This window comes from Zalophus californianus, chromosome 4, assembly GCF_009762305.2.
Source record: "Zalophus californianus isolate mZalCal1 chromosome 4, mZalCal1.pri.v2, whole genome shotgun sequence".
NCBI lineage: Eukaryota > Metazoa > Chordata > Mammalia > Carnivora > Otariidae > Zalophus > Zalophus californianus.
The window spans coordinates 115,795,902-115,867,990 of NC_045598.1; the positions used below are offsets into that span (position 1 = coordinate 115,795,902).

A 72,089-nucleotide genomic window follows, 5' to 3' on the forward strand; every position below is an offset into this window, starting at 1 on the left:
CTTCACTGTGCAGTAGCTTTTTATTTTGATGTAGTCCCAATAGTTTATTTTTACTTTTGTTTTCCTTGCTTCAGGAGATGTACCTAGAAAGATGTTGTTATTACCGATGTGAGAGACCTTACTGCCTGTGCTCTCTTCTAGAATTTTTGTGGTTTCAGGTCTCACATTGAGGTCTTTAATCCATTTTGAGTTTATTTTTGTGTATGGTGTAAGAAAGTGGGCCAGTTTCTTTCTTTTGTGTGTTGCTGTCCAGTTTTCTCAACACCATTTGTTGAAGAGACTTTTTTCCATTGCATATTTTTGCCTCCTTTGTTAGAGATTAATTGACCATTTACTTGTGGGTTTATTTCTGGGTTTTCTATTCTGTTCATTGACTCATGTCTATTTTTGTGCCAGTACCATACTATTTTGATTACTACAGCTTTGTAATATAACTTGAAATCTGAAATTGTAATGCCTCCAGCTTTTTTCTTTTTTTTTTCAAGATTGTTTTCAAGACCCAACTTCATTTGGGTCTTTTGTGGTTCCATACAAATTTCAGGATTGTTCTAGTTCTGTGAAAAAAATGTGGTTGGTATTTTGATAGGGATTGCGTTAAATATACAGGTTGCTTTGGAAGTATGGACATTTTAACAATATTTGTTCTTCCAGTCATGAGCATGGAATGTCCTTCCATTTGTGTCATCATCAATTTCTTTCATCAATGTTTTATAATTTTCAGAGCAGGTCTTTTACCTCCTGATTAAGTTTATTCTTAGGTATTTTATTATTTTTGGTGCAATTGTAAATGGGGTTATTTTCTTAATTTCTCTTTCTGCTTCTTCATTATTAGTGTCAAATGATCATTTTAATATGCTTTTGTTTGTTTTAGTGGCTCTGGCTTTTGTGATAATTAAATTTAATTGAATTGTACTTAAAATGATCATCCCCATTCTGGGATTTTTGAAAACAATTATCCCATGTGCTCTTCTTGTATTTTATAGTTTCTTTTCTCTTTTTTTAGAATTGTAATCTTTCTGGAAATTATTTTCATGTACAAACTAAGGTAGAGATATGGTATGAGTGGAATTGTGTTCCCCTAAAATTCATATTGACACCTTAACCCCCAGAACATCAGAATCTGACCTTATCTGGAAATAAGGTTGTTGCAGATGTAATTAGTTAAGATGAGGCCATACTGGGGTAAAGTGGACTCCTAATCCAATATGACTGGTGTCCTTATAATGAGGGAAAATATAGACACAGACACAAACAGGGAGAATGTCATGTGAATATTGGAACTATGTTGTCACAAGCCAAGGAACTACCAGAAGCCAAGAGAGAGGGCTGGAACAGATCCTTCCCTAGTACCTTGAGAAGGAGCATGGCCCTGCCAGCACTTTGATTTTGGACTTCTGGTCTCCACAACACGAAAAAATAAATTTCTGTGGTTTAAGCCACTCAGTTTGTGATATTTTATTATAGCAGCCTTAACAAACTAATACAGAATACAAATGAATTTTTTCCACTTGGTTATTCAGTTATCTCAACATCAACAACCATCACAGGCCATTGCTTTGTAAAGCCACTTTTGCAATATACTAAATTCCTGTATGTATATGATTTGAATTCTATAATTTCTAGTCTGTGCCATTGTCTATTCAGACACAGGTAACTCCCTCAAGTACAGCTGTGTTATGATGTGCTTTAACATCAAGTGGGACAACTACATCTCCACGTCCATATTTTTTAAAGTATATTTTTGGTTCTTCTTGTTTGGTAATTTTTCCATATGAATTTTAGAAAATTTAGAAAATTTCCTTTGATGGTTCTTAAATATCATTATAGTGTTTCTAGATCTGTGCTATTTTTTCCCTTTACATTTCCTTTTTGACAAATAACGGATTCTTAAGTGGATTCTTTAATTATTATTTTTTCCTCTCCATTTATATATTTTTTTCCTTTGGTCGTTCTTATTATCTAGATTTTGGAACTTCAATATCTATCTATGATAATTCTTAATTTTAAAAGTATCTTCTCTTTATCCCTTTTTTTTTCCTTCTGGGAGAGTTCCGCAATTTGATCTTCAAATCCAGTTTGATCCTCGTTTGTACCCATTTTACTTTTCATTGAATCAATTGCATGTGTGTGTATTTAAACACAGGTATTACATTTTTTATACCTAAAATGTTTTTTTGAGAGAGAGAGAGCATGAGTGAGGTGGTGGGTAGAGTGGGAAGGAGAGGGAGAGAATATTAAGCAGGCTCCACACCTAGCACAGAGCCCAACTCAGGGCTTAGTCTCACAACCCTGAGTCATGACGTGAGCCAAAACCAAGAGTTGGATGTTCAAGTGACTGAACCATCCCAGCACCCCTTAAAATATTTTTAACGAAAGACTGACATCAGGGGCACAGAATTGAATTAATCATAATTCTTGTTCATTGTACAGTCTCAAATTTTGCCCAAGAATCACCTATTTATTTATGGATAATGATGTATCAAGTCTCTGTGAACCCACCAACATGGGAGATAGGATCTTGAAAACAACTGACATCCACAGTGGGTATCACCATCCTATGCCTCTCTTCCCTCTGCCATAGGAATCCTGAATCCTGAGTTCATCATTCCCTTACTTTTTCATTGTATTCACATATTTCTAAAAATGTTTTTTTAATCTTATTTTTCATTAACTTTTAAAAAAGGGTATCATGCATTATGCAACTCTTGGGAGCTTATTTTCTCTACCTATTATTATATTGCTGAAATTCTTCCCTATCTGTGTCTCCTGTTGTAGTTCAATTTTTGGGCATCTGTATAACATTCCTATGTGTGACTATACTACATTATTTTTCATGCATTTTCTCTTTGATGGACATTTGGGTTATTTCCAAGTTTTTTCTTTTGTGAACAATGCTACTGTGAACATTTCTGCTTTGATGTAACTGGGTAAAGCTTTCTCCTGACATATACCCAGATATGTGAATGTCAGCTTCTAAAGACAATATTAAACTGCAACCAAAATGCACTCTCTTGAGCAATATATAAGAAATCCTGTGGATTCACTCTCCAAAACTTGTTATTGCTACACCTTTAAAATTTTTGCTAAATAGGAGCACCTGGGTGGCTTAGTTGGTTAACTGCCTGACTCTTGGTTTCAGCTCAGGTCATGATCTCAGGGTCATGGAATGGAGCCCCATGTCCAGTTCCACGCTCAGCACAGAGTCTGCTTCAGATTCATGCTCTCTCTCAAATAAATAAATAAATAAATTTTATTTATTTATTTATTTTTTTTGCTAAACAAATGGATTTATAATGATGTTGTATCATGGTCTTGATTTGTATTTCCCTTATCTCCATGACAGTGCACATCTTTTCATATGCTTGTTTACCAAATATATTTTCTCTTCTGTGAAATACCTATTTCGGTCTTTTGCCCATTTATCTATCAGGTTATATCTGTTTTTTCTCATTGATAGGAACTATTTATGTACTACTGATATTAATTCTTTCTGGTGCATTATCTTTTTATTTTAAGATCTATTTTGATAAAAAATTTAAATTTGGGGTGCCTGGGTGACTCAGTTGGTTGAGTGACTGCCTTTGGCTCAGGTCATGATCCTGGAGTCCCGGGATCGAGCCCCGCATCAGGCTCCCTGCTCGGCGGGGAGTCTGCTTCTCCCTCTGACCCTCTTCCCTCTCGTGCTCTCTATCTCTCATTCTCTCTCTCTCTCTCTCTCTCTCAAATAAATAAATAAATAAATAAAATCTTTAAAAAAATTTAAATTTTAATATAGTTAAGTTTATTAATATTTTCTCATAAAGTTAGCTCTTTTTGTATCTTAAGAAATCTATAACAATCTCAAGGGCCAAAAGAATTCTCCCATATATTCTACCAAGACTTTGAAGTTTCATTTTCATTTTTGCATTGCCTTATAGGTTAATTTTGCTATTTTGAAAACTTTATGTTCATGGAATCACACATTATATGTTCTTGTGTGACTGAATTTTTTTCTCTCAATACTATGTTTTTTAGTTATCCACATTGTTGCATGTAGCCCTGCAACATTGATTCATTTTCATTGCTTTACAGTATTCCCTTATGTAGATATTTCACAGTTTATCTATCTATGCTATTTTAAATTTACTTTTAAGTTGTTTCCAGTTTTGACTATTGTGAATGGTACTTCTATAAACATTTTGCACATTTCTTGATGCATCTTTCTTGTATCAAGGTGCATTTGTTGGGTGAATACCTAGGAATACACTAGCTTGGTCGAAGGTTTTGTTCAAGTTGGGTTGATTGGTAGTTCTCAAAGAGTGGTCCATAGACCCTGGGGACCCCTGAAACACTTCCAGGGAGTCTGTGATGTAAAAACTATTTCATAATAATACTAAGACATTATTTGCTCTTTTTCACTGTGATGACATTACACTAATGTTGCAAAAGTCATGGTTGGTAAAAGTATTAGTTACTTAGCCTGCCTCAAGACAATAGCACCAAATTTTAGTGGCAATTATTGTCCACTTCACTGCTATACACTAGCAGAAAAAAATGTCAGTTTCACTTGAGAAAGTCTGTGAGCGGGGCGCCTGGGTGGCTAAGTCAGTTATGCGTCTGCCTTCCGCTGGGGTCATGGTCTTGGAGGGTCCTGGGATCAAGCCCTGCATCAGACTCCCTGCTCAGTGGGGAGTCTGTTTCTCCCTCTGCCCACCTCCCCCCTCCTCCCGGCTTGTGTGTGCTCTCTCTCTCTCAAATAAATAAAATCTTGAAAAAAAAGAATGTCTGTGAGGAAGCAGTAAATTAATTAATCAAATTAATTTGATTAACTCTCAATCCTTGAGGCATGTCTTTTTAACATTTTGTGTGATGAAATGAGAATTATACAAAAAGCTGTATACCTAAGTATGGTAGCTCTTTTGAAGAAGAGTTTGTTAAAATTTTGGAACCTTGTGTCCATCACTGTGAGTTTAGTCAGTTTCCAGTGTTTAAAGACTTTTTTTGGGTGGGATCCTGCAATGATTATAACATGTGATTTTTTATAACACAAGATAGGATGTGCTAATATTTGGAAGATCTGTATAAGTCAGCCAGTATTTTCCTAATGACCAACACATAGTATTACACAATCATGTACAGTTAAACAATTCATCAAAGTGCAAACCAGAGGAGTGGATTTTAATGTAACAGAGTACAAATATTTTCATTGATATGATTTCAGATTCCACATTGCATCTGTGAAAATGAATTAAGGAAACCTCATTTAGAATAGAGCTGGGAGGCCAGAAGGGGAAAATCTCATGCCCTACCAACATAGTCAATTGCAGACCCCAACAGGAAGAGACTCCCCTGCCTTCCCAAGAGGAGGAAGCCTATGCTTTTTACTCCCCCAGGCAGGAGAAAGAAGAATCTCTCCTCCTCCAACCATAGCCCAGCCAATGAAAGACTGTCAGGACCCAGCCAATGAGAAGCCACTATAATTCCAACTCCCAGGTTACAATGGACTTTTTGTTTATAAGCACCGCCAAATCCCTCTTTCCCCCCTCCCACCTTTACTCTGTAAAAATGCTTTCCTTTCCTTTGTTTCCTGGACTTGCTTGTGGTTTTTGCCATAGCTCGCTTGTCCTGACAACTACTTCCCTGCTATTCCTGAATAAACCCATTTTTGCTGGTAAAATAACTGGCAGTTTTATTTTGAAGGTTAACATTAATAACCTTTAAGAAACCAGCACTTTTTGAGTTTTGGTGTAGTATCAAAGAAGAATACCCCAATTATCTGAAAAAGCTAAGAAAATACTCTTAACTTGTTCAACTGCATGTCCATGGTTGGATTTTTCTTCATTAACTTCAATCAAAACTATGTGCTGGTATATGTGGAGGACAGATGCTGAAGGTGGCCCCTGTGATCTGCCCCTCCTGGCATTCAAGCCCTTGTGTAATCCCTCACCTCAAGTGTGGGCGGGACCCATGGCTTGCTTTTAACCAGTAGAACATGGCAAGGTGAAGAGATGCACATGATTATATACCTGATTACATGACTGTATACATTATTACATTGGATGCCCAAGACTGTAGTGCCGTCTTGCTGGAATCTCTCTCCCCTAGCGTTATTCCCATGTGGAAGTAAGTGGCCATGTTGGGGAACCCCATATGGCTAGGAATTGTAGGCAGCTTCCAGGAGCTGAGGATGGCCTCTGACCAACAGCCAGCAAAACTGAAGCTGAGTCTTATAGCCCCACAAGACACTGAATGTTGACAACAGCCACATGAGCTTGGAAGAGATCCTTAATTAATAAATATTTAGAAATGTCTCTGTTTTAATTTCTAATATGGCAAATAGTAATTGATGTAACCCACATGTTATGGGCTGAATTGTGTCTCCCTCAAAATGATTATGTTGAAGCCCTAACACCCAGTATCTCAGGATCTGACTGTATTTGGAGACAGGGCCTTTAAAGAAGTGATTAAGTTAAAATGCAGCCATTAGACTGAATCCTAATCCAACATGACTGGTGTCCTTCTCAGAAGAAATTTGGACCCAAAGACACCAGGGGCACATATGGAAAAAGGAAAGACCATGTGAGGACACAGGGAAAGGTAATCATCTGTGAGTCAGGGAGAGGGGCTTCCAAAGAAACCAACCCTGCTGACATCTTGATCTTGGACTTCCAACCTCCAGAACTGTGAGAAAATAAATTTCTGTTGTTTAAGCCCCCCTGGTCTGTGGTATTTTGTCATGGCAGCTGTAGCAAACTAATACACCATATAAAAAATATTCTTTTGAGTTGTTAATAATTCTTAAGAGTGTAAAGGCGTCCCAAGAGCAAAACATTTGAGAACCTTTGTGACGGACAACTGCTAAGTTGTTCTCTAAAATGCTGTGCCAATTTATACTCACACGAATAATATGTGAATATTCCCATTGTCCTATATCTTCAGCAAAAAATTGGTATTGTCAGTCTTTTTAATTTAAACCATTATCATTTTAATTTACACTTCCTTAATTACTCTGAGTACATTTTCATCTTATTGACCATCTGATTCATAAGTGCCTATGGCATACCTTGCCTGTTTCCCTACTGAGTTATCTTTATTTTTCTTACTGATTTGGAATTCTTACATTGTATTGTTTATATATGTGATAAGTATCTTCTTCTACTCTCTGGCTTATATTTTCATTCACTGATCAGTTTCTTTTGATAAGTAGAAATTCTTATTTTTTATTTTTATTTTTTATTCAGAATTTTATTCAAATTCTAGTTAACATACAGGTTTCAGGAGTAGAATTCAGTGATTCATCACTTCCATACATCCCCCAATGCTCATCACAACAAGTGTCCTCCTTAATATCCATCACCCATCAAGCCCATCACCCATCGAGCCCATCCCCCACCTACCTCCCTCCATCAACCCTCAGTTTGTTCTTTATCGTTAAGAGTCTCTTATGGTTTGTTTCCCTCTCTCCTTTTTTTCTTTTCCGTCTTCCCATATGTTCATCTGTTTTCTTTCTTAAATTCCACACAGAGGGGCGCCTGGGTGGCTCAGTCGTTAAGCATTGGCCTTCAGCTCAGGTCATGATCCCAGGGTCCTGGGATCGAGCCTCACATTGGACTCTCTGCTCAGCGGGAAGCCTGCTTTTCCCTCTCCCACTCCCCCTGCTTGTGTTCCCTCTCTTGCTGTCTCTCTCTCTCTGTTAAATAAATAAAATCTTAAAAAAAAAATTCCACACATGAGTGAAATCATATGGTAGGTATTTGTCTTTCTCTGATTGACTTATTTCACTTACTATAGTACACTCTAGCTCCAACCACGTTGTTAGGAAGGTAGTCCAATATAAAAAAAGCTTTCACTTAGCACAAAGTCCTCAAGGTTCAGCCACGTTGCAGCCTGTGTCAGAATTTCCTTCCTTTTAAAGGCTGAATAATATTCCATTGTGTGTATGTATATTTTGTTTATCCATTCATCCATCCACAGACATTTGGATTGCTTCCACCTTTGGTTATGGTGAATAATGCTGCTATGAACATAGGTGTATGAATATCTGATCGAGTCCCTGCTTTCAATTCTTTTGGGTATATATAAGTATTTTTGCTTGAGTTTAGAAAAGTTATTTTCAGTTTAGTTCAACTCACTATTTAATTGAACACTTTTGTAAATATACCATGTCAAGTCATGTGGAAAATACCAATGAAAAATGGAACAAATTCTGGCTTGTGGAGGACTTACAACTTGGATGAAGGGGTATTATTCAAAATAAAAATGCCATTTCATAACTATATATATATACATATAGTCAGTAGTTTTCATTAATGACTTGTAGCATATTATCTAGGGAAAGGGCCCAACAATAGCATGCATTCTGAATTCTCATTTTTCTAATGTAGCCAAAAAATAAAAATAGGAACTATATAGAGTTGATACTGTCAAGAATGAATGTGTTTTTTTTATTTAATCACTGTGCTACCTGGAGCCATTTACTGACCTCTCTGTAGAAGGGGGTCAATGCTAGTGTTTATGCCTTGTTATGTCCCTATGGGATCTGGAAAGGGCTTCTCACAGTGCCTTGCCCAGGTGACCTCAGAAGGAACAACTTGGTGGCACCCACACAGTAGCCATGGAGGCTCCTGAGCTTCAGAATCCCTCCCTGATAGCCAGAGATGGGGACCCACTCCTGTCCGCAGCAGGGGCAGGCTTGGGGGGGTGGAGAGACCAGCCGTTTTCAGTATCAGCCCTCGACAAGAGTTGTTATTTTTCCTGTCATGTTTGTTGGGGTCCAGCTCAAGTTTGTTTTTCTTGCAGAAAGGCAGGAAGGCCAATTTGGAACACGCACAACTCACATGTCATCGACGATGACTTGGCCCAGTGCTTGGCATTGGCTCCCTGACAGTTAAAAGGCACAGGGTGGGCGAGCCCAGCGGCCAGCACTGAGGAACAAGGAAAAGGAGGGAGAATGCAAGATTCTTATCTGCTCAGGCCTCACAGGCCCCCCTCCATTCTTTTCCCCCTGCTCACTCCTCCCTCCAGGGACTTCTGGCTTCAACTCACAGAGGCTCCCGCCTGGAGGGGCCCTGCTGCTCAGTGGCCGCCTCCACTTTCTGTCCACCTCTTCCTCTTACTGAATGTGTGAGGAAGCATCCCACCCAAAGGAGGGGAAAGTCTGCATCAGCAGAGATCCATGCAGCAGCCTTGGTGGGAGGCAAAGGCAGGAAGAGAGAGAAAGAGCATTTTCCATTTTGGACCCAAGACAATTGTGCAGTTATTTGAGAAAAGCTTGGTGTTTTTCCACCCAGACTCGATTAGTATTGGAAGTCACCATATAAGAGTTTCACTGACTTTAAATATTAGGGTGTTTGGTGGGATTATGTAGTCTTGGGTGTATGTGTGGATGCTTGAGGAATGCTGTCCAGGCCTATTGTACAAAGATGCTGGGTGTTCTGGAGACCAAATCACAGCTTCACCTCTTAGTAAAGGAGCACACTCATCCAGGGAACCTTGATTGGGTAAAACTGGAAATAAAATATATACATAAATAATAACATTTCTAGAATGTGTTCTGATGTTCTAGGTAACTAAGGCTTCTCCAGCCTATTAACAACTATTTTGAGGAGTCAGTGTTACTTTGACAGGGTATCTCCCAAAATGACAGCTATTTTTGTGATTCCTGTGTGCTCATCACTTCTTTTATTTTTAAATTATGGTTGTTGTAGTTAGAAAAGAAGTAGGAGTCAGAGCTTTAAAGCTACCTTTGAAAAACTATACTTTATTTAGTGGTATAAGAGTAGCACATTAAAGACCTAAATGTGAGACCTGAAACCATAAAATCCTAGGAGAAAACATAGGCAGTAATTTCTTTGACATAGGCCTTAGCAACATTTTTCTAGATATGTCTTCTCAGACAAGGGAAACAAAAGCAAAAATAAACTATTGGGACTACATCAAAATAAAAAGCTTTTGCACAGCGAAGGAAATCATCAACAAAGCAAAAAGGTAACCTATGGAATGGGAGAAGGTATTGGAAATGATATATCAGATAAGGAGTGAATATTCAAAATATGTAAAACACTTACACAACTTAACAGCAAAAAACCCGAATAATCCAATTAAAAATTGGGCAGAGGACCTGAATAAACATTTTTCCAAAGAAGGCATACAGATGGCCAATAGACACATGAAAAGATGCCCAATATCTTCCAGGGAAATGCAAATCAAAACCACAATGAGGGGTGTCTGGTTGGCTTAGTTGGTAGAGCATGTGACTCTTGATCTGGGGGTTGTGAGTTCAAGCCTCACATTGGGCATGGAGCCTAAACACACACACACACACACACACACACACACACACACACACACACACACACTCACACACAAGAAAGCAATGAGATATCACCTTACACCTGTCAGAATGGCTAGAATTGAGATGCCTGGGTGGCTTAGTCGGTTAAGCAGCTGTCTTCAGCTCAGGTCATGCTTCTGGGGTCCTGGGATTGAGTCCTGCATCAGGCTCCCTGCTCAGCAGAGAGCCTATTTCTCCCTCTCCCTCTGCCGGCTGCTCCCTCTGCTTGTGTTCTCTCTCTCTCTGTATCAAATAAATAAATAATTAAAATTTAAAAAAAAAGAATGACCAGAATCAAAAAGACAAGAAATAGCAAGTGTTGGTGAGGATGTGGAGAGAAAGGAACCCTTGTGCACTGTTGGTGGGAATGCAAACTGGTACAACCACTGTGGAAAAGAGTGGACTGCTTTGACCAACATATATCAGTGGAAGTCGTGTTTGGGGACAGCAAGCCCAAGCATGAAGAAGGACTAACAGTTTATGTCTTGGAATTTCTTGGAAGTTCTGGTGGAAGTCCAGTCTGGTTATTGGGGGAACCCTGTAGAGAGGCTGTATGGAGTGGTCCAGGAGAGGAAGTGGTCTTCAAACTGTATAAAAAGAGGAGTTCAACTGTTCCATGGCCCAGCTGAGCCCAGACTCTAGACAACATGCTTAGCAAATGTATCCACATGGCACAGCCCCAGGCAAGACCAGCAAAGAACCACCTGGCCCAGCTCAGGTTGTAGAATTATGAGCAAATATGTGGTTATTTTAAGCTACTAAATTTTGGGGTGTTTTGTTATGCACAACAGATAATTAAAACACCAGATAAACTGATATCAAATCTTGGTGGAATTATTTTCAAATGTTTAGTGAATGGTATACAATAATTTTTTTTAATTCATTTGACTTTAGTTTATAATTAAGATCCTTTTTTTAAATTTTATTTTATTATATTATGTTAGTCACCATACATTACATCATTAGTTTTTGATGTAGTGTTCCATGATTCATTGTTTGGGTATAACACCCAGAGCTCCATGTAATACGTGCCCTCCTTAATACCCATCACCGGGCTGACCCATCCCCCCACTCCCGTCCCCTCTAGAACCCTCAGTTTGTTTCTTAGAGTCCATAGTCTCTCATAGTTCGTCTCCCCCTCCAATTTCCCCCCCTCCATTTTTCCCTTCCTGCTATCTTCTTCTTCTTTTTTTAAACATATAATGTATTATTTGTTTCAGAGGTACAGGTCTGTGATTCATTAGTCTTACACAATTCACAGTGCTCACCATTATAATTAAGATCTTGTGAAGATGGTATACCTGACAATTTTCTAAGTATCATGTTTTTCTAGATATACCAATTAGATCTCTTTTCTTTTTTTTTTAAAGATTATTTATTTTATTTATTTATTTATATTTTTGACAGAGAGAGAGACAGCAAGAGAGGGAATACAAGCAGAGGGAGTGGGAGAGGGAGAAGCAGACTCCCTGAGCAGGGAGCCTGATGCAGGGCAGATTCCAGGACCCTGGGATCATGACCTGAGCTGAAGGCAGACGCTTAATGACTGAGCCACCCAGGCAGCCCTAGATCTATTTCTCTTTTCTTGCATTTTAATTCTCTATTTCTTTTTCCTGGTCATTTTACATTAGAATACAAGGTATTTTCAAAGTGTTGGTCCCCATCAATTCTAGTAAAGTTTGCCGTTTTAAGAGTTTTTGATGATTGTTTTCCTCTATTCAAATTATTTGGGATATTTAATACCTTTAACATCCCTCAAAATGGAAGATGAAATTGTTTTGTAATTTTTCTGCAAAAGTTGGAAGTAAATTTGATCTTAGTAAATGTTCTATTTTGATTTTTGATGAAAATATTCATATTAAAAAGAAAAATAAAGGTCAAAGAAAGCATATGAAAGTGATTTTAGCTCCTAATAAGCAAAATAAATATAAATACAGCATAAAGTAATTATTGTTTTCCTCTTCTTATTTTTGTAATTGTGACAAAATATACATACCTATAATGTACCATCCTAGCCATTTTTCAGTGTGCAATTCAGTAGCATTAAGTACATTCACACTGTTATGCCACCGTCACCACCATCCATCTCCAGAACTTCTTCCTCTGTCCCATATGAAACTACACCCACTAAACAACAACTCCCCATTCCTCCTCCCCCAGCTCCTGGTAACTACCCTTCTGTTTTCTGTCTTTATGAATTCCATACTCTAAGTACCTCATGTAAGTGCATACAGTATTTGTCTTTTTCTAACTGGCCTATTTTACTTGGCATGATGTCCATAAAGGTTTGCGTTGTAACCTGTGTCAGAGTTTCCTTCCTTTTGAAGCCTGAATAATATTCCTTTGTATGTATCTACCACATTTTATTTTATTTTTTAAAAGATTTTGTTTATTTATTTATTTTAGAGAGAGGGAGAGAGAGTGAGTGGGGGGAGGGGCAGTGGGAGAGAGAGAGAGAGAGAATCTCAAGCAGACTCTCCACTGAGCACAGAGCCCAATGTGGGGCTCGATCCCAGGACCCTGAGATCATGATATGAGCTGAAACCAAGAGTCAGATACTCAAACTTCAGAGCCACCCAGGTGCCTTTATACCACATTTTATTTATGTATTCATCTTGTTTCTGCCTTTCAGCTATTGTGAATAATGTTGCTATGAACATGGGTGCAGAAATATTTCTTTGAGTCCCTGCTTTCAATTCATGTTTTCCTCTTTAAAAATTTTTTAAAAGTTTTTTTACATTGAGGAATAACTGACAAATAAAATTGCATATGTTTCTTGCTTCTCTCTTTTAAGAAAAAGCATTTTATCCTTGGTTTCTTTTCATTTAATTCTTGTCGGGGTAGGGTTTTTTTGTTTTTTGGTTTTTGTTTTGTTTTCTTTGGTATCAACACCTAATTTTTTTTTTTTTTTTTTAAGTAGGCTCCACACTCATGGAGACCAACTCAGGGCCGAACTCACGACTCTGAGATCAATACCCTAGCCGGGATCAAGATTAGGATGCCTAACCAACTGAGCCACCTTGGCTCCCCAACACCTAATGTATTTTATAACATTTTCCGAAGGTAAGATATTTAAGTTATTAGGGGTTAAATTCAAATAATTGTATTAAAAAGATTTTATTTTATTTTATCTTATTTTGTTTTATTATTATTTATTTATTTTTTAATAAAAGTTGCTGTATGCCCTTGGGCTAGCTACTTTCCTTCTTGCTGATGCAGATTCCTCTTATGTAACACTGGCTAATAACACTACCTGGGTGTAGCTGGTGATAAGGACTGAGTGAGGTGATGTGTGGAAAGGGCCTGGTGCCAGTCAGAGTTAAATCCCCTTTCTTTTCCTTCCCCAACTTTATTGAGGTAGTAGTTCACAAATAAAAACTGTATATACTTAAGGTATACAAACTTGACGTTTTCATATATGTATGAATTGTGAAATAATTATGACAATCAAGCTAATTAACATATCTGTCACTTTACTTACTTACCATTTTCTGTACATGTGTGGTGACCACACTTAAGATCTACCTTCTTAGCAAATTTCAAGGATACAGTATCATTAATTCCCCTTTCTCCATTAATTATAGTCACATTGCTGTACATTAGATCTCCAGAGCTTATTCATCTTACATAACTGAAACTTTGTACTGTGTAACCAACATCTCCTCATTTCTCCCACCCCTCAGCCTTGGAAACCTCCATTCTCCTCTCTGCTCCTGTGAATTTGACTATTTTAGATTCCACACATTCGTAGGATCATGCAGTATTTGTCTGTCTGTGTCTGGCTTGTTTCACTTAGCATAGTATCCTCCTGCTTCACCCATATTGTCACAAATGGTAGGGTTTCCTTCTTTGTAAAGGCTGAGTAATATTCCAGTGTGTGTGTGTACACACACATATATATGTATATGTTTTTTTGCCTATGATGTGATATCTACCACATTCTCTTTATCCATTCATTGCTGATGGACATTTAGATTCTTTCCATATTTTGGTTATTGTTACTAATGCTTTTGCAAGGAGTGCATTACAATGAAATGAGAGTACAGATGTCCCTTTGAGATACTGATTTCATTTCCTTTGGCTATATCCCCAGAGGTAGGATTGCTGGATCATATGGTAGTTTCATTTTTAATTTTTTTGAGAAAACTTTGTAGTGTTTTCCATAGGGGCTGTCCCAATTTTAATTCCCACCAACAGTGTACAGGAGTTCCCTTTTCTCCACATCCTCAGCAACATTTGTTATCTCTTGTCTTTTTGATAATAGCCATTCTAACAGGTGTGAAGTAATATTGTGGTCTAGATTTACATTTCCCTGATGATTGGTGATGTTGAACACCTTTTCATATACCTCTTGGCTATTCTTCTTTTTTTTAAAGGTGGAACTATACTTATGAAGCCTGAAAACTTAAAAAAAATTTATTTTAGAGAGAGAGAGAGCATGCACGTGAGTGGGGGGAGGGGGGGAGGGAGAGGGAGAGAGAGAATCCTAAGCATATTCCTCGCTCACCATGGAGCTTGACACGGGACTCCATCCCATGACCCTGAGATCATGACCCTAGCCAAAACCAAGAGTTGGACACCCAAATGACTGAGCCACCCAGGTGCCCCCTTCTTGGCTATTCTTTTGAGAAATGTTTATTCAGCTCTTTTGTCCATTTTTAGAAAAGATTTTATTTATTTATTTGAGAGAGAGAGAGAGTGACTGAGAGAGCAAGAGCATGAGCAGGGGAAGGGGCAGAAGGAGAGGGAGAAGCAGACTCCCCACTGAACAGGGAATCCAACACGGGGCTCTATTCCAGGATCTCGGGATCATGACCAGAGCCAAAGGTGGTTGCTTAACCAACTGAGCCACCCAGGCATCCCTCTTTTGTCCATTTTTTAAGTTTATTATGATTTTTTTTAATAATCTATACACCCAGTGTGGGGCTTGACCCCATGGCCCTGAGATCAAGAGTTACATGCTCTTCTGACTGAACCACCCAGGCACCCCTTTTGTCCATTTTTAAATGAGGTTATTTATTAAGTTTTTTGCTATTGAGTTACATGGGTTCTTTATATATTTTGGAAATCAACTGCTTGTCAGATATTTGGTTTGCAAATATTTTCTTCCATTCTGGACATTGCCTTTGCATTCTGTTGCTTGTTTCCTATGCTGTACAGAAGCTTTTTAGTTTGATGCAATCTCATTTGTCTATTTTTGCTTTTGTTGTCTGCTTTTTTGGTGTCATATCCAAAAACTCATTGTCCAGATCAATGTCAAGAAGTTTTCTCTATGTTTCCTTATGGTAATCTTATGGTTTTAGGTCTTGTGTTTAAGTCCTTAATCCATTTTGAGTTGATTGCTGTATATGGTGTAAAATAAGAGTCCAATTTCATTTTTTTGCATGTGGATATACTCTGTCCTTTCCTTATTGTGTGTTCTTGGCATCTTGTTGAAGATCAGTTGGTCATGGATGCATGTGTGCTCTCTATTTTGTTCCACTGGTCTATATGTCTGTTTTTATCCCAACACCATACTGTTTTGATTACTGTCACTTTGTAATATATTTTGAAATCAGGACATGTGATGCCTCCTGTTTTGATCTCCTTTGTCAAGATTCCTTTGGCTATTGAAAATCTTTTGTGGTGTCATATGAATTTCAGGATTGATTTTTTTTATTTCTGTAAAGTAGGCCATTGGAATTTTGATGGGGATTGCATTGAATTTGTAGATTAAGTTAGGTAGTATGGACATTTTAATAATATTAATTCTTCTGGGGGCACCTGGTGGCTCAGTTGGTTAAACATCTGACTTCAGCTCAGATCATGATCTTGGGTTCCTGGGACAAAGTCCTGCGTTGGGCTCCCCACTTAGCGGGGAGTCTGCTTGTCCCTCTCCTTGTGCCCCTCCCCCAACTCATGCACACACACTCTCTCTCTCAAACAAATAAATAAAATCTCTAGAAAAAGAACAATATTAAATATTCCAATCCATGAACACAGGATATATTTCCATTTATCTGTGTCTTCTTTAATTTTCTTCATCAATGTTTTATAATTTTCAGTGTACAAATTTCACCTTTTTGGTTAAATTTATGCCTTATTATTATTCTTTTTCTTCCTATTGTGAATTTTTTGTTTTCTTAATTTCCTCTTTGGATAGTTCATTGTATATAAAAATGTGACTGATTTTTGTATGCTGCTTTTGTATCCTGCAACTTTACTGAATTTGTTTATTCATTCTAACAGTTATATTGTTGCATATTTAGGATTTTCTGCATATATGATCTTATAATTTATAAATAGATAATTTTACTTCTTCCTTTCCAACTTGAGTGCCTTTTCTTTCTCTTGTCTTTTTCTCTGATTAGGACTTCTAGTACTATGTTGAATGGAAGTGTGAAGAGCATTCTTGCTTTGTTCCAGATCTTAGAAGGAAAACGTACAGTTTTCCCCCCACTGATTATGAAGTTAGCTGTGTGCTTTTCATATGTGGCCTTTATTGTGTGTGGTAAGTTCCTTCTAGACCCATTTTGTTGAGAGTTTTTATCAAGAATGAATGTTGGATTTTGTCAGATGCCTTTTCTGTGTCTATTGACATGATCATATGGGTTTTTTTTTCTTTCATTCTGTTAATATGCCATTATCACATTGATTGATTTGCATATGTTGCACCATCCCAGGGAAAAACTTACTTGACTATAGTATGAGTTGAGTTTGGTTTGCTAGCATTTTATTGACGATTTTTTGTATTCATGTTCATCAGGGATAACAGCCTGTAATTCTCTTGTGGTGTCTCTGACTGGCTTCAGTGTCAGGGTAACACTGGCTTTGTAAAATGAGTTTAAATGTTTGTTGATTTTTGATCTTGATAGATTATCCCATTCTTCTATAATGTTCCCTTTCTAACTACAGGAGTGCCATTTAACTTAATTTAATTTACAGTTTACAAGAGGAATTTTCTTTATATGTATTAGTTTTTATTTAGTTTATTAACAACCAATTCATTTCCTCTTACTTTCTGCTAAAATCATGATCTTTCTCTCAATTTTAGTTTCCTTCTCTTCTGTAAAAGTTGATTGCAAAATAGAGAATCTTAATATAGAGGGAGATAACAGATAATACTTATGGAAAGAGTAGTCTGTGGTGGTGACAGTGAGGTAAACTCTACTTCAAATGATTACCTCAGCAAGTTCTCCTTTTCATTTTGGAGAATGGAGGATAATGTCTGGGGGGTGTGTAATGATGGTCGCAGTGGGACGGGTTGTTCCTCTCCCGAATGGGCTCAGCTCTGATGGGGTCATTGTGTTTGCCCAGATGGCATCACCAATCCTAGAACCTTCTGCTCTGAGGTTCAAATTCCCTGGTTTCATGCTTCTAGCACCCCATCCAGAGGTGTCCTCTTCAGGTCAGATATCAGCACCTGTTTCACCACAAAATGATGTAAACTTTCCGGGTTCCTAAGATGTTTTCTGATCATGCCCTTTCTTTAGAATTCTTAACAAAAGCTTTGTCCATAAGGAGGAAAAAAAGTAGGACATTAAAAACTCACATTTATGTTAAAGTTACTTCTAAGTAAGATACAGTTAGTTTCAAGTTAATGATTGTAGGGTTAGGATCATTTAGCATCTCATTAAAAATCCATAATGGGTATAAATAATGGGTAAAAAGTATAGCATTTACTGTAGATGGATTAGTATTTAGTAAATTTTTGTAAATTATTCCTAGATCAGGAGACACCTTGGCTATTTCGCTTCCTCAGACATCTCTTCAGTCTTTCTACTGAAAAGGATATGTATGTGGAGAGTATATAATTTCTAGATTATAGATCACATTTTCCTGATTCTTTGCATATGCTATGAGTTTTCATTGTATACCAAGGATTAAGGAAGATAAGTTCAGGAGGGTTAGACTATGTCATTTTCCTTTAAAGAGTATTGAGTTTTATTCAAGCAAGAAATTAAATTATTAGTGGGTTCTCTTGATCTTACCAGGTGGATCCTATTTCTGTTTTGCCAGATCTAGGTGTCCCTTATTCTAGGGCATGGTCTTTATTCAGATGGCGTGAGCTTCCTGGGATCCGAGTTGAATGCCTGTAATGTTCAGCAAACTTTCTCCACTCTGACTGTGTAGGACTTCAACCTCTCCCAGTCATGAGTGACCTGGGACCTCTGTGGAGCTCTTAGCCTGCAGCAGTTCTTCTCTGGAGGGCCTCTTAGAATTTGACATGCCCTCATGCAGTCCATCCTTCAGCCCAGGACCATGGGGAATGCCCACTCACACTTCTGCTATTCCTTCGCCTCTAGTCCCCTTCCCCAGAAATTCTAGGTTCTTCACCTGCTCTGAACTTCAATATCCACCTTTGCAAATCATGGAGATCAGAGCTCTCTGCTTGGGTTCTACCTCCCTTTGCTGCAGTCTGGAGTGTGCTTATGGATTGAAAGCCAGGGTGCATTGGGGCTCATTTCAAGTATTTCCCTTTTCTCTAGGATTACCACCCTCTGTATCCTGTTGTCAATGCTTGAAATCATTGGCTTTATAGATTGAGTTCAGTTTCATAGCTCTCTATGATGTAGGCTAGGGCTGATATGAGGTATCCTGTCAGGGTTGGAAGCTGAAGTCTGAATTTTGGGAGAAGCAGTTGAGTTTTTTAGAATAGGGCCACTCAAGTTTAACTCAATTCGTTGGTGCATTGGGTTTTTAAAATATTTGGCATATCTTCATGGTCTTTTGTTTACGTAAAATGTAGGCTTTTATAGCCTGAAGGAATTTAAAAAATCTTGTTAGCACCTGCTTTTAGAGATGAGAAACCAGGCCCCCAAAGGGTAGAGATTTGGGAAGGTTAAGAGCTAAGGGAATGGCAGAGCTGAGCTTATTTGTTTTTTAATACAGTACTTGCTGTGGAAGGCAGAATTGCTTATCTCTGTCTTCTTACCTTCCAGTTTCTTGTCTGAGACTCCCATTGTTCGAGAAAGTAATGAAAAGCCAGCTGATGAGGGAGATTGGGGAAGACTTTCACAGTCCCAGCCAGTATGGTGGCTCCTCAGGAAAATTAAACATAGAATTTTTATACGATCCAGCAACTCCGCTTCTGGGTATATACCCCAAGGAAACAAAAGCAGGCATTTGAATAGATACTTGTACGTCCATGTTCATAGTCAAAATGTGGAAGCAACCCAAGTGTCCATTGATGGATGAATGAATACCAAAATGTGGTATATGCCTACAAAGGAATATTATTCAGTCTGTAAAAGGAAAGAGATTCTGACACAGGCTGCAATGTAGATGAACCTTGAGGACTTTGTGTGAAGTGAAATAAGCCAGTCACAAAAGGACAAATACGATCCCACTGATATGATAGATCAAGTTCATAGAGACAGGAAGTAGAATGGTGGCTGCCAGAGCTGGAGAAAGGGGGAATGGGGAGTTTGAGTTCCAGTTTGTGATGAAGAAAACGTTCTGGAGATGGATGGCTGTGATGGTTGCACAATAATGTGGATGTACTTATTGTCACTGAAGTGCACACTTGTAAAAGTTGAGGTGGTAAATTTTATGTTATGTGTATTTTACCACAATTTAAAAAAAGAAGAATTACACGCAGAGAATTGGGAAGGGGGCTTGGAGCTGAGAGATACCGATCAATAATAAGCATAATTAGAATAACTATAATTCTTGAGTAAACCTGCCACAGGATACTCTCGCTTTCTGCAACTAAAGTAATGTCGATTTGCTAGTTTCCTGGTACAGAGGCTCTTTGTGTTTGTATTAAGCTCTGGGGCATTAAAGACTCAGAACACATCCTCATGGACCTGGTTGGGTTCCCAAGTTGTAAAGAAGGGAGCACGGAGTCCTGCACATGTCACCATGTGAAAATGTGCCAGGCACCAGGCACATTCTACAGAAATGGCTCCACTTTCTGGGAGATTTATAATGGCAAACCGCATTTAAATACACAACCCACAAACGGTCATGTGGATTTTCATGTAGGAAAGATGTTAGGGTTTGGGGCGACGGCCAAGAAAGAATTCTTGAGACGTCTTTGGTGCAAAAAGGTGGTTTTATTAAAGCATAGGGACAGGACCCGTGGGCAGATGGAGCTGCTGCCCTGGGGTCGTGAGGAGTGGCTGACTATATACTTTCAACTTGGGAAGGGGTTAGGGATAGCATAAGTCTCTAAGGAGTTTTGGAGGCAAGGTTTCCAGGACCTTGAGGAGCTAGCTATTGTTAAAAAGAGGTCAATTATTACTGCCTAACAAAACCTTAATCATGAGACCCTTTGGATGTATATCGGTAGGTCATATGCTTTGGGGATAAGTGCCAACATATATCTTGGGGGGTAGAGATAAAGGATGTTTCCAAAGGAATTTTCATATGTTAAAGTAGACTTACAGCATCCTGGGGTCAGGCTAAAATTCCCTTTTGCCCCTAGCAAAGTATTAACATCGAGGCCGCTGAGTTCCTAGAGGAATGTCACTCTGCCTGTTTCAGGGACTTGTCAACGGGCTGTAGGTCGTAAGGAAATTTAATTTTTCTTTTGCCTTTGTTTCCCACATCAGATTTAGTTTGGGGTGGTGTCTGCTCCGTACTTCCATGGTACTGGGGATACCCATCTTGGGTTTCCTGAGGTGGAGCCTGAGTGGGTAAAGGGAGGAATTTTGGAATCAGACAGATATGGGTTCAACTCTAGGATTTCTTCTCTTTAGTTTCTGGTTGTTTTTACTGTCCGCATCTAAAGTGCCATGTTGGTTCTCTGACTGCCCCCAAAACTGCTGTATGCTGGGCTCTCTTTTTCTGCAATTTCCGTTCACTCATTGTTCTCATATGCTACCTTGTGGTGGGCAGTACTCAAGTGATCTACTATTTGTGGCATAGGATAGATCACAAAACTTCTCTGAGGTCTCAATGTCCTCATTTGTAAAACAGGATGATAATTATACTGACATCCCATAGGTGTGCTATGAAGATTAGATGATATTTGGGTGAAAGTGGTTTGCAAACTGCAGAGGTGTAATGTAAAATATTGCCATTCTGGTGTCCTATTAATGACAAAACATTACTGAGTGCTTTTATCTGTCATTTCCTCCATCCATCTCCCTTCTGGCTATTTGTATATTTGTATGTATAGATATATATCTATCATCTATCTATCTATCTAGCCACAGATATAGAAGAGAGACGAACAAATGCAATTAAGTCAATCTATTTATTTCTGTGTTTGATGAGAGCAGATGGGAGGACATGTATCCCCCCAAGGCCATATAAACTTCCTGGGCTTTGCACCGACTACATTATCCCAGAATCAAGCCTTGTGGCCAGCACAATGCCATGTAGTGACCTTGGGCCTGGGGTACCTGAATCTTCCTTTGCAGTAAGGGTGGACCATCGAGATCTAAGTTTTGATCAATCAAGATTCACTTTGACATCTGTGCAACCCAAACTCCATTAAGGTGTCACTGTGGAGGAGCAAAGGGAAGGATGTTGTCAAGAGAGCAATGTCCATTGTGGGGATTCACTCAGAAAATGTCTCTATGTACTTATATTTAATTTGCTGACATTATTGCTCATTCCATAAAGAACTTTAGGCATCTCACAAGGGGAATTTTGATGTTTCTGTTGATCTTTGGATGCTGATTTCATGAATAGGCACTGGTTACAGGCTGAGCTATATGAGTTTAAAATGAACCCAGTGTTTAATCTGGCATCTTAATACTACTGAAAGATTCAGAATTGATAGAAATGGATTCCTAACAGATTAGAAATGTCTCCATGGAGGATGAGTGAAACATAAGAATCCAACAGAGAGTAGGTACAATGACAAGAAAAGAAATACATAGGGTGATGCAAATACATTCATCAACAATATATTGGAAGTTTTGTGGATGCTTGTCATGCTCCAGGAACTCTTGCCGGGAAGCAGTGAATGAGAGAGCAGCATAGGAAACAGTTTCTGCCTTCTGAGTGATTCCGTTCTCCATGTGTGGAGCGGGGTGAACCATCTAGTACAGCAGATGGTGCCCAGTGCCATCCAGTCCAGGGAAAGAGGCCCAGAAAGGGCGTAGGGAGAGGGTGTGTTAGGGGTAATGCAATTTTAAAGGAAGCAGGTGGCAAGACCTCACTGAGGACCTTCCAGCAAGGACCGGGAAGTGAGGGGATATCTGAGTAGAAAGTCCCAGTGTTTGAGGAATGCTGGAGGCCAGTGAGACTAGAGCAAGGGAGGTGGGTTAGAAATGAGGTTGCACGGTGGGTGTAGGCGGCTTCTGGAGCCCCTGGGCAGGTTTGGCTTTCACCTGAGTGAGATGGCAGGTTGCTGGGGGGCTGCTGGAAGCTATGTACAGAGAAGACACTAAGGGGCAGGGATAGAGGCAACGGGGGAGCTAGGTCGACAGTGGCTGAGCCAGGGGAAGGGAGAAGGTGGGAGAGCTGGTCACACCTGGATGACTCCGAAGGCAATCTAACAGCAATTTCTTGCTTGGATCAGAGGTGGGATTTGAGATGCAGAGAGGAACCAGGGTGGACTGCAAGACCAAGTGGACTAGGAGAAGGGAGCTACTGTTTCCAGAGGGAGGGGAGGCCCAGGGAGGGTTTGGTTTAGGGCATGTGACCTTAGCATAGGAACTCCTCAGGAGTGTGGGTGGGCACTTAAGAGATAGCAGCCTGAGTTTAGAGGTTTGCATCCAGGTGGTGCTGAGAGTCTGGGATAGGGTGCAGTTTTGGAGGGAACGGGGGTGGTTGCAGAAAAGATGAGGCCTGAGGTGCGAGAGCCCCTTCTTATTGACTCCGTGGGACATGGTAAGAGGAGAGGAAGGGCCTGAATGTCACTTCAGGTCCCTGGGCACATCGATGAACCCCCTCTGAATCTCTGTTTCCACTTAGTTATTTTTAAAGATTTTATTTATCTATTTGAGAGAGACAGGGGGAGAGAGAGAGCAAGAGAGCGCAAGCAGGGGGAGGGGCAGGCAGAGGGAGAAGCAGGTTCCCTGCTGGAGCAAGGAGCCCAAAGCAGGGCTCCATCCCAGGACCCTGAGATCATGACCTGAGCCGAAGACAGACACTTAACTGACTGAGCCACCCAGGTGCCCCTCTCTGTTTCCATTTATAAGATGAAGAGAGCAATACCCACTTCCCAGGGCTGCTATAATTGGTGACGTCATGCCTGCATGAATGCTGCTTACCTCAGTGCCCAGTGCCGATATCCTGTCTCCAACACAAGAGGCGCGATGGGGCCCACTGAGCCATCCTGAGGCCCTCTGATTGAAAGCAACTTCTCTAAAAAGTCTGGGAGAATTACTGGGGAAATGCTTTCCACCTGGCTTTGCTATTCCCTTCCTAAACCTTGCGTCTTGCCTTCTGGTGCTCTCAGCCCAGACATCTTCCGAGGCATTTTCCCTTTGCTGGTTGCCTACACCCCTTCCCCCATCCCCCTTTTCAAAACTTAGCTGTGTTTCTGTTCCAGTTTTGCAAACACCATTCTCACCTAGGTGCCAGAATAAACTGGCCAGAGAGTTAATGTGTTAATGGTGCCGGTGGGTGTCTGGTTAACCTTCTCAATGGATCTGCAGTCCGAAGTCACCGGACCCTCCCCCCACCAGCCAAGTAGTTGCTGCATAAAAACCTGCTGTTTTCCCTGGGGGGTTAGGGGATGAGGGGGGCGGGGAGAAGTGAGAAACCAGGAAGCCAAGGTTTCTGGGAAGCTCTAGAGAAAGAGTCGAGATCTTCTATGTGCTGTGAAGTGGTTTTCACACACAACTGATAAAATCATGCTGTTCTTGAAATTAAGATACTGGCATTGAACAAGCACGAATGTAGACTAAATATATGATTGTCTCAACCTGATTAACAATGGAATGGCCCTAACAATAGGTCTCACAGAGTGAGAAGAACTGGGGGTGCTTGCTCTTGCCTTGCTATAGTTGGGAATATTGTGAGACACAGGCAATTAGTGGAAGAAAAATAACTTGAAGGTGAAGTGCTTTCTGATAGTACTTAAAACATTCTTCCAAAATACACAGATTTAATGAAAAGAGGAAAAATTTAGTGAAGATAACACCATCATTGTAAAACAAAGTCTGTTTCTAGGGAAGCAGCAATATTTTCCTTTTTAACAGAAGCAGAATGTAATGGTGAACTTTGAGAATTCCAATCCTTGAACTTGAGAGTCAGGAGTTGAGTAAATTCCATTATTTGTGTAGATTTAACAAATTAACTCAGAAGTCTGTTCTTGGCCAAGCTTATACACACTCTGAAATAACAGATTTTAGCAGCTTAAAATCTTGAATTTCCTAAATTACTTCTCTATGTGGCTTCTTTGGTTTTCATTATTATTACTAAAGCAGAAAAAAATGCTCATGCCTCCCCATATTTCAGCAAACACAGATAAAACCCAAACCAAAGAGACTGAAGACCCACCCCTTCAGTAAGTAGCAGATGGTGGACCTGAGACCATTTCAGTTATCATGTTGCTAGTTGCCCTTTGAGAATTTTTTTCCGAGAATATTTTCCTCTCCAAAATGGGATAATACCATAAATATTATGCGCTTTTCTCAGTGCATAATGCATCTGGAGCCCGTTTTCAGTTCGGCAATGTGCTGTCAGTACAATGCAGTGTTAGATGCCGCATGGCTTCTAAGCCAAGCATCATGCTTCTGAGCTGCTCTTTCACCATTAACAACAGGCACAAACTTCCACTTATAAGATAAATAAGTACTAGGGATGCAGTGTACAACATGATGCCTATAGCTAATTCCACTGTATGATATATAGAAAGTTGCTAAAAGAGTGAATCCTAAGAGTTCTATTACAAGGAGAAAAATGTTTTCTTTTTTCTTCTTTTTTTAAAAAAATATTTTATTTATTTGAGAGGGAGAGAGAAAGCGAAAGCATGCATGGGAGGAGGGGTAGAGTGGGGTGGCGGGGGAGGAAGTGGGGTAGAGAGAGAGGGAGAAGCAGATTCCCTACTGAGCAGGGAGCCCGATGGAGGGCTCGATCCCAGGACCCAGAGATCACGACTGGAGCAGAAGGCAGACGCTTAACCGACTGAGCCACCCAGGCGCCCTTTTTTCTTCTTTCTTTTAGTTGTGTCTATATGAGATAATGGATGCTAGCTGAACCTACTGTGGTCATCATTTCACAATAGATGTAAATCTAAACAATGTGCTGTATGTCTTAAACGTATACAGTGATGTATGTTAATTATTTCTTAGGAAAACTGAAAAGAAAAAAAAGATTAAGAGCCCCTGCCCTGATACAGCTTACAGTTTGGTGAGAGATAGAGAAGCAAGAAATAATATACCACATAGCAACACAGAAGAACAGGCAGATGGAAGAACCACAGCTTTTTGGAAGAAGCAGTCTTTAAGCTGAGATTTGAAAGACAAGTCAGAATGAAGCCGACCCAAAGCAGGAGATGGTGTTCCAGGCGGGGGGATCACACTGGCACGAAGACTCTGTGAGGGAAAAGCCATTCAGGGGTCCAGGAGGAAGTGGGCTCAGTGGGCAAAGGGGCTGTACACTGGGATGTGTTTTGCCTTTGGCCAGACCCCCGTAGTCCCACAGATTTGCACTGATGTGCATTTTCAAAATCTAAAAGGCAATAAACTCAACATTCCACGTTCATTAAACAAATATAGCTGCCATGTATAAAAGCTAAATCCAAAAACCATGCTCCAGACCCTGTGGGGTCTAGTTCCTCATCTATGAAGCAGGAAAAAGAATACCCATTCCAAGTCTACAAGGGGATTATAACGTGATGTGTATTTACGGCACCCAGCCTAGCCCTGTGCCGTACAGAGCAGGAGCAGACAGTATAGGATCTGAAAATCTTCCTGAACATTCTGTGGGAATGAATTTACATTGAGAATTCAGTCCTGGCACCTGAAACAAATGCAGTGTTATATGTCAGTTATATCTCAAAGGAAAAAAAAAAACAGAAAAAGCTTTCAGTCCTGGGAAGGGGAACGGTGTGATGTGAGCGGTCTTTAGGGCAGTAAAAAATGCACTGACTAAGTAGCACAAGCCATCATCTTTAAAGGAGCTGGGGGTGGGGGTGGGGGAGCAGGGAGAACAGCCTGTGAAACTTGAAGTGGAAAAATAAAACCCTGTTAAAAAACAAAACCCAAAAGAACAAGTGGAGGTGGGGAGGGGCAGGGCCAGGGCATGGAGGCTGGTGGGAAACCGCAGTGCCTAGTCAAGGTCCGATGGGGGGTAAGCCCCATGAAAACGATTGGGTGTTTGGACTTTATGTTGAGTAGCCATCCGTTGAGCAGAAGAATGACAATCAGATTTGGGTTTTGGAAAGATTACTCAGACTAGAGTGAAGGGAGGGGCTTAGTGGGGTGCCCGAGTGTGTCAGTCACACCAGGGAGAGGCCTCTGCTGAGTCTGAAAAAGTGGAAACAGAGAGAGAAGATTGATTCAAGAAGTATTTAGGAAGTAGATAGGAATGGACATCCCTTGTGTTTGTAATGGGCACAGAGACGCCGCTGCACATCCTCTTAAGGAAAGACTTGCTTCCCTGCGGGATGGGCTGTCAGCCACTCCGGACCACCTGCCCTCAGCCCTATCTTCCCCGCGGTTCGCATTCAGGGACTGACAGGTGGAGCCACAGAGATGCAGGATCCGCTGAACCTGGGACAACATTCACAGACCATTTCAGCTCCCGCATTCTCAACTCCCCTCTCTGCCCAGTCCCGCCCCACCTGCGCCCACTGCACCCCAAGGTGACCAGGAGGGAAGGAGACTCGGGATCTGTGTGTGGGTTTCTGGTGGCATTACTCACTGGGATTGAGAACTCAAAGGGGAACTTGGGTTGCAGGGAGGGATGCAGATGGTGAGCTTAGCATGAAGCATGTGAACGTGGGGTGCTTGTGGCCTAGTCTTATGGAGACACCCAGTAGGTGAATCAACTGTGTCCTTGTCTTGGATTTGAGGTTGAGTCTGGTTTGCAGCAACATAGTCACAGATATATTTCTTTCTTTCCTTTTTTTTTTTTTAAAGATTTTTATTTATTTATTTGACAGAGACACAGCGAGAGAGGGAACACAAGCTGGGGGAGTGGGAGAGGGAGAAGCAGGCTTCCCGCAGAACAGGGAGCCTGATGCGGGGCTCGATCCCAGGACCCTGGGATCACGACCCGAGCCGAAGGCAGATGCCTAATGACTGAGCCACCCAGGCGCCCCGATATATTTCTTTCTATCTTTTCCTGGCACCTCTCTGCTCATGTTGTTCTGAAATACTTCCAGTTTTTTGGTTTTTTAATTTTTTTAATTTTTAAAATCCAAAAAATATTTTATTTATTTATTTGAGAGAGAGAGAGCAAGTGAGCACAAGCAGGGGGGAAGAGGGAAAAACAGGCTCCCCACTGAGCAGGGAGCCCGATGTGGGGCTTGATCCCAGGACCCTGAGATCATGACCTGAGCCAAAGGCAGACGCTTAACTGACTGAAGCCACCCAGGCGCCCCTTGGTTTTTTTTTTTAAGTAAGCTCTATGCCCAACATGCGGCTCAAACTTACAGCCCTGAGATCAAGAGTCACATGCTCTACCGACTGAGGAAGCCAGGCATCCCTCCGGTTTCACCTCTGAGTCCTTACATGTGCTATGATCTCTGCCTGGAAAATTCTTCCTTTCCCCTTCTGCTCTTCCCTTGCTTAATTTCTACTCATCCTGGGGACTTGATTTCTTCTAGAAAGTCATCTCAGAGGTACTCGGACCTGGTTTAAGGGACTGACCGACATATTCCCAGAGCATTCCATATCCTGGCACTTGTCATGTGATATTAAAATTGCTGATTTCTTTTTCTTTGTATTCTCCTCAACTTTTATAAACTTTGTGAGGAAAGGGACTTGGTTTGAGTTGTTGAAAGCTTTATCCCCAGCACCTCCTGTGGTCCTGACAGAGGAAGTGTCGATGAATAATTGTTGAGTGAACCAGTGGTAATTAAAAGAAAGCCTTAAGAAAAAGCAGAGGGATGCCCAGATTTAATGTAAAGTCGGAAGCAGAAGAGTAAACAAAAGAGGCGTAATTTATTTACTAAATTAACCAGAACTTACTGAACTAATATTGTCAGGCATTAAAGTCCTCCCAGCATTTTTTTAACAATGTGCTATGAAAAACAACGCTATTGTGTAAATTTTAAATTATGTCCTTAAGGTGATAAAAGTGGAATTTCTATGTTAGAAATTTCATATTAGATTTTCTGTATCTATTAATTATAGTTTACCACCAGAAACATTGTCTTGTTTTTGTGCTTATTTCCCAGCCCTACATTATTTAACATTTTTAACACAAAACTCTCATTTACTTATTAAATTTAAAAATTGTAGCAAAATATACATGTCATACAATTTACCATTTTAACCATTTTAAGGGTATAAGTCGGGGGTATTAAGTACATTCATAACATTGTACAACCATTACCACTGTCCATTTCCAGAATTTTTTCTCATCATTCCAAAAAGAAAGTCTGTCTATTGAACAATAACTTCCCATTTCTTCCTTATTGACTAGGGGAATTTGTTGCATGTTTTAAGAAGGAATTTTGGGCTTAATTTCATTTTAATCCAGCAATGGGAACGTTGACTCTTACAAACTTCTGATTCTGCATTTTGCCAACAACCAGAAACATGGGTGAATAATTGTATCTTTTTTGCCAAGGAATAGAGCTTTGAGAAAACAATATTTGGGCCCAAATGCCATAGAATAAACAGGCTTTAGGGCTTTTTAGACCCAGAAGAGCATCCTTTGCAATGCTGAAAGCTCCTCAGTCTGAGGGATTTTTCGTCTAATTATTTAAAATAAGCAAAGGTCGCCTGGGTGGCTCAGTCGTTAAGCGTCTGCCTTGGGCTCAGGTCATGATCCCAGGGTGCTGGGATCAAGCCCCGCATCGGGCTCCCTGATTGGCAGGAAGCCTGCTTCTCCCTCTCCCACTCCCTGGCTTGTGTTTCCTCTCTCGCTGTGTCTCTCTCTGTCAAACAAACAAACAAACAAACAAACAAATCTTTAAAAAAAAAGAAAAGAAAAGCAGCTTAAAAAAATAAAATAAAATAAGCAAAGGTCAACACAATTAGGATTTTGAAAGCTTATCCTAAAGTAGGAACAAGATACGGGGGTAGGAGGGACTCTCTTTGTCTTTGCAAGTGAAATTCTTAATCCTAGATACCGATGAGGTGTAACTTATGTGAAGTGGTAGCAATTTTAAGAAGATTGTAAGGAAAAATGTAGTTTTTGCTTTGAAATGATTTCCCGGAGAAGGGAGATTTGTGTTGAAAATTGTGCTAAATTTCTTCTGGGGTGCTTTCATGACAAGTCAGAATAACCCAAGGATGAGCCACTGTGGGATGGAGAGGAGCATATATCTGAGACTTGATAGGAATCCTGAGGTTGAGGCACGTCTGGACACCCACCTAAAACAATGGCAATTTGCAGCTCTGCTAATTATTGGTTCCAGCCTCTCTTTTACCCTTAGAATTACTAAGCAAAAAGGTATTGTATTGAAACTCTGGCATAATAGGAGGGAAAATTTATGGAGGATTAACTTTCTTTCATCTTTTTACCTTTAAGTAGGGGAACAAGTCTAACAACCTGAATTTTAAAAAAGGACGTGCCTATAAAGGCTTTGAAGTTTTTCTTTGTAAACAGAAATGAATTTATTTGAACTCTTTCCCTTCAAAGTAAAAGCCTTACTAGCAAGCGATTTCCTTATACATTCCTTGCTCTTTATGAAAGATTATACAGTAAAAAAGAAGATCTGATAGGGAGTGGGGGCAAGCCAACCTCTTTGGAATATTAATAAATGCCGATGAGCTCATATAAATGACAGAACAATTTTTTCAATGATGAAAACCTTTTCTTTCTGTACTCCAGAAGCATTAAAAAGCTTATCATGACGATAGGTTAACAGAGGGAAAAATCCAAATAATACTCTGATCCTAAGATGTCTGCATCTCAGGGCTATTTAAATTCAGCCAATTGCCGTCCCATCATGGGGCTATGTTTTAGCCTCTGAGTGGACAACAAAAGGTATAAAATGCTTAAAAATAGCTAAAGTTGATGTCTTACAGAAGTCACCAGTTTTATGGCCACCCGACCTTCAGAATGCTTTCTTTTCTTTCTTTTTTTTTTTTTTAAGATTTTATTTAGAGAGAGAGAGAGAGAGAGAGAGAGAGAGAGAGAGAACGAGCAGGGAGGAGGGTCAGAGGGAGAAGCAGACTCGCTGCGGAGCAGGGAGCCCGATGCGGGACTCGATCCCACGACCCCCTGGATCACTACTGGAGCCAAAGGCAGACGCTTAACCGACTGAGCCACCCAGGTGCCCTCAGAGTGTGTTCTTGATTAAAAGTGTAATCTGCAGCAGGCAGAGAGCAGCCTTGGTCCCCATGCTGGCTGTGCCACTTGTCCACTCTCCCACCGCACAAACTTTCTGGGACTCTGTTTCCTCATTTGTGCAATGGGATAGGAATAGGGGATAATTCAGGAAGCTACTTCTGGGGGGTGGCATGGGATTGTAGGAGATGTTTGCTTTACATACTTTTGAAAAGCTTTGCCTCAATTTTATTTTACTAAGAAGAAAGAGAATATTTGGATTCTATGTAGCCATGTGTGTATGCAGTCTGGCTCACATTTGTAAGGCAACATTGGGAGAGCTCTTACCTGGGAAGTTGTGGTCAGCATGACTCTGGGCAAGTGACAAGACCTGTCTGGGCTCACCTTCTCTCATGGTAAAATGAGGGGTGTCAGGCTCAGACCTCTCTACAGACTCCAACACTTGAATCTTCAAAATCAACCAGTTGCTTCATGTGAGAGATGGGTTCTGGAGAGCAGGAAGAATTGGGAATTGTTTTTGTTGGCTGAGATTGGAAAGGGAGACCCAACATCCCTGAGGCAGGGAGCACCCCCTATGTGATTGCCTGAAACCACCATCTCCTTGTGCTCTCGGTTGGTTGGAAGCCCTATACACACATTCTCATGCAGGCTGGGTAAACCAAGGCAAGGTTGCTTTTGCTGAGCTTGGGCACATCACTGCTAGACCCTTCAGTGGGTAAGGCTTTCATTCTCCAGAATTTCTTTCCTGCCTGGTCATCCCTCATCTCCCCCTTCATATACATATGTGCATGTCAAAGTTTAGTGTTCTTAACTTTTTTCCAGTGTCTCACATTATTTTTTTAAATAAATGTTTATATTTTGGAATAATTATAGATTTACAGAAAAGTTGCAAAAATAGCACAGGACACAGTGTTCATGTATACCTCTTGCCAGTTTGCCTCATTGTTAACACCTCTCTCTTTCTCTCTCTTTCTGTGTGTGTGTGTGTGTGTGTGTGTGTGTGTGTGTGTGTATTCTGCTTTGTTTTATAGGTACTTCGTATTTCAACCCCACATGCTTTTCTGGCTACACAGATCTCACCTCAAGATGTTGAGACACATCAGGTAGTCTATGAATTTACCATTCCTGAGGATCTTAGGCCAATCTCAACTGCTATCCTTCATGCCTGAGAATTTTCCTCCCCTCTGTTCTGTGCTAGATTTCTGGTTCCTAAAATCTCTATTTCTCTTTTCTTTGGCTTGCTAATTCATCAGCTCTAAAAAATAGATTTCTGAATAAAAAAACATGGTAAATAAAATTTTGCATTTCTAAAAATGGCTGTGTTCTAGCCTCACATTTGGTTGATAAGTTGGCTGTATATAGAACTTTCCTTTCCATTCCAGCACTGCTGTTGGGACGTCCAAGGCCATTCTGATCACGATCTTTTACATGGGGTCTGTTTGTTTCTGTTTACTTTTTCTTTCTGAAAGTGTGCAGGATCTTTTGTTTCCAGCTTTCCCCCCCTGTATACCCCTTTTTTATACAACCTGCTCATGCTCTGTGGTTGCAATATATTATCTTCGTTAGTATTGGTTTTATTTCTAATAATTTCTTCCCCCGGCAGAGTTTCTTATTTCTTCCAAGTTACTTTTTTTCTGTTCGTTTTGGTCCATTTCTTTCTCAATCTCATTCTTTCTGTCTCTCTGTCTCTCTCTCTCTCATTCTTTAACGATAAATCCTTTGCTCAGATGTTGGGTAATGTTGGTTGTAGGCTCATATAAGGGGAGACTAAAAAGTGGCTTGGAAAACACCATGGCTTGGAGACTCTGATGCATAAAGTCCTTGCTGTAGAGAGCTGGGTCTGGGCTGATGAGTTGTGCAATCTCTAATATAAATATTTTTATATTTATATGCGTAGGTCATAGTCTCTGGAGAAGACAGTGATTCCTGTCTTCTGCCCAGAAGCGGAGCCGGCCTGCCAGCATCGGGGAAGCTGAGTGCGGGGAGAGGAACAGCCCTCAGCAACAAGATCCCTCCTCACAGGGTTACATACCCACCTTCCTGCCTGGTATCGTCCAGTCCAGAGACTGGCTCTTAGCTCTCTTTAGAGAACAAACCTATAGTTTCGGGCTCTGGTGGGGGAGGAGTGGGGGATCTGACAGTTGTTGATGTAGACTTTCAATCAATCATCTTTCTTTAGGGTCTCCTTTTACCCCTAACTCTCAGAGGTCCCTAATGGGGCCATTCTGGAGGCCTCAAAAAATTCATATTAATCAATCCATTCAATTCTTACCTGCCTTCATAGGATTCCGTTGTCTTGGGTCTGCCAATTCATTTGTGACTCATCTGCCTGCTTTCTAGCATCTATCATTATTGCCACCTCCTCTCTGTTTTCTCTTTTCTTGTGGTTTTCTGCCTTAACAAAATCTGGTTACTGTCGTTTTAGTGGGATTTCAATAGAATCAGAAAGTGGGATTTCAATAGAACCAAAAGGTTCAATAGAACCACACCACCCACTATCTTGGCCATCGACAGTCTCCGTGTTTATTGCTCTTGTAATTATCATTACTATCTTCTGCTCTCCCTGTCTTTTCCTTTCACTACTCGGCTTTCCTGTGACAAAGCCCCACATTGCAGATAAACTGTCTGTGAATTACAGATGTCAAAGCATTCATCGACAGAAATTGTTCTGATTTCTTCATTTTAATGACACAGAGACCAAGGAAGAGAAAGATTAAATGATTTACAGCAGGGCCGACACAGGGGCAGGTCAAATGTCTTCTGCTATTCAACGTTATTTCCATTCCAATGGCACAGTTTCTGCCAGGCAGACTGCCACACTTACATTCCAAAGGATGGTGCTTGCTGTCAATAGGGTCAAAAGCCCTTATAGCACAATAAGTCCGCGACAAAGATGTTTTCCGCGGATTGGGGATCATTGGCCTAGTGGAATAATTCAGCATGAATCCTAGAAAGGCCAAGGTCTGCTGTAGTATTTGCAACAATACCTACTTCTGAGAGCGGTGGTGAAGTGCCAATACAAATAGCATTTAAGACATATTATAAAAGAGATCACTTTCTAGTCTTGCCTATTACAGTATTATTTTAATCTGATCATTAATGCTTCTCTAGGATTCCAGCTGAAATTTGTAAATAGCTTTACATTCTTTCACGTTTGGAATTACTATTTACGTTTTGGCATCTAAAAAAAAATCATTCAATTTATGTGAAGCTTATGCTTCCCTTTGTTTCCACCTGAAGCTCAGAAACCTTTTGAGGACTCTGAGGAAAAGAAAGATACCACCCAAATTCACAATGATGTATCCTCGGTGATTTTATATCCACATTATATATTGAAATGGAATTTCCTGCCTGTGCATTTACTCATGCAGTGGATAATTTAAGCTAGTAAAATGAAAGCAAATAAAAATAGGAAGGAACATGAATCAGGAAACAAAGAAAAGTATGTAGCATTTATTGAGCACCTGTCGTATGCTGGCATTTTCCTATACATCAGCGTAGGCTCTGCAGTTACCATGTGGAAATCCAACAACTTTTCTTTGTTCAACAAAAACCATAAAGGCCTTATAATTGAGAATGTCATATTAGAAATGTCCTAAGCCAGGAGTTTTCTGGGAAAAGTATTATTAATATATTAGATAGCAACAATCTTCAAGGAAACGAAATCTGTAATTTGCATTGACTATGGCCATATACTTTGTTAGATGTTACTGTGAAGAAATACACATAGACGGGTGATCCTCATTATTCACAGATCCTGTATTTGCGAATTTGCATACTTGTGACAATTGATTTGCAGCCTCAAGATCAATACTTAGAGCACTTTGCCAGTCATTCAAGGACAGACGCAGAGCAGGAAAACTCTGAGTTGCCCTGGCATTTTCCCAGCTGAGGTAGAACAAAGCAGCGTTTTGCCTGGTTGTAAGCAAGTGTCTTTTTCTCCATCTATTTAGTGCCACGTTTTCCTCATTTTTGTTGGTGATTCCACTGTTTAAAATGGCTTCTAAGCATAGTGCTGCAGTGCTGTCCAGTGTTCTTAAGTGAGAGAAGGCTGTGATGCGCCTTGAGGAGAAAATATGTGTTACAGAGCTTCTATCAGGCATGAGATATGATGCCATTGTCCATGAGTTCAAGTAAATGAATCAACAATATATATTAAATAGGGGTCTCAAAACAGAACCCCCATGAAACACACGTAAAACAAGTTTATGTATCCACCAGTTGATGAAAATGTGACCAGAGACTGGAAAGAAGCTAACCCTGCATTTCCCTAGGAGCAATCGCAGTATTCTCTATAGAACATAACTGCTGCGAGTAGTGAGAACAGTCGTGTGTGTGTGTGTGTGTGTGTGTGTGTACGCGCGCGCACGCGCACACACGTATGTGTGGCATAATACACACACATAAAACTATCTTCAAGGAAAATAAATCTCATTGAGAAGGTAAAATATAAAAATAAATAAAGACAATACAAATGGAAACATTTGAGTGACAATGTAAGGTGACTAACTAAAACTGACAGCCTGTTGGAGAATGAGTTAATCTAGGGAACTAATTCTTGGTATCCAAGTAGAACTCTCTCCCAACACAATGAAGCAAGGACACCCACTGCTTGGCTGCTTTGCAATGCTTATTTTTTCAGTACGAAAAAAGCTGTCTTTAAAATAAGAATAAATAGGGGTGCCTGGATAGCTCAGTAGGTTAAACGGCTGCCTTCAGTTCAGGTCATGATCCTAGGGTCCTGGGATCCAGTCCCACATCGGGCTTCGTGCTCAGCGGGGAGCCTGCTTCTCCCTCTTTCCCTCCCCCAGCTCATGCTCTCTGTCTCAAATAAATAAAATCTTTAAAGAAAATAAAATAAGAATAAACATATCCATGCTAATTTTATATAAGACTCTTCCTGCTTGAGTAACTTCCCCTGTTTTCCTCAGGTAGCAAAGACCATGTTTCTTTGATCTCTTCCTGCCACGTAGGCAGTGCCATGAAAACTGCTACTTAATGTCATTTGTGCTGGTTTATATGTTCCCTGAAAGTGACAGGTGGTCTGTTTGTAATCTACATCTAATCTGTTTTTCTGCCAAGTTTCAATTCTTGCTTTTCATATTTAGCAGTTGACCAAAGTGTTCAAATGGAGTGTATAAAACCGAAGTTTGTAATTACCAGATGAGAAAGTGAAGTTAAAATGGTCATTCTCAGAGAAGACAGACTTGCATCAGTTTGACTTTTTTGCTCATTTAACATAATCTTGAATGTTCAAAGCAACTTCAGAAATTCTGGCCAAATTTCAGCCAAGGACTGGTTTCCTCCAAGACCCAGAGAAAACGGAGTCCCTCGCCTACATATGATGATACAGTAAGTCTGTTAATTCATGGTTTCCAGGACAAGATCAGTGACCCATATGCTTTGTTCACGGGGGAAACTATAAATTGTTTATTCTTTTTCCTTTCCTCATCTTCTTCCGTATGTGGTGCTCTTATAGTATTTCTCCAGAAGCACTTCTCAGGTCCCCTTGCTTTGTTGTCTCTTCTTCTTATCAAGCCCCTCCCCTTTCTCTCCCCTTCCAGTGCACTGATCAATCCAGGGCTTTAAGACTGGAAATTAATCCCAGGTTTCCTTCAGGTTTTCTCTGTGCCCCCAATTTCTCTACTCAGACTCCTCAGCTCTTTCTAGTCAACTCCCAAAGTCATTTTTCTAAGTGAGAATTCATCTCATCTCATCTTAGCTAGGATCACCTTGTCTTAGCTTTTACCAGGGCATTTGTGTCTTAGGTGGTATAAGAGAATTTAGAACAGCTTATCTAAGTTTGGTTATTGTTAAATGCCCTTGGCTTCAGTAGGCACGCTGAGAAGAGGAAGTTCATTGGCCACAGAACAATGAGCAGGTGGCCTTGGCAAGAACAACCTACGCAATTGTACATTTTCTTGGTGGTTGGCTGCCATTATGTGAATTTAGTGTTACAACAGTAGACTGATCCAGTTACTCTAGAAAGCACCAAAAACTGTAAAAAGAGTCTATAAGTGGAAAAAGATACATCCTTAAAAAATATAAGGGGTGAAAGCACTATATCCAACTATCATATTTTACAAATAATTTGTCATTAACAACCCAGTTGACCCTTGAACAATGTGGCCATTAGGGGCACTGACCCCATGCACAGTCAAAACCCCATGTATAATTTTTTACTCCCTCAAAAATTAACTACTAATAGCTTACTGTTGACTGGAAGCCTTACAGATAGCATAAATAGTCAATAATTAACACATATTTTATATGTTCTATGTATTATGTACTGTATTTTTACAATAAAGTAAGCTAGAGAAAAGAAAATGCAATTAGGAAAACCATAATGAAGAGAATATACATGTATAGTACTATACTGTATTTACTGAAAAAATCCACGTACGTGGACTCATGCAGTACAAACCCATGTTCAAGGGTCAGCTATATCCCATGGTATGGATATACCACCATTTTTTTGTCCCTTTACCTATTAGTGGACATTTGGGTTGTTCCCTTTTAACACTATAGACATTTTGGGCTGTATAATTGCTTGTTGTGAGGGACTGTCCTGTGCACTCTAGGATATTCAGCAGAATTTCTGGTCTTTACTCATTGTATGCCAATAGCAGCATTCGTTGTGATGGCCAAAATGTCTCCAGAGTCACCAAATATCCCCTGGGAAGCAAAATCACTTCTCGTTGCGAATTACTGGGGAGCAAGCGCTACTGTGAACATTCAAGTGGAAGGCTTTGTGTTGAACACATGCTTTGATTTCTCTTGGACAAATATAGGAGTGGCATGGCTTGGTCATGGAGGAGTACATTTGCCTTTTTAGAAAATCTGTTAAATGGTTTTCAAAGTGGTTGGAAGTCCCCACTAGCAGTGTAAGAGAGTTCAAGTTCCTCATCATCCTTGCCAGCACTTATATGGTCAGTCTTTTGCACTCTACACATTCTAGTAGGAGTGAAGTGCTATCTTTTGTGGGTTTTAATTAGCATTTCCCTAATAAGTAACAATATGGGACATCTTGAGGTGCTTATCTTCTCTGGTGGAGTCTCTCAGGGATCATTATCCTCCACTGCCTGATGGCCAATATCTTGAGAAACCTCATTTCCTATGTTTTGTCCAGTTTTTCAGTTGTTTCTGGTTGGAGAATAGATCTGGTCGTGGAGACTCCATCTTGGCTGGATGCAGGATTCTTAACACCTGCCCTTACATGTGTTTCCAGCTGTTTCTCAACAGAAACAAAACCCCCACTGGCATCATTTTCTCTTTTTCTTCAATCTCAACTCTAGACCTTTGATTCTTTTGCTTCTGACTTTGAAAGTTAGTTTGCTTAAGGAAGAGCTTATGTTGTATGTTTCCTTTTCTCATCCTTCTGTAGTACCCTTTGCTACCGCATCTTTACACATTTCCATGGTGCCTAAATGATGCTCACAAACTTTTGTTTGGCAATCAGGATGCCTAAAAGGATGAAGACGACACATGGGATGGATGGATAGAGATTGCGAATACCATTTCATTTCAAGTCGAGTTTTAATGCTGGTGTCCTTAAAAGTTAACCGGCATAAAATGAAACAGTTGATAAAATGGGCTTTATCAAAATTACAAACTGTTCTTCTCCTAAAGAATAAAAGTTAGGAAAACAATAAGGCCAGTCATGAACTGACAGAAATATTGGCAACACATGCAACTTTATATACAACTGATGCAACTTGATAATAAGGATGGTCAAAAGATTTGAGAGCACTTCACAAAAGGAGATGTAGGAATGGCCACGGAGCCCATAAAAAGAGGCTCATTGTCCCTTGCCACTAAGAAAATGAATATTAAAACTACAGTGATACCTTCCTCCAGAACGGCTGTTATTAAAAGGATGGACAACGCCACGTATCAGATACGATGAGGAGGAACTGGAATTCTCGTGCAGTGCTGGTGGGAACGCAAAACTGTATAACCGCTTTGGAAAACATAATGTATGATGTAATTGATATGAAATCCTAGAAATGGCAAAAAAACTTCAGTGACAGAAGGCAGAGCAGTGTATGATGGTGGTGACACAACTGTATGCAATTGCCAAAATTCATCATACTTTGCACTAAAAAAGGGGGATTTTGCTGGATGTAAATTATACCTCTATAAAGTGTGGGAGGGAAAGTGAGCTGGTGATATTTACCTTTGAAAAGATAAGTGGGGAATGACTATTTTCCCTAGGAAACGGTGTAGCGGTGTAGCTTCTGACCTGCCACCTAATTTCACATTTTGGCTCCTTTGTGCCCTGTTGGTATGTTTTTTTTCAAAAGTAGTTTCAAGAAAATAATGTAAAATCTTTGAAGTACCTTCAATTTTTAAATGAAAACTTTATAATATAAATACCACATACATCACTGTGAACATGCTGTAAATCCAAACCAAACTTGCAAATATGTGACTAACAATTTGTGCCTGGAAATGAAGATAGACTATTGACTGTGTTTATTTCACCACCTTTGCTTTAAAAATGTGTGCTGTTGCACCGTCATTTAGTTGCCCTGCAAACATACTGAAAGAAGGAACGCTATTAAAAATATGTACTTTCCTCACAGAGGAATATTAAAATCAAATCTTGATTTGACAGCTTAAATGCTGTTGGTCCAACAATAAGTAGTCAATAGTGACCTTTTTTCCTTTGGGTCTTTGAAACCTGAGATCCACTTTGGTTCTTTGAGCCAAAATATCCAGGAATGGAAATATCGCCAGACTCATGCTTTCAAAACACAGGCGGGGAGACCATGGAAGCATATAGAGAAGGAAGGGCCCTAAATTGTAAATCTCAGTGGGCAGAGGGTTTTTTGGAACAGAAATTCTGGAAAATCCCTTGCGTTCCTAATCTGCAGTGTGTTGTATTAAGCCGGGGTCACGGATCTGCTATCCAGTAATGGTATCCGCTCCCCCCACACCCCCTCTACCTTCCCCAACCCTGGTGGAAACGGGGCATGTGCCTGCATTTAAATGTTAGAACAGTCTCTAACTTTTCCCTCTTATGCTTCATTTGGCTTTGGGGCCTCCTATCTCCTGATTTGAGTTTAGAACACATTTACCTTTCTTTCTCTTCTTTTCAGTAGATATTTTCTTATTTATATATTCTCATAATTGATATTTTCTTATTTACATAATCCTCCCAAATCAGATATTTTCTTATTTATATATTCTCATAAGCGATAATAAGGTATCTGGTAAGAGCCAGTTTTTTTTTTGCTTTTTTTTTTTTTTTTGACGTTAAGTATGGCGTCCGTGTGTCCTGAAGCATTTGCTGGATTGTAGATTTGGGGGCTCACACAGGATGGATTCTCTGGAACGCAGGGCTCAGAAGTCAGACTGGGTTGGAATACTGGCTCTGTTGTTGCTTCTGTTCTTACTAGGTACGGGACTTTGAGGCAGTGCATTAACCCTTCTGAGTTTCCTTATCTTTAAAATGGGATGAATACCTTGCAAGATTGTTGAGGGATTAAAGGAAATATTGTACCTGAAGCCCAAATATCCCTTAAATTTGCCACTAAATCTATAACATCCAAGTCTCTCATCTGCCACGTGAAAAGATCACCACCCTGTCTTTCTCTAGGGTCGCTGGGACCCTGTTGCACGTGGACGCTGAGCAGTGGACTGACTTTCTGCCCCCAGCTCTGCCTTCTGTCCTTGGCCTCCCTGCTTGTCTGGGTTGAGGCTGAGCTGGGCTGGATGCCAAGCCTGTGTAGCCTCTGGAGGAGTACCTGGAGCTTCTGCTCTGCGCACTCCACTTCTCTGCTGCTCTGTGGAGTCTCTGGAGGGAGGGTATCTTCAGCAAGTTACCAGGAACAATGTGTGGTCCCTGGTTCTGAATCTGGCCCCGGCGTTCCCAGTCTTTCCTCCTCTGTGGCAATTAGACTCTCAGGGGCTCTGCTGTTCCTGTCACTGTTCCCTCCTCTCCAGCTCCTCGTGTCCATGAGACTGACCGGTGAATGCCGCGACCCAACATGTGGAAGGCATATAGGTACGTGCATTCCCACAGGGTTCCTGTAAAAACTGGGAGATGAAATAGATGTGTTCATTTATCTGTCATTCAACAAACACTGATCACTGCACCGAGAGCTGAGGAATCAGTGGTGGACGAGATAGATTTGGTAAACACCCTTGCAGAACTTACAGTTGAGTGGCAATAGATAAAATTAATACATAATCAGCCAGGCAAATAAAATAATGTTCCACAACATCTACATGGATTGGTGGGTTTGGCAGGGGGCTTCCTACAGGAATGGTGAGGAGGGCTACCTGATGGAGTGGGGATGGAGAAATCCAGACAGACGGAACAGCATGTGTGGAGCTTGAGAGATGAGAGAAATCAATGTGTTTAAGGAAGTGGAAAAGGACTGGAGTGGGGGCAATGGAGGCAGGGCTATCCTTTCAGTCTATGCAGAAGGGAGTATCTCCGGCGGGACTGGGTAGGAAGAAAAGCGCTGGCGGGTTGCTGTGGGCTGGGGGTCGAGGGTGGAGAGCCTTAGGAGTGGGGTGATGGAGCAAAGCACAGCCTCCATCAGAGCGTGACTGCTGGGGCTGGGTTTCTGCTGATCCCTTGATGGCGCTGGGACACGGAGCCCATCCTACAGAACAAGTGAAGTTTTCTATTGTTGCTCAAATTCAGCAATCTTTTGCTTTCCTCCCTCAAAGCATGCTGGATGGAGATGTTTCCTACCTTCACTAGTTCTTCTGCTGTAGTTCGTCTGCCCTCAGATTTCTCTGCTATAAAGTTATAAGGAAAGCACGTGCAAAAGAAACGAGGGGAACATTCTGACAACATGTTGCATTTCCTGTGTGTTTGCCAGGTTAACAGGGTGCTTTTGGATGTAGAAAGTTTGACCTCACATGATAGAAGAAGATGAGCAACTTTAAATGAGAAGATGATGCGATCTCCCCGCCCGGCTCTCTGGACTCAGGGGCAGATCACACACACAGGTCTGGTGGACAGATTCCAGTGACATCTTGGTCGGTTTCGACCTCTAGGGTGATTGCTTTTCATTTTGAAGACCATCATTTTTAAAAAAACAAGTGCCATTTTATTTTTAAAGAACATTTCAATTGTACAATAGAACATAAATATTTAAAGTGCATAAAACATCCATGTGCAGGTTGACAAGTAATGAATTAACCAACACCCATAAAAATATCACCTGGGCTGAGATGTAGGATGTTGTCTGTTCCCTGAAACCCTCACACACTGGAGGTAAAGACTGCATTGTATGCTCCTTGCTCTTCTTTTATAATTTTTACTACTTACAGTTGTAGCCCGAAATATGGCAGTTTCATTTGACCTTTTCTGCAACTTAAATAAAGGACGTTATTGTGCATGTATTTATTTCTGTCTTTGCTACTTTTGCTTATTCTATGTTAGTAGGATTCATCCATGTGGTCAGCAGCTATGGCTGTTCATTTTGATTGCTCTATTCTAGTCTACTGTGTAACACACCACAATTTGTTCATCTGCTCTAGAGCTGATGCTAATTAGTTTTTGCCAATTTTTCAAAAAATTTTCAAAATTTTCCAAGAATTTCTGGGTTTGATGATTAGAAACAGGCTGTGATGAACACTTATGCGTGGCCCTGTGCCCATGTGCAAGTTTCTCCAGGCCGTACCTGTAGGAGTGTCATTGACAGATCACACTGTGTGCATATCTCCTCTAGTACAGGATAACGCCAAACTTTTTTCCAAAGAGGTTTTACCAATTTACACTATCGCTAAATGAATAAATATTCACTGATCACCTACTGTGTGATTTAGGTCTGGAGGGAAAAAAAACAATGAACAAAACAAAGTCCCTGACTTCATTATATTTACATTCCAGTGGATAGTGACAAATAATAAATAAGGATATAATATTTCCAGTGGCTAAAACAGTGAAACATTAACCCATAGCAAGGGCTCAGAGGGTGAGAGTGGGGTGCTCCTTTAAACATGGGGACTGATCAAAATCCTGGAGGAGAACACAGGCAGCAACCTCTTCGATCTCAGCCGCACCAGCTTCTTCCTAGACACATCGCCAAAGGCAAGGGAAGCAAAGGCAAAATGAACTATCGGGACTTCATCAAGCTGAAAAGCTTTTACACAGCAAAGGAAAGAGTCAACAAAACCAAAAGACAACCTACAGAATGGGAGAAGATATTTGCAAATGACATATCAGATAAAGGGTTAGTATCCAAAATCTATAAAGAACTTATCAAACTCAACACCCAAAGAACAAATAATCCAATCAAGAAATGGGCAGAAGACACGAACAGACATTTTTCCAAAGGAGATATCCAAATGGCCAACAGACACATGAAACAGTGCTCAACATCGCTCGGCATCAGGGAAATCCAAATCAAAACCTTAGTGAGATACCACCTCACACCCGTCAGAATGGCTAAAATTAACAAGTAAGGAAACGACAGATGTTGGCGAGGATGCGGAGAAAGGGGAACCCTCCTACACTGTTGGTGGAATGCAAGCTGGTGCAGCCGTTCTGGAAAACAGTATGGAGGTTCCTCAAAAGGTTGAAAATAGAGCTACCCTATGACCCAGCAATTGCACTACTGGTATTTACCACAAAGATACAGATGTAGTGATCCAAAGGGGTATGTTCACCCCGATGTTTATAGCAGCAATGTCCACAATAACCAAACTATGGAAAGAGCCAAGATGTCCATCAATAGATGAATGGATAAAGAAGATGTGGTATATATATGCAATGGAATATTATGCAACCACCAAAAAAAAAAAAGAAATCTTGCCATTTGCAATGACGTGGATAGAACTAGAGGATATTATGCTAACTGAAATAAGTCAATCAGAGAAAGACAAGTATATGATCTCACTGATATGAGGAAATCTTAATCTCAGTAAACAAACTGAGGGTTGTTGGAGTGGTGGGGGGTGGGAGGGATGGGGTGGCTGGGTGATAGACATTGGGGAGCGTATGTGCTATGGTGAGCACTGTGAATTGTGTAAGACTGTTGAATCACAGACCTGTACCTCTGAAATAAATAATACATTATATGTTAAAAAAAAAAAGAAGAAGATAGTGGGAGGGGGACAATGAAGAGGGGAAAATCGGAGGGGGAGATGAACCATGAGACACTATGGACTCAGAGAAACAAACTGAGGGTTCTAGGAGGGAGGGGTTGGGGGGATGGGTTAGCCTGGTCATGGGTATTAAAGAGGGCATGTACTGAATGGAGCACTGGGTGTTATATGTAAACAATGAATCATGGAACACTACATCAAAAAAATAAATAAATAGGGACACCTGGGTGGATCAGTCGGTTAAGTGGCTGCCTTCGGCTCAGGTCATGATCCCAGGGTCCTGGGATTGAGCCCCTCATCGGGCTCCCTGCTCGGCGGGAAGCCTGCTTCTCCCTCTCCCACTCCCCCTGCTTGTGTTCCCTCTCTTGCTGTGTCTCTCTCTGTCAAATAAATAAATAAAATATTTTTTAAAAATTTAAAAAAATAAATAAATAGGAAAGAAAAATAAAATAAACATGGGGACTGGGGTGGAACTTCTGCCTCTCCAAGGAGGTCAAGGTGAGAGACTTCAAGGATTGTGACCTTATATTGGTTTTAATTTACATTTCCCTGATGACAAATGACATGGATATCTTTTCCTATATTTTCTTGGCTATTTGAATTTTCCCTTTTGTGAAGGGCCTGGCAAGCCTTTTGTCCATTTTTGTATCATATTCTCTTATTATGCTGGGAGGGGCAGAGAAAGAAAGAGAGAGAGAATCGGAAGCAGGCTCCACGTGCAGCATGAAGCCCGTCGCGGGTCTTGATCTCATGACCCTGAGATTATGACCTGAGCCGAAATCAAGAGGTTGCTTAACCGAATAAGCCATGCAAGTGCCCCTCTTAATGGTATCTTTTGATGAACAAAATTAAAAGGAGATTTACCCATATTTTCTGCATGAAGCAGTACTAATTGTTGAGTTTTTTTCCTTTGACTTGGTTTCCTTTTTGTAATTCCAGCGCTGGATATATCAGCTTGCCCAGTAGGAGGTCCATGCTTTAGATGTCCGAGTGTGGGCTTCCAGGATGGTAGGCCACGAAGCTTATCCCCTGATTTTTCCTCATTTTTCCAGGGAAAATGCCCAGTGGTGCATTCTTGCTTCCTGAGTAATCGTGTGAAGGTGTCACACACTAACTACATGCGTCTCTGGCTTCTAAGCCACAATGGGGGCTGCCCTGGGTCTGGGAATACGTTTCTCTTATGCTCTGTTTTTTGTCTTCCTAACTTTGGGAGACATCCACCTACCCTGGAGTCTCAGTGTCCATCCCTGACTTGACCTTGAATTAGGACCCCCTCAATGATCTTCCTTTTGTGCACATTCTATGTCTTTTATCGCTGCCCTCATCACAATGCAGACGAGCATTGGTTTCTTGGAAATGGAATGACTGTATTAGCACTCTGTCCTGTGTTCTCCACGAGGATCCGGGCAGCTGACCAAACCTCAGGATTCTGATGCCCAGCACAATAGTTAGCCTCCTGTGGACACTCAGTCAGAGTTTGCTGATCTGAAAATTAACTCTGTAAAGCATTGTCAAAGTCATCAGTCTAATGAGTTCTGTTGGCTGACTGCATTTTGGACAGGTCATGATTAAAGTGAGAACTTTTCTCTTAATAACATTAACTCAGAGTATAATTTCTTTCCCAGCAGAGAGGGGCTGTTAGGAACTTGAGGGTGGGTGGGAGAAATGAGGGACACTTGGAAATCGGCTAGGATAACCAGAGGCCCTCAAAGCCAGCTGTGGATACTGGATAAAAGGCCACAGTCAAATCTTCTGAGCAATCTCTGCCCCGTGTCCCAGGAGGAGCAGTGACTTCACAGTTTTGGGAGACTTGCAAAGCCTGGCAAGGGCTAAGAGTGAGTTCCTTGTGTGGTTTGGATGAATTTGAAGCAGCCACGGTGCAGGTTCTGCGCTATTCATGCTGTTTATCTTTTAAAAATAGGGCAGTGGTTACACAGCTGAAGCCCTGAGCCTACCCAGCTCCCTGCAGGACTCTGCCCGCTCCCAGGCTTGACAGCACTTCCTTCCTGACCTCGAGTGGCTTCCTGCTCTGGCCTTATCGCACACACAACTTGACACTGCACTGGAATGCACTTCAGGTCCATACATGGAAATCTCTTGCTTTCTACACTTACAAACAACTGTCATCTACAAAAGGCTTTCTTTATTTCCAGACTTACACTTTCTTTGCTCTGGGAGGGTAGGATTAACACAACTCCAAAAGACATGAAACAAACAAACAAAAAAATCAATCCCCATCTCCATCCCTTGTTGTCACCTGAAATTTTAATCTTTTGTTTTATGAGCCAAGGAAATAAAGTAAGGCTGGCATACATGTGTATGTTGGCGACAGAGACGTGCCAGGAAGCTACGGTGTTTACAGGGGTTTTGGAAAATGGCTTCCCACCTGTAACGAACTACACTTTATTCAATTTCCTTCATTTTATTATATCTCTAACTTAAAGAAGGAGGGTGGGTAGTTTGCTTGTGAATATTGTTAAATGAACAAATAAACTGTCAGTCCTGCCCTCTTTGGCTTCCCTTGCAAATGTTAAGTGTTTTTAGTAATTACCAAGGCTTTACTGTTTCTCATCATCTGAGATCTTCTGATGTACTACTTTCTTTCTCCCATAAAATTTCAAGGTGGATATGAGATAGTCCTCACACAGAAAAGTAAAGTTGGGAATGTCAAATCCGCCAAAGATGAATGGGGCTCATAATATGTTTAAAGCTTAATTTTCTGAGCTATTTCATACAGACAAAGATAGTGCACCAGAAAGAATATCAGGGAAAGAGAACATTGACAGTGCTCTACTTTGCAATGCATTAAATAAAAGCTATTTTGAAAATCATTGAAAATTTGGTGTGGTGTTGATCTGGAAAATTCGAGGGGTTAATGGAGGAGAAAAGGAGCTGAAGGAGGTGTTTGGGAGTGTCTTGGCATTCTAAATTCAACTGCTTTTCATGAGCTCATCAGCCTTCTTAAGATATTATGATCTTTTACCCAGGCTGGGGGAATTTCCTCAGCTGTGATTAAAGAATGGGCTGGGCTGTGTCCTCAGAAGTCAGAGCCTTAATATTGGAAACATGAGCTCTCTTGGAGCCCTTCCCGATTTCGTTTCAGAGGAATTCCCCTCCAGGAGCAGCTCTTGAGATGGAAGGCAGGGGATGGATGAAGCCTTTTGAAATTTACTTATTTTTTATTTTGAAAGCTGAAGAGTCTTTCTTCCCCCACTTTGGCAACTACTTAAGTAGTAGCCAGGGAAGATATTGGAAGTCTTCTTTAGGATGGGTAAATGAGACAAGTGAAGGTGCACATCCTGAGTTATTTCCAAGTGAACACCACGTCAGTCACGTGAGGAAGATGAAGCAGCCTGGTGGACCCTGTGGGGTGGGCTGATGGGGGCTTAGGGCTTTCACTGCTTCCTCAGGAACAAGGCAGCTTTAATTAAGACACATGGTGTGAACTACCCTGTGGTATGTCATGAAGGCTATGACAGGGAAGAACAGGGACTGACTTAGGGTGGGAGTGTGAGGGGAGGCTTCTCTGTGGAGGTGGTATTTACGCTGTGCCGGTGGAAGAAAGACTGCCCCCCTGGCTGGGGAGGAGGGAAAGGCTGAGGGAAGAAAGCAGGCGGGTTCACAAAGCCCTGAAAGTATGACCAGGGCAGGAATGAGAGGGAGAGTTGGCCAGTTGCTGGGCCCAGATCATGCAAGGCCTCCTGGGTCATGGTAAGGGTTTTGGATTTTTTGGGGGGGTGGGGGTTGGAGGAGGGGCAGTCTGTGAGGGAGAGAGAGAATCTCAAGCAGACTCCGGGCTGAGCCAACAGCCTGATGCGGTGCTCCATCTCATGACCCTGAGATCATGACCTGAGCTGAAATCAAGAGTTGGATGCTTAACCGACTGAGCCACCCAAGCACCCCAAGTTTTGGACTTTTTAAAACTGTAAAATATGCATACCATATAATTTACCATTTTAACCATGCTCAGGTATATAGTTCTTTGGCATTAAGTACATTCCTGTTGTTGTGCAACCATCATCAGCATCCATCTCCAGAACTTTTTTCATCTTTTGAAACTGAAACTCTAAACCCATCAGATAACACCTCCCCATGTCCCCCTCCCCCAGCGCCTGGCAGCCACCATTCTACTTCCTGTTTCTATGATGTTGACTACTCTAGGTATAAATCATGTAAGCAGATTCTGACAGTATTTGTCCTTTTGTGACTGGCATATTTCACTCAGTGTAAGTTCTCAGGGTTCATCCATGTTGTGGCATGTGTCAGAATCTCCTTCTTTTTTAAAGCTGAATCCTAGGCCACCTGGGTGGCTTAGTTGATTAAGCAACTGTCTTGGGCTCGGGTCATGATCCTGGAGTCCCACGGTGGAGTCCCGCATCAGGCTCCCTGTTTGGCGGGGTGTCTGTTTCTCCCTCTGACCCTGCCACCTCTCATGCTCTCTCTCATTCTCTCTCTCTCAGATAAATAAATAAAATCTTTAGGAAAAAAATAAAGCTGAATCATATACTCCATTGTATGTATATGTTACACATTTTGTTCATTCATCTGTTGATGGACATTTGGCTTTCTTGAGTAATGCTGCCATGAATAGCATTACAGTGTAATGAGGTAAAACAGTGTACAGCAGGATACAAATATCTGTTTGAGTCCCTGCTTTCAATTCTTTTGGGTATGCCCCAGAAGTGAAATTGCTGGACCATGTGGTATTCTATTTTTAATTTTTTGGGAAACTGCAATTCTGTTCTCCTCAGCAGCTGTAGCATTTTATGCTCCTGCCAGCATGCAGAAGGATTTTAGCTGTTCTACATCCTTGCCAACACTTATTTTGTTTTTGTTATTTTGGTGTTTTTTTTATTTTGTTTTGTTTGGTTTTAATAATAGTCATCGTAATGGGTGTGAAGAAAAGCTTGGAATTCTTTTTTTTTTTTTAAAGATTTTATTTATTTGAAAGAGAGATAGAGAGCACAAGTAGGCAGAGAGGCAGGCAGAGGGAGAAGCAGGCTCCCTGCCAAGCATGGAGCCCAACGCGGGACTAGATCACAGGACCCTGGGATCATGACCTGAGCTGAAGGCAGCTGCTTAACCGACTGAGCCACCCAGGTGCCCCTGAAAAGCTTGGAATTCTTAAGTTAGAAGCCATCAAATGATTTCAACAAGGAAGTAACACAATCTTTCTTTTTATTTTTTACAATTTTTTTTTCATTTCCTTAAGTAATCTCTACGTCCAATGTAGGGCTCGAACTCATGACCCCAAAATCAAGTGTCGCATGCTTTTCTGACTGAGCCAGCCGAGCCCCCCTTTTTCTTATTCTTTTTTTTTAAGATTTTATTTATTTATTTGACAGAGAGAGAGATAGGGAGAGCAGGAACACAAGCAGGGGGAGTGGGAGAGGGAGAAGCAGGCTTCCCGCGGAGCAGGGAGCCTGATGCGGGGCTCGATCCCAGGGCCCTGGGACCATGACCTGAGCTGAAGGCAGACTCTTAATGACTGAGCCACCCAGGCGCCCCCCCCTTTTTCTTCTTAAAATGTTCCCTCTGGCAGCTTGGTAGGGAACGGATCAGAGCAGAAAGAGAGAGCGACTGGGCACTCATTAAGATAATGTTTTGGTGTCCAGAGAGGGGTGATGGTAGCATGAACTAGGATAGCAGTTTTGAAGAAGAGAGATAAACAGACTCAAGATATATTTTAGAAGTAGTATTTATTGGTCTTGCATGTAGGGGTGAGAGAGAGAGAGAGAGAAAGGAAAATCAAAAATGGCTGGAGATTTCTAGAATAACGGACTGGATGGGTGGTGGTACTGTTTTGAGAGATGAGGAAGACTGGGTGTACTGGGGGGAAGAACACCAGGATGAAATCAAGTGCCCATTAAATATTCAGTGGAAACATCCAGAGACAGAAAATTGGATCGGTAGCATGGAGATGGGGAAACCAACTCAGAAAGGTTAAGTAAGTCACTTAAAGTGACACAGCACAAAATGTAAGTGGTAGAGTCAAGATGCAAACCCCACTGTCTGACTAAAAAGCCTGGTCTTATCCATTCTGTGTCACCACCTTCCAGTCAGAGCAGATCAGTCTCCAGAAATTTCCACCAATGACTACATTTATCTACTTTGGAAAATCTCTAGTAATATAAGGGAGACACTACATCCAGTAATAAGTGTGAAGTTTAGAATGCAAACCTTGAAGAGCTTTTGAGACTAAATAAAACAACATATTTGAAATGTGATTTAAAAAACAGTTGAACAGAAAAACTCTCTTAGAAATTGTATTAACAGAGTGTAATCAATCCAGTTTCCTATTGCTAGAAAACAAAGAACATATTTGATCTTCTCCCAAAGACTCTGGAGTCAAGGTTGGTGTTTTTGTTTTTTAAAGTTTATGTATTTTTCTTAGTAATCTCTACACCTAACATGAAGCTCAAACTCACAACCCCGAGATCAAGAGTTGCATGCTCTACCGAATGAACCAGCCAAGGGCCCCTCAAGGCTGGTGTTTTAACCATGCTACACAAGAAGCCAAGTCTCTAGTAATTTATCATGGACTTGACATAGAGATATTTGTGCAGATGAAACAATGCTAACATGATAATCATGAACGACCAGAAAGGAAGAGCCTAAAGGTTAAGAACAGAGGTTCTGAAATTAGAGATGAATTTGAACCCATTTGCTAGTGATGTGTCCTTGGGCTGGTTCTGGAAAGTCTCTTACCTTCAGCTTCATCATCTGTACAAGGTAAAATATGACACCTGGATCTGAGGGGCACTGTGGAGGGTTAGATTAGACAGTGCATGTTAGGGACTTAGTTAATAAAAACTTTTAAAATCTACAGTGACTGTTGAGCACACTCTTTACCTCTGGAGAATGGTCGAACACCCTGAGAGAGGCTGCTTTAGTAATTTAGTTTGTGGGGTCTGGGAGTGGATGGGGATGACCACATTTGTAGTTAGGGAATAAAATGGTACTTCATTCTTAAATGTCCAGTTTTCTTGACAATTTAGTGACTTTGGGCAGGGAAAGAATTTGTTTATTTAGCTTCACATCCAGCCTGGAGCCCAACATGGGGCCCGAACTCACGACCCTGAGATCAAGACCTGAGCTGAGATCAAGAGTCGGAGGCCTAATGGACTGAGCCACCCAGACACCCCTGAAAATTTTATTTTTAAGTAATCTCTACAACCCAATGTGTTACTCAAACACAGCGCCGAGATCAAGAGTCTCACGTTCCACCTACTGAGTCAGCCAGGTGCCCCATCACAATTTAGTGACTTCTATCCATTGATATTTTATAAAATTAAATATGTAACATTGAGAACAAATTAGGAAAACTCTCTAAATGTGTATCTACATGTACTACCCAATTCTGCAGCATCAGCTAATAACTTTATAGTTTTAAAGACCTAGAATTATTTTAGTAAGGACAGATGGCATGTTTTCTAGAATCCTCCTTTCGGGGACTGGAGAAGTATAGGGCAAAAAAGCACTGGATTTGGCCCCAGGTAGACCTTGGTTTGAACCCTAGCTCTATTTCTTAGTTAGCTGTGTGACCCTAGGGAAATTATTTAACCTCTCTGCACCTTTCTTCATTTGTAAAATGGGAATGATACTCTCCCTCTCTCATGGCATGTTGTGAGTTGTGTAAATTGTTTAGTTATAACTGAGTTCCTTTTAGGCTAATGATAAATGGTAGTTATTATTAATGATAGGTATCTTTAAGGTTTTTTCTTTTCTCTTTTCTTGTTGTGCTATAGAAGATGCTTTTCTGCCAGGTGAAAGGATACAGAAAAAAATCATTTCTGAACATAGGCCATGAAAGTTTCCTTGGAATTTCTGAGAAACCAGGGATGTCCTTCTTGCTGTTGCATTCATGTCCTAAAGTGACTCCATGATGATCTATAACCATTCTGGAGAGAGGCTACAGGTGGAAACAAATGAAGAGTTCAGCTTGTTTCTTAATCACTCCTGTGGTTGCTTTCTTGGCTCTTCTCAGCTTTTTAAGGGGTTTGTTTTTGAAAGACTATCACAACCACAAGGTTCCCCTCTGCTCCCACTGAAGTCACTCCATAGCATAGAGAGACTTTTCCTGAAGAAAAACATAAATGTTCTTTTGCTCAACAGGTAGCAGCTTGACCTTTTCTGACTCTCTTCTCTAGGTCCCAGCTCAGTGCCTGCTTTTTTGGATTACAGAAGAGAGGACCATGAAGCAGGAGTTGTGGTGTGGGTACTGATGGAGAGCAGCGTGGCTGGAAGGGAAAGGTCAATGCTGCCTTTGAGGGCCAGCAGCTGGAGAGAGTAGGCACTGGTCTTCAAAGCAAATGGCAAATTTGAAGTCACCAAGGGGGACTAGGTGGTTAGAAGTCGGGACAGGGCTTGTGGAGGTTCTCAGATTGGTAGGCATCATGGTGGTCATTTGCATGGCGGTGGGAGGGAGGTGAGCATGTCTGGAGGTGGCAGAGTGTGGGTGGGCATTCAGAGAATGCTGGGGAGGAGCAATTTGAGACTGACTCCATTGTAGAGCTGGAGAACAAAAAGGCAGCAGGGACAGTAGCAGATGAGTGTCCTTAGAAGGTACAAATCCAACCAGAAAAGGGCCCAGGTTTACCATGTCCTAGAGATGCTAGCTCTGGAGGTACCAGGAGGTTAGGAGTAGAGGGCAGGCCATGCACTTGGTAGCTCCCAGTAGCTGGTGGCTCTGAAGTACCTGCTTCAGAGACAGATGGAGAGTTTCATCCTCGAGTTCAAGGGAAACAGGACATTAATTTGATGGGTTGGAGTGGTGAAGAAAACCTTTAAAATAGCCTTTTATTTCAGTCTTTACCAGCAAATTAAATTTAATGAAATAATTATTTTTTGGACAATTGCTTCAAATTTAGATACTCTCGAGCAGATTATATAAATATGGAATTTTTATAAATTGCCGAGATGTGAAAATACTGCTTATGCCAAAAAGGTGTCAAAACTAGTAAAATGTTCGAATGTTAAATTTCTTCCTTATGCTTTAACTTGACCTCACACACCTGAACTAAAACACTTTTCAACTGTTTTCAACCAACTTTTTGAGGTTTTTTGTATTTTTTTTTAAATGTATTTTAGTTATTTCAAAATAAAATTTTCAAATTTATTTACTGAGTTTGTAGTGCCTCTTAATTTTGCTGCATCTGGTGAGTGTTAACTTTTCTGTTTACTGATAACTGACCTTTTTTTTTCAGCTTCTTATGGAGCTTATGGAGATGCCTAATGAAACTACCCTGGATGACATGGAGTCAAATTCTATTGGTATCAGTTTACTCTTTGATAGAAAACTAAACTTTTGGGGTAGAAAATTAATACTTAATAATTGTATATATAGTATATATTAAAAGTTAAAATTAATATAATGGTCTGAAAATTATTTTGTCATTGTTTATTTTCTGGTTCTTGGACTCTCAAGTCCAACTTTTTGCTCTGAAAGAGCCAAATACTCTAATTCACTGGTTCTCAGGTTTTTAGATTTCATGAACTAGTAAAATTTTAAAAAAACAAAACAAGCTGAGTTGTGGAGTGGGTTTGGGTAATGGGATGTAATGTGCACAAGTAGAAACAGGGTAGTTGACCTTTTTTTGCCAAGTGAGAGCATTTTTTCCCCTGAAAGCTCATTTGTTATCAGCAATCAAAGAAAGATCATAATAATACAAAATTATGGGAATATGTAAAATATATATGTATGTATATAAAAATCTGCTCATACATTATTCATGATACATGAGAAACCAGTAATAATGGATTCTGACCTAGAGGACCAGGAGAGGAGTCTCTTTTCCATTGAATATGTTTTCACGCTCTTTGAAGTTTATACCCTGTGCATTTAAAGAGATAAATGTAATTTTTAAAACTAGCTTTGTGAAAAATTTATTCCAGTGCCCTTGTTTTTCATTTTGCCTTGGATCAGTGAGAACTGTGTCCTGAGACTGGCCCTTGGCTGCAAATTAGCTTTGGAGAATCTCCATCCTAATGCATTATCCAATCACCTTTAAATGAGTAAGTTCCCAGGCAGGAGGGCAAGAGCTTTGGTGTACCTTAGTCCCTCCCTTTGAGAAAAAATGATGCATTACAGAAACTATTAGCTCTTCAGAGATGAGTTGTTATTTCCAAGATTGAAGAAGAGATACGCTATTTCAAAAGATTCACCTCTTTCCATTTTCTCTCTCCTTGTTTATATTGATGGTAAGGTTCATATAAGGAAACCCAGCCTCACAGCATTTTCCTTTAGAGGGTGTTTGTAATGTTTGTGTGAGCCAGAATGCCCGAGTTTATTAATATGCACTACACATTGTGTTTATTTCTGTTTCATCAAGATTTTGCCAGATTATGGCCTGTCTATGCCTGATAGTGGCTGTGTTTGTGTATGAGCACAGGGTCATCTGATAACGAATTGTCACATCATGCGATTAAGTGATGTTTAAAATGGGTGTAAGCCAGAAGAGTTTGACTCCCCGCGTACTTTCAGAAGGTCCAATCAACAAAAGAGAGTTCAAGGTATCTTGGAAGAGGTCACTGATGACAACCAACGTCTTGATCATTCTGGACTTGTTCCTTCCTGCAGAGACACAATTAAAATAATGTACAGTAGAAATTTTTCCTTGTTGGAGGAAGGATACTTTTTTTTTTCAGAGGTAAATCAATGTAAAACTGATCTCCTTTTCTAGAAGAGAAAAACTACTTGTTCTGGAAATTCACTCCATGAATTGTAGAAGAGTTGATGCTCTACTGCGTGCATCAATTCCCGAATGCTGTTTAACATGACTTTCCAGGTCACGTCTAAGGCCACATGGGCAGGAGGGGCTGCGCTGTCGGGGCAGGGGTTCTGCCACATTCACTTTTGTATCCTTGGTATACAAACTCAGGTATCCCTGGGTTTGGTGGCACTCAGTAAGTGCCTAGTAAGACTGGATGAATGCTGCAAATAAACCCAGTTACTAGGCAGGAATATTAACTAAAAGGTAAACGTTGACTTGTAATACTTTTACTATATATACATTTTTGTACTGATATCCAATCTATCTCATTGATAAGTGCTATAATCAGCTATAAAACTCAATTAGTCTGGAAAGTATGGGAAGAAAGTTTTGTCTGATAGCGAACGCTCAGGAACAATTTTCGCCCCACCCCCCACTATTGCTTTGTGCTCCAGGGAAAATTCCAAAATTAGTGTTTCTTTATTATTTTTTGGCCTAGGGTTCTATACCTCCTTGGGCTACTCTGAAACTTAAGAAAATGTGTAAAAGAAGTGAATTTGTGTTTCTTCCGTGAAGTCTGGTACTTTTAGTAATCCGTTGCCCTATGAGATACAAGCAACTCTGTTTCCTCTGTGCTCTGTTTTTTCTTCCTTTCTTTCAAAATAACCTGCCATCTTTCCAAAATAAACACGAAGGGGAAATACATTAGCGGGTATGTAATCACCCAGATATCTGTAGCTGCATGCCTCTAAAAAAATAGTAAAAATAAGATAGCCATCAGAAGTTTATTCTGGTTTTACAAGACTTATTAGCGTTCTTGTCTTTTCTTTATAAGACGTTTGAAAAAAACATTTACATTCATGGGAAAAGGTTGCCAAAGTGAGCATTAAAAAGCTGTCTTCCTAGAACTTATAGTCTCATAATCTTAGATTTCTAAGATTATAATTTTGGGTGAACATCATCAAAAGAGTTATTTAACGGATTTTTAGCATTCTAGGATGACAATATCATATTCTATTTCTATTCAATATTTATAAAAACTCATTCTGATGATCTTATGCAATAACTGTGTAATCATATAACTATGTTGTATGTTTTAATCATATAAATCATATTTTAGGGGCCCCTGGGTGGCTCAGATGGTTAAGTGTCTGCCTTTGGCTCAGGTCATGATCCCAGGGTCCTGGGATCGAGTCCTGCATTGGGCTCCCTGCTCCTTGGGAGCCTGCTTCTCCCTCTGCCTCTCTCTTTCTCTCTCTGTCTCTCATGAATAAATACATAAAATCTTTAAAAAAATCATATTTTACATTCATTTTTAGATATCCTGAATTTAAAGGTACTTTTAGGATTCCTTTTAATCCTGAAGGGTCTATGACGTTTTTTAGAAAACTGTCTTGCTCAAAAGAATTCTTCCCATCCAATGAGTCTGGTGAATAATTTTAGTATTTTCAATTTAAGTTTTGAAAAATACAGTGATCAAGCCCGTTTTCCTCCTCCTTTCTCCCGTTCTGCTCCTTTTCTTCTTCTTCCTCTTCTTTATCTGCATCCTTTTCATTATCAACAAGTATTTATTTAGCATCTACTCTCAATATTGTGCAGTGGGAGCTCAGTTTTCAGCGACCGCCTTAGATCTTGATGCAAGAAGCTGAAGTAAGCATCAAAGCCTGACTCCATCTTTATCATTACTGTCAGGGCCAGGACCAGACCGTTAGAAGTATAATACATATTTTTAAATAAAGATCCGGTTCTTCTGGAATCTGTGATAATTTGTGGGGAGCTAAGCAAAACTATCTGTGTACAACCTACCAATCTAAGGAGAGAGGGTTTGCCAAACAATTTAACAGCATTGTAAGATAACAATGTTTACCCCTCTTAGGCAGGTCGATTGCTTTCGCCCAGACACTTGATTATGAGGCCTGAGGATGCTAATTACAAATCATTTTTATCTTGCCTCTAAAGTCACAAGGAAGCTGACTTGCAAGCAGACTTTAGTAACCATGGGAATCCTAAAGCTAAAAACCAAATTTAAAAAAAAATTCTTCAGGATAAACTGGCTAGACCCCCAAATTTCAAATTACCCTGACAGTAACACAAGGTGTGTATAGACTCTCCCTTCCCTTTGAATGTTGATTTATTTCTAAATGCTACAAAGGGCCACTGTTCACTCCTCTGTGAGTTAGTCCTCTGGCCAAGACTCTGGCGGGAGAGTCCATGAGGGAAATCACAGTCAAGCTCCTCTGTGGGTGAGGAGGGTCAGTTCTGGGGTTGGAGGCCTTGAGAATGGGATGGTGTTAGCCAACATTCTTAGTGGCTTTCTATCTGAAATGGATGATCCTTCCCACTATGGGGCTAGGGCTCGACTGGGCTAGAGATGGGGTGGGAGGAACAGGTATCCTCTGCCCAGGACCCAGGAATTCCACGTCACAGTCTTTTTTTCTGAAGAAGGAAAGAAAAAAAGAAAAGAAAAGAAGAAAGAAAGAAAGAAAGAAAGAAAGAAAGAAAGAAAGAAAGAAAGAAAGAAAGAAAGAAAGAAAGAAAGAAAGAAAGAAAGAAAGAAAGAAAAAGAAAGAAAGAAAGAAAAGGAAGAAAGGAAGGAAGAAAGCAAGCAAGCAAACACAGCAGCACCTGTTTCTGTGTACGTACCAGTGTGGACCCAGAGTCTGGAAGGTTTCCTGTGGATGGATGACCAATTGGCTTCCAACTCCCCATGCTGGGGTTCCTTGGCTGCTCCTTGAGCCATCAGACTCAATCCCCAGGAAACGAGCTCATCCACAATCATCACCGCTTTAGTCCCTGGATTCTGACTAAGGCTCTTGGAGATAAGGAGGAAAAACAATCAAAACATGTAGCCACACTTCCTCAGGGCAGAGCTATGGAACATTTCTGACTGTACCTTGGACTGGGCAAGCCAAAATGCCTAATTTTAAGTAGAGTAGGAGCGGTTGGTATCGATGGAGCTAATTCTTTTCCCCTTAAATTGCCAAGTAGGGAACTTTCAGTGTTGGAATCAAAATCCCAGGCTGAAGAGTCAGCCTGTCAGCATGAGCACTAAGTCTGTGACTTTGAGCTCCTAACTGTGCGGCTCAGTATTGGGAGACCCATAAAAATGGGGATGAGAATAGTGATACTTCAAAAGGTTCTTAGGATGTTCCTTTGCAGGGTCAAATGAGTTAATATCTGTAAAGTGCTTACAACAGTATTTGTAACTACATGGTATTTTTTTTTTAAGATTTTATTTTTTTATTTGAGAGAGAGATAGCGAGAGCAGGAACACAAGCAGGGGGAGTGGGAGAGGGAGAAGCAGGCTTCCCGCAGAGCAGGGAGCCCGATGCGGGGCTCGATCCCAGGACCCTGGGATCACGACCTGAGCTGAAGGCAGGCGCTTAACAACTGAACCACCCAGGCGCTCCTACATGGTATTTTTTTTTTTAAATTCTCACAAAAACCTTGTGAAATAACTAACCAATATTTTATGACAATATTTTATGACAGCTGGGAAAGAATTGTTTTTTTCCCAGCTTTATTGAGGTATATATGATTGACAGGTAAATGTTGTATATATTTAGATTGTACAGTGTGAGTTTTTTAGCCTGTACAATGTGATGGTTTAATACACATTTACATTATGAAATGGTTACCACAGTCAAGTTAATCAACATACTCATCACCTCACCTAGTTACCATTTCATTTGTGTGTGTGGTGAAAACACTTAAGATCTACTCTTTTAATAAATTTCAGGATACAATACAATATTAGTAACTGTAGTCACCATGTTGTACATTAGCTTCCTAGAACTTATTTTCCTTATAAATGAAAGTTCATACCCTTTGACCAACATCTCTGCATAATCCCTGACCCAAGAACCCCAACCCCCACCCCCACCCCTTGATAACCACTGTTCTAATCTGTTTCTCTGAGTTAAACATTTTTAGAGTCCACATACAAGTTCAACATTTGTAGAGCATACAGTATTTGTCTTTCTGTGTCTGGCTTATTTCACTTAGTGTAATGCCCTCCAGGTTCATCCATGCTGTTGCAAACGGCAGAAGATCCTTCTTCTTTATGACTGAGTAATATTCCATTGTGTCTATTACCACATTTTCTTTACCATCCATCCATTGACAGACATTTAGGTTTTTTCCATATTTTGATTATTGTCAATAATGCTATGATGAACATGGGGGACATATAATGCCTTGAGAACCTGATTTCATTTCCTTGGGATAAATATCCAGAATTGGGATTGCTGGATCAGAGGGTAGTTCTATTTTTAATTTTTTGCAGAACTTCCATGCTGTTTTCCACAGTGGCTGCACCAATTTACATCCCCATCAACAGTATACAAGGGTTCCTTTTGGAAGAGAATTATTTTTTTTAAAGATTTTATTTATTTATTTGAGAGAGAGAGAGAATGAGAGAGAGAGAGAGCACATGAGAGGGGGGGAGGGTCAGAGGGAGAAGCAGACTCCCTGCCAATCAGGGAGCCCGATGTGGGACTCGATCCCGGGACTCCAGGATCATGACCTGAGCCGAAGGCAGTCGCTTAACCAACTGAGCCGCCCAGGCGCCCCCGGAAGAGAACTATTTTTGAAAATGAGCTAACCTTTTCCAGGCACTGTGCTAAGATAATTACAGATTTATCTGGTTAAATCTTTGTAGCTCTTAAAGACTTATTTTGTATATTTCTTATTACCTCATCAAAAAAGTATTTGAGTGGCTTACATAAATTCATAACATAAAATGATAGAAAAAATAAAGAAAGAAGGGCCAAGAAAAAGAAGAGCCCAGAGTAGTAGGAGGATCATAACAAGGATGCAATATCCTCTTAGTAGATGATGATTTGAAGGCTCTGAGAAGTTTAAGTGCATCCTCCCGGGTGTCTGGCTGGTGAGGAGTGAGTTGGGGTGGAAGTCCTGTCTCTCTGAGTTCTGATGCAGTTCCAAGGGGTTTTGCCAGTCTAGATGGGATTGAAAGAAGGGGAAGAAAGGGTGTGTTGGCAAAATGGACATGTAAAACTAGCAGAAAAGATGGAAAAGAGTAGGAAAAGTAAGTGGTAGAAAAGAGAGAACAGAAGGGAGGGATTATAGGTGCGACTCAAATCCACTTGGTTTGTAATAGGTGGGGGGCATGGGAGTGGGGTGGGTGGGGGCTTGGGTGAGGAAAGGGATAGTGAATCTCCATGGAGTGAGTCAGGGGACTTTCTTTTTCTTAGAGAAGGCATCACCAGGATCCTAAATGAAGCCCCGTACTCACAGAGTACTCCCTAGTACTGAACATTGAAATCCTGGGCCTCTTTGAAAATATTATTTCAAAGTCAAGGGCTGACAAGATTATACCAAAAGCACAGATATACCCTGCAAGAAGCATCCATTCCACTTCTGGAGAAGCAGGATTCTGGGTCTCAGATATTCATGCTTATCTGCAGTCAACAAACTTAGCCGGCACTTACTATATGCCAAGTATAGGCACACGGGGGTCAAAAGTTCACAAGGTTTAATGCAGAAATTCACAGTTTGATGGGGGAAGACAGACATGAAGCTTATATTTAAAATACAGTGCAGTAAACATTCTCTGGGAGGATGTGCCCCTGTCTGTACTGCTTTGGGGCCCGGGGTTAGAGCATCGCATTCTGCCTCAGGGCACGAGCTGAGGTTTCAGCAGAGGAGAGTGTACTTGCCTGACTCATGAGGGATGAGTGGGCATGCAGCAGGCAAGGGAAGGAGAAGAAAATTCCAGGCAGAGAGCAGCGTGGGCAAGCACTGCTGGCCCCAAAGTGAGCTGTGAGAAGATCAGTCTGGCAGGGTCTGGGCCAGCCAATGGGGAGGCTAAACAAGTGCGGAGGAAGACAGGTGGGGAATGAGGTCCGAGAGCAGCTTCTAGCCAGACTGTTAATGACCTTCTATGTTAAACTCTTCCTTAAACCCTGCTTGGTGCAAAAGTGATCCAAGACTGCCTGTTCAAGTGCACCTGTATTTCCGGCAGCCAGTAGGATCCAGAAGAGGTTTGACAGGGGAAAGCCTGGCCATGCACCCCTATGGTGGCCATGTGGAGATGGGTTGCAGGGGACACAGAGACCAAGAAGGCCTAGAAGCTTCCCAGAAGACAAGGGCACAGTGCAAGCAGGGTGTGGGGTTGGAGAGACACACTGAGGTTGGAGGCATGATGGTGGGAATGTGGTGGCAGGCTGTGGGGTCAGGACAGGAAGGAACTGAGGGCTGACACCAAGGGTTACAGTGAGGGGCACTGGCCAGATAGCGACGACATGCATTTTGGGGAGTCGGAGCTTAGTACAGGCTAGAAAACCATTTCCCAAGAACTCCAATTCCATTTTAAAATAATCCAGCTTAGCTTGTTTTCTAGAACATTGCATCACACTAACAAGCAACAGCACGCTGCTTTTGTCACTCATTAGCTATGTCAACTTGGGCAAATCATTCACTTTCTGAGCCCCTATTTCCTTACCTATAAAATTTGGATAAAATCTACTCCCACAGAATTGGGAATTCAACTGATCATTGATGTGAGTAATGTGGTCATGACCCCAAAGTTGGGGCTCACTACATGTTCGTTCCCTTTGCAGAGAAGAATTTTGGCTAATGAGAGAGATCCTGTTGGTGGGTAGCTGGGTCCTTCTCCCTCCCCTCCCTTCCTCCTTCCCTTCCTCGAAGCCCTCCAGCCTTCCCTTCCCCTCCCCTTCATCTTCCTCTTCTTTCCATAGCTAGATTCTGCAGTTCAGGGAAGCTGGGTGTTTGTTTTCTTGTAAATAAAGAGAGATAAATTGACCACTTCTGGACTTCTACTTGTGGATCCAGAATTTGGCTTACAGAACAAACAGACATTTCAGTTTTAATATTTAAAATCATTCTTAAAAAAAAAAAAAAATCACTCACACTGGTGCTTTGTCTCAACAGATGTGAGTGTTTCCAGTTTCTAGCTCCTTACTAGTTTCAGTCATCGTTTGGTCCTGCTTGGGAAGCGATGGCCCAGGTGGCTGTGAGGACTTGTGTCCTCGTGTGCAAACACACGCAGAGGGATGCCTGGGGCCTTCTCACACCCGCCTCTGCCAGGCATGCTGGGCTTAGGACAGCTCTCCTCCACTCACTGGGCGTCTGTGCACTTCCAGATCATAGTGCCTCAAATCACATGACCATTTATGTGCCTCCTTGCTTGCCTGTCTTCCACGTGAAACCTTGAACCTTAAAAGCAGGGACCTTGTTCCATTCATGGTTTTATATGTGACACAAGAGCAGGCATAAAGCAGTGAGTAACTGAAGGGAAAGTGCGTGTGTGTGAGTCTGTGTGTGTGTGTGTTAGGGATGTGGGTGCTGATAAGTCTACCTCTACTCTGTCTCCCAGACGAGACTCTGGACTGGGTAGAACTGGGGTTATTCATCAGACACGTGTATACATGTGTATACAGGAGGCACAGCCTTGGCGAATTGGGCGCCCAATGAGGAGGATAAACTATGGGGCCTCCGGTCTTCCCCAGGCTAGTTTCCCAAGTCCTTTCTAATAAAACTGTGCAAAAATGCCGTTTTGAGAATGGAGCTCTTTTAAGATGGAAGGAGCATCAGGCTACCAGATGGTTCTCCAGGGTCAGCCTGGACACAGCAGCATCCTCTTCTTTGCCTGTTTGATGGAGTCTAAGGTTATTGTATTTTAACAGGTGCATACGTAAGGAATGCTTGGGACTGGGTGGGCCGGAAGCTCTCCTGCCCTGTGGTCAAGGCTACGCAGGGCTCTGCCCCTTTTCTGTTGGCTTCTCTGCACTGAGTCTGCGTGGCTGGCTAGGCTCTCAGAAGCAGGAGAAAGGAGGGCATCGGTGCCTGCACTGATGTCGCTCCTCCTGGGAACGGCTTTATCTCTGTCCCTTCTAGCACGTAGGCTTTGTAAATAGACCGGGGTCTTGACTTCCCTGCTTTGTTACTGTGCGCTATCGTCAGGACCTGGAGCCACTTGGTCTTTCTGTCAAAGATACTTGTTTATGTGTCGTCTAGAAAGCCCACCGCTGCCCGGAGGGAGGGCCAGCTTGCCTGGGGAGATGTGTGTCTGGAGTGTAAACCGGAGAGTATCTTGTCTCCTTTTTTGATTTGCTGGCCTGGTGGGAGCTCGAGGTTATTAAAAAAGTGAATATTTGTTTGCCAAATTTCCACAAACAGAGAGATGGCAAATTGCTTCCAGTCTTCCGGTAAATTACCATGTTTCCCGTTCCTCTTGGAATGATATTCTAAACTATGTTCTATAGTTAGGCTTTAAATTAGGTGTTATTCACCTCAAACCAGATCTCACTACCAGAAAAAAAAGAAAAAGAATAGGAACTATCAGGCTGAACAGTGTCCTCTATAAAATAAGATACCCCCTTTTTTTATTGTGGTAAAATGCACAATATAAAAATTCATCATTTTGACTATTTCAAAGTGGCACTTAGTAAATTCACGAGGTGGTGCAACAGTCATCACCATCCCGTTCTAGAACATTTTCATTATTCCACTTACTCTCTCCTTTTTTAAAAGTGAAGATTCTGTCTAAGAAGCAAACTAAAACAATTTCAATCAGCTAGTGATTGAGGCAGTCAGTTCATAAATATTATTATTATGATATCTTACATTGACCATCCACAAGGGATTGATTTGATGGAATTCTTTGCATGGACCTTTAAGAAGAGATTTAGCAAAATAAACACTGTATAGTTATAGATATGGATAGATATATAGATATTTTAAAAAATTATTAGAGAGGGCGCCTGGGTGGCTCAGTTGGTTAAGCGACTGCCTTCGGCTCAGGTCATGATCCTGGAGTCCCGGGATCGAGTCCCACATCGGGCTCCCTGCTCAGCAGGGAGTCTGCTTCTCCCTCTGACCCTCTTCCCTCTTGTACTCTCTGTCTTTCATTCTCTCTCTCAAATAAATAAATAAAACTTTAAAAAAAATTATTAGAGAAATGTTTGGGGCCCTTGGCTTGCTCATGGAGCATGTGACTCTTGATCTCGTGGTTGTGAGTTTGAGCCCCATGTTGTGTGTAGAGCTTACTTAAAAATAAAATCTTAAAAAGAAGTTATTAGAGGGCGCCTGGGTGGCTCAGTCGTTAAGCGTCTGCCTTTGGCTCAGGTCATGATCCCGGGGTCCTGGGATTGAGTCCCGCATCGGGCTCCCTGCTCAGCGGGAAGCCTTCTTCTCCCTCTCCCACTCCCCCTGCTTGTGTTCCTGCTCTCACTGTCTCTCTCTGTGAAATAAATAAATAAAATCTTAAAAAAACAAGAAGTTATTAGAGAAATGTGTATGTGGACAAAATATATTTGCAATAATATAGTGAAAAGGTGTACAGATTTTATTGCCTATATTAAAATTTTCCTTAGTTGTAGGGAAAGTAAAAAATTTGACATGTAGAATATTTTAAAGAAATCTAATTTTATTCCTTTTCTGTTCATGGAATATCTCTGCTAATAGAAAAGGACAAGTAGAAATATATTTGATTATTTTGCTTAATAAATGCAAAATGTAGATATAGAGATAGATACAGATTTATAGGAATATATTTATTATTATTACCCAATAAGAAGAAGATAGAGAACCACTAGTGATTATCACATTGATGGCTTAACAGCAATATTTGTGTATGATGATTTTTTTAGGAGCTCTCCTTGCTTATTAATTCCACTTTTAAGCAGGCTACACCTTTCCTTTGGTAACTTCAAAAACTTTTTCTAACAAATACTGTCACAGGAAACTCAAATTTCAATTTCAGTGAATCATGAAAAACTGCTAGAACTGATAAGCAAATTCAGTTAAGTCACAGGATAAAAAAATCAATCCACAGAAATCTGTGGCATTTTAACACACCAATAATGAAGCAGCAGAAAGAGAAATTAAGCAAACAATCCCATTTGCAATTGTACCCAAAATAATGAGATACCTAAGAAAACCTAACCAAAGAGGTGTACTTTGAAAACTATAAAACGCTGATGAAAGAAATTCAAGATGACACAAAGAAATGGAAAGACAATCCATGCTCATGGATTGGAAGGACAAATATTGTTAAAATGCCTATGCCACCCAAAGCAATCTACACATTTAATGTAATCCCTATCAAAATACCAACAGCATTTTTCACAGAACTAGAACAAAAACAATCCTAAAATCTGTATGGAACCACAAAAGACTCCAAATAGCCAGAGAAATCTTGAAAAAGAAAAGCAAAGCTGGAGACCTCATAATTTCAGACTTCAAGTTATATTACAAAGATGTAATCATCAAAACAGTATAGTACTGGCACAAAAATAGACACATAGATCAAGGGAATAGAATAGAAAACTCAGGGGGCACCTGGATGGCTCAGTTGGTTGAGGGTCTGCCTTCGGCTCAGGTCATGATTACAGGGTTCCTGGTTGGAGCCCAGAGTATGGGCCCCCTGCTCAGCAGGGAGTCTGCTTCTCCCTCTCCCTCTGCCCCTCCCCGTGGTTCGTGCTCTCTCCCTCCCCCTCTCCCTGTCAAATAAATAACTAAATAAAATCTAAAAAATTAAAATAGAAAACCCAGAAATGAACCCACAACTATATGGTCAATTAATCGTTGACAAAGCAGGAAAGAAAATGGAAACAATAATCTCTTCAACAAATGATGTTGGGAAAACTGGACAGCAACATGCAACAGAATGAAATGAGACCTAAAAGAGAACACATGCAGTAACTTCTTTGATATCAGCTGTAGCAACATCTTTCTAGATAGGTCTCCACAGACAAAGGAAACAAAAGCAAAAATAAACTATTGGGACTATATCAAAATAAAAAGCTTCTGCACAGTGAAGGAAACAATCAACAAAACCAAAAGGCAACCTACGAAATGGGAGAAGATATTTGCAAATGACAGATAGGATAAAGGGTTAGTATCCAAAATATATAAAGAACTGATACAATTTAATACCCAGAAAACAAATAATCCAATTAAAAGATAGGCAGAAGACCTGAACAGACATTTCTCCAAAGAAGACATATAGATGGCCCACAGACACATGAAAAGATGTTCATCATCACTTACTATCAAGGAAATGAAATCGAAACTACAATGAGACATCACCTCACACCTGTCAGAATGGCTGAAATCAACAACATAAGAAACAACAGATGTTGCCAAGGATGTGGAGAATGGGGAACCTTCATTTGCACTGTTGGTGGGAAGGCAAACTGGTGCAGTCTCTGTGGAAAATAGTATGGCGTTTCCTCAAAAAGTTAAAAATAGAATTATCCTAAGATCTGGCAATTGCACCACTGGGTATTTACCCAAAGAATACAAAAACACTAATTCAAAGGCATACATGCACCTCTATGTTTATAGCAGCATTGTTTACAATAGCGAAGATTTGGAAGCAGCCCTAGTGTCCATTGATTGGTGAATGGATAAAGAAGATGTGGTATGTAGGGGCACCTGGCTGGCTCAGTCGGTGGAGCATGTGACTCTTGATCTTGGGGTCATGAGTTCAAGCCCCACATTGGGGGGGTAGATTGTATTTAAAATAAATAAATAAATAAGAGTGAAATCTTGCCATTTGCAATGATATGGATGGAGCTAGAAAGTAGAATGCTAAGCAAAAGAAGCAAGTCAGAAAAAGACAAACATCATATGATTTTACTCCAATGTGGAATTTAAGAAACAGAACATACAAGCAAAGAATAAGAAAGAGAGAGAGAGAGAGACAAACCAAGAAACAGACTCTTAACTCTAGAAAAAAACTGATGGTTACCAGAGGGGAGGTGGGTAGAGGGATGGGTGAAATAGGTGATGGAGATTAAAGAGTGCACTTGTGATGAGCACCGGGTGATGTATGGAAGTGTTGGATCACTATATTGTGCACCTGAAACTAATATAACACTGTATGTTAACTAACTGGAATTTAAATAAAAGCTTATGAATAAAAATTTTTAAAAATTCAGTGAATCATGAACAGTTACAAGTTATTAGAGCCTCAAAATGTCACTAATCAGCAAATATTCTACAACGATTCTCATTAACTAGTGGCTTGGTAGCAAGAAAATCTCATTTGGCAGACACTGCACTTATTTCCTTCTTTATGGGCTAGTTACAGAGTTCTAGTGTGACATGAGTCAGTATCTCTAACAAAGTGACATCGGAGAGGAATTTTATGTACATTAAATTCTGTTTTCTAGAGTATTAGACATCTAATGTTAGGTATACCTTTGTAAATTAACCTTGCCTCCTTTAATGATCATCTTTTCAAAATTCATGGAACACTTGATCACTTTTCCCTCTTCTCCTTCTATACTCTTCTGAGTGGTAGGATCTTTTCTTCAAATTCTCTATCTTATTTTTGGGACTCTAAATTCACCTCTTTCGTTTGTCACTTACATGGTCTGATGCAATTGAACTGGAGTCCCATATTTTGTCGGAGGGGCCTAACTACATGTTATATATGAAGTATCTATAGATAGAGACATACATTATTGATAATCAAAACAAATGAGAGAATTGCCCAATCTTGGTAATGGATGAAAGAGTGTTTCTTATGTTATTCTGTCTGTATTTCTCTGTGTTTATTTCATTATTTTAAAAATATGAAAAAAATGCAACTGATCTCAGTTCATAAGTCAGAGCCTTTAGATTTTTAGAATTAGAATGAGTACTCAACTTCATTCTTTCTTTTTTTTTTTTTTTAAAGATTTTATTTGTTTATTTGACACAGAGAGAGAGAGCGTACAAGCAGGGGGAGCAGCAGAGGGAGAAGCAGGCTCCCCGCTGAGCAAGGAGCCTGATTCAGGGCTCGATCCCAGGACCCTGGGATCATGACCTGAGCTGAAGGCGGTTGCTTAACCAACTGAGCCACCCAGGTGCTCCTCAACTTCATTATTTCTGAAGTTGAAGTTATATCTCCGTTCCTGTTCATAGTTTCCTGGCAGCAGTATCATACAAAATGGTTTTCTCATGGCTCAGTTAGGTGAGGTTTTATTTAAGTGTGTTAAACATACACATTTTCTTGTTTCCTCTCATTCCTTTTTGGAGTTTATACTCATCCCTCAAATCTCATCTCATTGAGGAAGACTTTTTCCACCACCTTTGTTTTCCATTCTCATTTAGCTCCAATGATTCCTTGCTCTGCAATCTTAGGCCCCTTACTTAAACTTTCTTAGGTGTGCCTTGAGTATGAAATGGAGATAATAGTACAACCTAGCTCCTAAAAGTATGTTGAGGATTAAAGGCACTAATGTACGTAAAGGGCTTAGTACGGTTTCTGCCCAATGGCCAGCACGCCCTAGTGTTGGCTTTTGTTACTTATTATCTGCCTTAGAGTGTGGCTATTTATCAATTTATATGCTATTAAGCCACCCAAGTGTGGAGGCATTATATTACTTTATGAAGAAGCTCTTCAGGGGAGACCTGCCAACTAAATTGGTACATGGTTTCCTGAGCCAGATTACAATGAAAGTGAGGGTTGGTGTGATTAGCAGATAAAGTCTGTGATTATCGACTCTTCAAACTAAAACAGCCCTGAAAATACAAAAGCAGGACTTGAGTGAGAAGAGACAGAACGCTCTATGACAAGTTGCTATGATTTTGGCAAATTTGTTTTTTTTTTTCCAACTGTGGCAAAATAAAATGTAGCATTTCAATCATGGTGAGGTGTACAGGTTAGTGGCAAGCACATTCATATTGCTGTGCACCCATCACCACCATCCAACACCAGAACTGCTTCATCTGCCCAAGCTGAACTTCTTCTACCCCTTAAAAACGAACTCCCACTCCTCCCCTGAGCCCCTGGCTACCACTGTTCCACTTTCTGTCTCTCAGATCTAGGTACCTTAACTAAGTGGAATCGTACCGTGTTTGTCCTTTTTTGATCACCTATTTCACTTAGCATAACGTCTTCACGGTTCATCCGTGTAATAGTCTGTGTCAGAACTTCATGCCTACCTAAGGCTAAATAACATTCCGTTGCATGTACATACCACAGTCTGCTTATCCACTGATCCATCAATGGATACTTGAGTTGCTTCTATCTTTGGGTTATTGTGAATAATGCTGCCATGAATACTGATTTACAAGTTTCTCTTCAAGACCCTGCTTTCAGTTCTTTAGGGAATATACCTAAGAGCAGATTTGCTGGATAAGGTGATAATTCTGTTTAACTTTTTCAGAAATCACCTGTTTTCCAAAGCAACTCCACCAGTTTACATTCCCACCAGCAGAGCACAAAGGGTCCAAGTTCTCCACATCCTCCACAAAAGATTTTGGCAAATCTTTTGACTTCTAAATGTGTGATAATTGTTAAAGACATAATGGTAATTAGGAGGTTATGGTGGTTCTAAACTGAGCTTTTAACTGAATCACACTCACCTTGAATTCTTGAATTCTAGCTTTGGATCTGGCAACTGGGTAAATTTAGGCAAGTGATGTGACTTATCTGGTTGTCAGTCTACTTAAGTACAAACCAAGGATCACAATACTTAGTGCATGGGGTTGTTATGGGGCCTACTCGAGGTAATCATTGTGGAGTACTAACATAGTGCTACTCATGTAAAAGCTAACAAATGCAACTTTTGTTACTTTTTTTTTTAAATAGGCTCTACACTACATGGAGCCCAAAATGGGGCTTGAATTCACAACCCTGAGATCAAGACCTGAGCTGAAATCAAGAGTCAGAGGCTTAACCAGCTGAGCCACCCAGACACCCCTATTACTATTTTTGAAAGAGTTTTTCTTCTTAAGAAAATGTTGATTATTAAAGAATGCCACCTTCAAGGAGTACATATTTTATTTCCATTTTTGAAATGTTCCTTCATTCTACAACTATACCCATACCCACAGGTATTTCAAAGATCTAATTTTGATCTGATCTGGAAGATGAGAAGTTGATATAAGATCAGAGTAGGTCCTGGAAACAAGGTACCTTGAAAGAAACTATTTGCCTTGTTTTGAATGGTGGAGAGATGGGGCAGAAGAAAGACGGATGAAAGTGGAGTACCCAGCGAGAAGGTGGGGTCTAGCAGAGGAAGACCTGGAGCTCAGAAAACCTAAATTCTATGCTAAGTAACAGTACAGGCTGGCTAGGTCCTTGGGATCCTTTAGTTTCCTGGACCTCAATTTAACCACCTTTAGAATAGCCTTGGAAACATTCATTCCTCTTTCAAGTATTGCTGCTCTTCAAGTACTCCAGGGAGTGGATGAACAAAACTAATAGTACTGTGTGGCTGCTGAATGTGGCCACAAAACTGTCAAAAAGTCCTAACCCATGCTCAGTTTTCAATACTGCTTTTCACAATGACAGTAGGGCATCAGTAAGGACTTGTACTGCTGAGTTTCATGTTATTCTCATTAATGCTTCGCAATGTCAAAGGACCTTTAGAGAGATACTAAATATTTACTTAGAGTTTTTGGCAAAAGGTAGCCCTTAGCTTTTTCTCCACTTACTCTTCCCCCCTCTTTTCCCCCAGATTTTCAAAAAATCATATATCACTAAAAAATTAGTGTCAGGTATAACCAGCCCCAGGACCATATCTTCAGGAAAGTCCTTATCGGGAAATACTCCATGCTGGCCTGGTGTCTTTCACTCTCTGAAGAGGGAAATTCTGTTATTGCCTCTGGAATTTTGTTTAGGTTCTTACTGGCAGCCAAGTTGGACTATGGCTTTTGTGCACCAATCTGTGGGACTTTAATATCATTTTAGGAAGAGTGGTGGTAGGAGAGGGGCTTAGCCATTGGTGATGCTGAAGCCAAACATGGGCACTTCACTTTTTTTTTTTTAAGATTTTATTTATTTGTTTGACAGAGAGAGAGATAGTGAGAGCAGGAACACAAGCAGGGGGAGTGGGAGAGGTAGAAGCAGGCTTCCCACCTGAGCAGGGAGCCCAACATGGGGCTCCATTCCAGGACCCTGGGATCACGGCCTGAGCCAAAGGCAGACGCTTAACAACTGAGCCACCCAGGCGCCCCGGGACACTTCACTTTGAGACAAAATATTTCATCCCATTTCTTGAGGTAGGCCTGTATCATCATATATCCCTTCCCTGGTGGAAGAAGTCAAGATGGTCTAAAGACAGAAAAGATGACACACTCTAGGGAAGCCAGATAGATGGGATATTTCTCAACAACAATGATTTGGAAGCCAAGACAAAAATTTATGATGATCCTGGAAAAGAATGTGGATTTGGATGGGAAGAAGTATTCATGGAGGCAAGACACAAGGGAATTGATCCAGGGAAAGACACCTTAAAATAAATTCCAATGGAAAGAAAACTAAAAAATTTTTAATAGTGAGAACAGAACATTAATTTTCCCTTTCTTAGGATCATTGTTAGTTTTCTATTCCTTAAAATAATTAATAGAGAACAGACATATCCACCTGGAGAATTAGAGGTAATAATAACCTGAATTATACCTCTAAGCAGTAACTTGGAAGGGCGCCTGGGTGCCTCAGTTAGTCAAGCATCTGACTCTTGATTTTGGCTTAGGTCATGATCTTAGGGTCATGGGATCGAGCCCTGCGTTGGGCTCTGTGCTTGGCAGAGAGTCTACTTGAGATTCTCTTCCTCCCTCTCTCCCTCAGCCCCTCCTCCTGCTTGTATGCGTGTGCACTCTCTCAAGTAAATAAATAAATCTTTTTAAAAAGCAGTAAATTGGAAACCTGGCAAAAGAAATAAAAATTTCAATTTCTGGTGTAAATTCAGTCTCATTTTTGCTATTGTCCTTTGGTCTGGAATAAGTACGTAGTGTTTTTCTTTAATGTAGGACTTGATCGTTATTATATTTTATATAATACATATGAATATTTTTATATAAGTAAAACAAAACTCTCTTTTCTAACTTAGGTAATATTGTGGAAAATGGTTATGGTATACCAATAGAAGTTTTCTTAAAACTTCTTCACATAGGCATTGGCATTCAGGAAAGAAACATGTAATAACATCCCTACAATGTCTATTTTTCTTCTTGAATTTTGGAAGTGATATGTTTCAAAGACACATTGTTTTCTCCATTTTCTCTTTCTACTTAGAACAATGAAAATAGGAAATTAAAAAAGCTGGAGGAAGATCTTACTCTGGAAAAGTAGAGATTGAAACCGATTTACTAGACACAAAAGTCATTTTTTGTTTTTATATTTTGTTTGTTTGTGTTTGTGCTTGTTATTTGGTCTTTAAAGCAGAATTCTCAGATCCAAAAAGTTACCTGAACTTGTTAAAAAAGATCAAGACATAGAATTTTTATGAAATTCCTGAAAGGTACTTGAAACAAAGTCAACGCCCAGCCTTGATAACATGAAGCATACCTCCCATAAGTTGAGGTCTCACTGACCCAATGGAAAATTACAGATTGATACTTCTTTTGTTGAACAGCCTGTGATTTCATTAGTTTCATTGACAGTAATTCTGAGTGAAATTTATGAAGGCCACAAAAGTAGAGTTAGTGAACCGCATGAAATGTCAGCATGCCCACTTTGGACCCTGCCATCTATATTTCCCTCCCTCTACTCCCACCCATACTGTTTGCTTTGGCAAGTGGCTTTTTCTAACCTAATTTGTAATGCTTCAACATTTAACCATGACCTCACTTGAAGTTACTTGTCAGTAATGAATTACGGACAGCCCTGGAAGGACTCTCTATTCCACTGAGCACCATGGATGTTTTACTGTGGACATTTTGTTTTCCATGTAGGCACCACACTCACACATACCACATACACACACCACACACTC

The 72,089-nt window shown here is 40.7% G+C and overlaps 1 long non-coding RNA gene across 1 annotated transcript; it reads left to right on the forward strand.

Annotated features, from left to right (window-relative positions):
- Positions 1-16,699: 16,699 nt before the first annotated feature.
- Positions 16,700-32,660, forward strand: LOC113910323. The gene is made up of 3 exons (XR_003516006.1): positions 16,700-16,802; positions 31,639-31,710; positions 32,505-32,660. It is a non-coding gene; the product is annotated as an uncharacterized LOC113910323 (long non-coding RNA).
- The last annotated feature ends 39,429 nt before the right edge of the window (positions 32,661-72,089 follow it).